The following is a 71,437-nucleotide window of genomic DNA, read 5'->3' as shown; positions in this document are numbered from 1 at the left end:
CCACCTCATAAGTTAGGTAAGCCCAAGCGCCCCAAACCCAACCCATGAGGATTTCTCCGAAATTTCTCCTCCTTTCAATTTCTTTTTGAAGGCAACTTCTTTTCTATCAGATTGAATAAGAATGGTTGAAAAAAATGTGGGAGAAATTTTCGGCAAAGCACTAGTAATAATCTCCCAGGCTTTGGCTGTGATGCAAATGCATTCTGCCTGGAGGGTGAAGACAGACAGACAGACACCAGTGGATTAGCTCTAACTCACAGGGGGCACCGTTTCAAATTTCACTAGTGTGTGTTTTAGCAAAAGTATAGTGGAATTCAGTGCATCCATGAACAGGACAGGCCTTTGAACCTTACTCAGATTTGGATTTGAGCAAGGTTCAAAGGCCTGTCCTGATCATGGATGCATTCAAAGTGACATTAAATTGTGGAATCTACTGTTGCAAGATGTGATGATTAGCACTGTGCCGAAATCCCACCTGCCCTTTCTCAACTTCTTCGTTTCCCTGCAGAAGAGGCAGACATTTTTCTACCTCTTTCATTGGGGCGTTGAGAATTTTGGAAAAATTTCTCAGGGTGCAAGAGTCTAGTGCTTCCCTTACTATAAGGAGGTGGCTGAGGGGTTCGTGTGGGTTTTCTTTTACCATTTTGTCCATGTTCTGTCCTTGCAGCCTCTCCGGCTGCTTGTGCTTCCTGGAAAGTCCTAGATAGGGATGGCGGAGAATTTCGCCACAGACTCCAATGAGTCCATGGTGGAACGGAGCACTCACCTCCGCCTCCCCATGGAATCCGTCTGGGTCGGATCCCTCTCAGTGTTGATCCTGTGGAGCTGGCCGCCTGCTCCACATCACTGGTGAATGTCAATACGGCTGGCAGCCATTGCCGTGCCGTATCGCTGTATAAGTAAGTCTCTGGATGCAAATACATACTGGGCGCCATTTGTGGCCATAAAGCTGGTAGATTAGCCTAAATGCAGCCATTTATGGCTGCATTTAGGTTAATCTACCAGCTTTACGGCCACAAATGGCATCCACTACGCCATTTGTGTCCCTGTTTTTTGACGTGATAGGCTACGCAAATATTTGCGTAGCCTGTCACGTGAACAGGGACGCAAATGGTGTAATGGACACCATTTGCGTCCCTGTCCATGTGATAGGCCTCACAAATGGCCTACTATGCCATTTGCGTCCAGAGACTTACTTATACAGCGATACTGCATGGCAGTGGCTGCCGCCCACCCGTATCAACGAAATTCGCCAGCGATGCGGAGCTGGCAGCTGGCTCCGCAGGATCGACGCAGAGTGGAGCCAGCCTGGATGGATTCCGGGGGGAGGGATGGATTGCCTCCCCCTCCCCCGCGGGCGGATTCCCCTGCGGAATGCCAGGTAAGGAATCCGCCCATCCCTAGAGGACTTAACCAGGACTTCATCCCTTGTGGCTTCCCAATATGGCTGCTTGCTGAGGGCCTGGAACCTAAGTGAGACATTTTGGGGTTTGTTTTGTTGTTGTTAAAATTGTTCTTTGAAGAAGAACAAGAACAAAATAAAGAGCGCATGAACCCCTCAACTGTCTTCTTGCAGTAAAGTAAGCACTGAAGTCCTGCACACTGAGAAATTTCTCAGATTCTTACCCCTTCCCACAATTTTCGGGTGCAATTTCTTTTCGCCTCTCCCCACAATGAATGGTTGAAAATAAACAAAAAAATTGGCATAGTGCTAGCGGTCATGGATGTTCACATGGCCGTTTTAAAAGAAGGACTAGATAGTTTTGCACAGGACAGGCCCTTCGGCATGATAATTAGTAGGGCTGTGCAAGGACCTCCCAGTCTGCCTTGGAGGCTGCTTCAGGGCTTCCAAGGCAGGCCTGATTCGCTTTGGGGTGATTCGGGGTCCCCCCAATCTGCTTTGGCTTCTGGAGCTGAAGTGGGATTCAGATGCCGAATCTTGCTTCGCTCCCTGATGCCCCTGCCACACCACACAAGCCCCCAGCTCCTTACCTGGGCCCTTGTAATGCATGCCGGCAGCTGTCGTCATTGTCGCTGCCACCAACTCCTGGGCCCTCGGACATGTGCCAGCAGTGTCTTCTTGTTCCAGGGAGTCATTTCAAAAATGGCAACTCCCTGTATTTCCAGAAATAGATCCTGCACCACTTGCCTGGGGGGTTGGACTTGATGGTCTTATAGGACCCTTCCAACCCTACTACTATTCTATGATATATACTGCTAAATATAATAAAATCCCTAAGCGGTTTCAGCTAAAATGTGCCCAAAATGCATTTATTAGGATACATATTTACAAAAATGTGTATTTTGTGAAAACGTACGTTCACAACTAATGCAAATGTTTGTGGTTTTGTTCTTTCAAATCAGCAGACTGATGTGGAATAGGGATGGAACTGATTTATGAATGACCAAATGCAAAACTGACACAGAGCAGAAATAGCCTGACCCAGATACCCTTTTGTGGTACTTTGTGACTTAAAGTGTGTGTGAGAGAGTAAAAGAGAAGGGCGGGGGGATTATACAGCAAAATCAACTTTTGGCTCTTGGACCACTCTCTGGAGGATTAAGTGCGGTCCTCACCCCATATAGGATTTGGCAGCTCCAGGAATAGAAAATCGTAAGTGTGGAATACCTTGTGTTGTCAAACAGGCCCTAAGAACTAGGGACCCACCAAAGTAAATGCAGGGCAAAGCCATGTATTGTGTTCTGCCAGATAATCAATGTATTTTTTAATTTAATCTCTGGCAATCAGCAAAAATAGGTTTAGTGAGCCCCTGGTGGGCTGCTATAACATGGAATGATGGGTCAAATTATTTTCAGAACTATGTTTGATAAATCAAAATAATGCATAACAAGTGCTATGGCTGAACTGTGGTGACTGTTTTCAATTCTGGCCCCTACCCTTGAACATGTGAAACCTGTCACGTGACCTGTTACCCTTTACCTGTTACCTTTACCCTTGAACATGTGAAGTTCATACTAAAAAAGAAAGTCCCTCTGAGCATATGCAGATTACATTATATTAATCTCTAAATAAACACAGCCAACCCCCACATATCTGGGATTAAAAACTAGGGCTGAACTAAAATAGGGTCCTATTTTATATTTTTTAAAAACCCTCTCCCCATTAAATGCACCTCCCATTTCAGTGATTCTTTGGGAGGGTGAAAAACAGGATGAAATGTTAACTCTTTGGAGTGATGTTTGACTTTGTGACATCATCATATAGTCAAACCTGATTGGTTTTGTGGCATAATCAAAAAGCCTATTTAGAGTGAAGGCAGTGCTTGTTACCCTCAGCCTGATCTGACTTCATGACATCATCAAGTGGCCAAATAAAGTTGGCTGTATGATGTCATGATGTCCTCATGCTGCGTATGTAACATCAGATTGGGTGGGATTGCCTCAGGAAGTCAATCCCACCCATCTTTAAAAAGATTTGCACCAAAGCTGCAGATTGGAGAAAAAAGGAGCTGCAAAAGCTGGTGAACAGTGTATGAAAAGGGAGCGCAAAGGATTTCTCCCATGAAACATTTTATGCCTTTGAAACCTCCCCTTTTGCCCCTAAATGTTCTTGGGTCCAAATTCAGTGTAGTGTGATTAGGAGCAACAAGTGTCTGGATTAGTGGCTATCCCTTCCTCCAGCTAGGTCTGAGTTGCTCCTTACATAAGGGCACCATAAGGTCTAGATGCTGCAGTTACTGCACCCTTACTGCACCCTTCAAGCATCAAAAAGAGGTGAACAAGGCCAAGAACTGACTCAGCTTTTAATTGTGACTCACCTGGATGGGATGGGAGCCCAGTGTGGTTACATGGGAATTCCTTAGTACAGGTGGTAGGTCTTGCTCTTACAAACTTGAGCAATCAACCCCAGCCTTGCTGTCCCTCCCACCCTTGCTGTCCCTCCCCATAAGAGCTGCACAACAGACAGAAATTCCACAGATGTAGGTTTGCCTTCATTGCATCTCTGTTCCAGGAATAGTTTCAACATATGCATTGCTGTCAATGACGTAGCTCTTAAAAGCACAGAACTCCCCCAGCAAGAGTTAACTCAAGGGCCATTGGCTCTGTTTGCAATGAATCTTTATGAATTAGAGACCACTGATCCATCTGGCCCAGCATTGTCTACTCTGACTTGCATGGACTCTTCCGAATTTAGGCAGAGGTCTTTCCTTGCCCTTCTTCAGAATTTCAGGTAGAGGACTTTCCTTGCCCTTCTGGCTGATATCCTTGACTCAGGGCTGGGGCACCTATGGCCTGCCAGGTGTTGCTGGACGCCAACTCCCATCAGTCCCAGCCATCACAGTCAATGGTCAGGAATGGTGGGGGTTCTAGTCCAAGAACATGTGGATGGTCACAGGTTCCCTACCCATGTTTAAACTGGAGATACTGGGGAATCGAACCTGGGACCTCATGCATGCACACCATGGGCTAAGCCATTGAGCTATGGCCCACGTTAGAAAAAGTATATTAAACAAGTAGACAGTTGTGTGTGCCAACTTTCCCAGTCTCTTTTACACACTTTCCCTAATGTTGAACATAGCTCTGGAAGCAGTGATATACACAACTGTCTGCTTCCACCCCGAAAAGTTTTGGCCAAGCACGGAATGGTTCCCTCCAGAGTGGATTGTGAATTGTACTCTGGATAACATAGTCCAGGCATACTGTGTCGTTACTCCTTGGTGAGTGGAATGCACCCTGCTCAGGGGCACGTGAATCTGTTCCTACTAAATATGCTCCAGTGTTGTGAGAACGGGCATTGGACACAGAAGCAACTATATAGTTCCCCTCTATTCTGCTTTGGTCAGGTCTCTTCTGGAGTCCTATGCCTGGTTCTGATCACCACAGCTTAAGAAGGAGATCAACAAACTGGAGCATGTCCAGAGCAGGGTGACAAAGATGGCGAGGGACCTTGAGATGAAATTCTATGTGGAAAGATGGAAGGAGATGAGTTTGTTTAGCCTGGAGGCAATTAAGAGGCAATACGTTAGCCATTTTCATATCTGAAGGGCTGTCACACAGATGATGAAGCAAATTTGTTTTGCTCCAGAGGGTAGGACCTGAACCTATAGGTTCAAATTACAAGAAAAAGGATTTATAGTAAACATTAGGAAGAAAGTCCTGATGGTGTTATCTATTTGACAGTGAAACAGACTGCCTCGAATAGTGGTGGGCTGTCCTTCATTCGAGGCTTTTAAGCACAGACTGGATGATCACCTATCAGAAATGCTGTGGATTTCCTGAATTTGCAGTGGATTTCCTGTACTTGTAGGGGGCTAGACTAGATGACCTTTGAGGTGTCGTCTAACTGCGAGTCTGCGGTTGAGGTCTTTTGAGCCAAGGCATGAATTAAACCAAGCAGGCTCAGGAAGAGGACGTTTGAAACACCAGTTTAAGCGCAAATAGAAGTCACAAGCATTTTAGCAACAAATACGCTCCTTTTTGCCTCAAAGTGCTCCATGAAGCTGTGGAAACGTGCATGACCTCCCCTCTCTCAGTGGGATCTCCTGACCTTGCACACATTATGGAATTCATACACAGAGGCTAGTTTGTATTTTTTTTTTTTAAGTCGTATGCCAATTATGCCAAAGTAGACAGGACAGCACATGCGTTATTGCGTTTAATGATCACAATTAAAAAAGAGAGAGAAATAGCCACCATGTCAACACCCCAAGCAGGTTTGGGACCACAGCGGGAAGGGAGAGGTAGCGTAAGTCCTCCACACACTGTGATCCTGTTGAAAATCCCCCCCCAGTGAAGGCTGGTGGCTCCGATGTCAGTGGGGCAGTGAATCTGCTCTGGGTTTCAATCAGAACCAGCCAGAACTTTAAAGGAATTATCCAAGGTGCTTCCAGAGCGGATTCACTGCCCTACTGCCATTGGAGCTCCCAGCCCCCACTGACACACGCTGCTGTTTGCTCCCATTGGTGCCAATTGACAATGACACAAATTATGCACATGGAACCTGCAGCCTTCCCTAGAGAAGTTTACAAGCTGTGAAGCAGCCCTGCGAGGGTTCACATGTATATATTCTACTATAAATGGATTTGTAAGGCAGTTAGCGCTTTAACCCGAGGCGCTTGCATAACCTCCCCCTTGTGATGTCATGGTTTTTCCCTCCAGGAACTTTAGGCTCCCAGGGCCCAGTTGTCTCTCCCTGGAGACCTTTCACAGAAGAGAATATGGCAAACTGGAACTGCACCCTTGAGCAACAGCCCTTCTGTTTTCTGAATCACGCTGGAGTCGTTTGCCTGGGAACAGAAAGGGAAACACAAAACCGCCTTTTGTAGGGCAACGTGTATCTGCTGGAATGTGACAAGCGCATGAATAGACAAATGAGGGTTGTGGAAGCTGGCTTTGATGTTCGTGATGATGAAAGCCTGGGGGAATGCAAAGGAGAGAAAAGGTCTTTGCCATAACAACGCCCCCACTCTGGGGATAAAAGGAGCATAGAGCTAGAGAGTGCAGCCAGTTTTCTGAGCCCTTTAGAGCAGAGCAGGGAAGTCTCTCCTGGGTGCCTCTCTTTCCTGGCAGTATGTCCACCACCATCAGGCGGTACACCTCCTCCTCCTCCTCCTCTATGAAGGGGCCTTCCTTTGGCGGGGGCTCCGCTCGGCTCTCCTCCGTCCATCTTGGTGGGGGATACGGATCCCCCAGCATCCACGGTGGGGCTGGAGGCATCTCTGTCTCTTCCTCTCGCTATGTGTCTGGAGTAGGCAGCGGCTATGGGGGCGGCTATGGAGGCAGCAGCTACTGCAGCAGCTTTGGTGGGGGCCTTGGTGGCGGCCTGGGTGGGGGCTTTGGTGGCGGCCTGGGTGGGGGCTTTGGTGGCAGCCTGGGTGGGGGCTTTGTGGCTGGGGGCGATGTTCTGCTGGCTGGGGGCGAGAAGGAAACCATGCAGAACCTGAACGACCGCCTGGCTGCCTACCTGGACAAGGTGCGGGCGCTGGAGGAGGCCAACACTGAGCTGGAGGTGAAGATCCGGGAGTGGTACAAGAAGCAAGGGCCTGGCCCAGACCGAGACTACAGCCCGTATTTCAGGACTATTGAGGACCTGAGGAGCAAGGTAAGGCAAGGTGATTTCAGGGGGAGGGGGGCATTAAAAAGACACTTAAGCAAGTTGATTGTTATGAGCCCCTGAGCAGAGACAGGCAGTTATCAAGGAGGGCAAGTTGTGGAGAGAATAAATTGTCTAAATCAGCTTACGGTGCAATCCTAGGCATGTTTAGACCGAAAAAAGTCCTACAACTCCCAGCAATCCCCAGCCAGCATGGCTGGCTGGGGAATGCTGGGAGTTGTTGGACTTTTTTCGGTCTAAACATGCACAGGATTGCGCTCTTAGTGACTCAGACATGTCAAATCCAATTTTCAAAAGTGACTGTCAACTAGTGTTCATCTTGAATTTTGATCTCAAGTAACTAACAAATTCACGTTAATTCATGCTTTCTATAGAAAATCATTGCCTCAAAGAACACTCAGCTGATGACCTCAAAATAACTATACGCCAGCAAAAATGTATAAAAGGGAACCCCAGCCCCAAAATGCTGAATGTGAATGTATAAGCAAAATGTATTTGTATTGAATTTGGGATGAACGAGGATAGCGAGTTTCTTTTCTACTACAGGTTTTTAATTAGTATAGCATAGCGATTAAAACAGTATTATCGCAATTACTGGTGTTGCAAATGCATCACTATTTTTATCTTAGACACACGATAGCCCTGCATAGAAATGCCACTGATTTATTACTGCCTCTTACATTTCACAGCCTCTGGGTCTCACTGTTTACACTTTCCCCCTGTACTCATGTGCATATCTATCTTTTAATCTTTGATGTTGCCAGAACAGGATTCTTTGTAGTTTTAATGCAACTTATCCAGTTATCCCTCTGGATATACTACTACTATGATACCACTACTCCTGCTACTATGATACTACTACCGCTACTACGATAGCAAAGATCCCTTGAGCCATGAAGTTCTTCTTAGCTAGACGTGACCTTTGTGTAGGCAAACAATGACATGGATGCAAATGAAGGGGCACACCTTTTCCTACCGAAGATGATTTCCCTTGCAGGCTCAATATAGGAAGCTGCCTTGTACTGAGTCAGACCATTGGTCCATCTAACCCAGTATGGTTGACAGTGATTGGCAGCAGCTCTCTAGGGTTTCAGGCAGGAATTTTCCCAGCCCTACTGGAGATGCCAGGGATGTGTGAAGTTGCCCACAGTGAAGAGGGCAATACCTCTGCCCAATTGGAAGCATGGGTCTGGATTAATCCTTAGGCTATGGAGGCGGCAACGTAGGGAGCCAAGCCAAAGCCCCTTACGCAGTTAAATTATTTTCCCATGTATTGAAAACAAATGTTTGCTTTCTCAGAGGTTTCTTATAAATCTAGGCCCAGCCCAAGACATGTTGTCTTGGGTGAACAGTCTAGAATCTAAACGAATGCAGGGCACGATCCACTGGGATATTCTTCTGTGCAAGGCCTAGCAAAATGCTTCTGGAACCTTGCAGGAGGGAAAAGCCCCCAGAGAGGGGGTGCAATTTGTTCCAGCAAAATGTTGGAAGGGGAAAGGGTTAAGTCCCCCCTCCCCCCAGCACATTCTCCCCCACAACCTTCAAGTGACTTTTCATAAAACAAACGAAAAAACATTCCTGAAAGTCAGACTTCTCTACGGATCTTACCACAAGCTGTGCCAAATACTACAAATGTTGTCTCTTCGTATTTATCCTGCTCTTTCCAAACTGCCCCTTGACTTTTCTCTGGTCAGGATTGCCAACTGACCAGAAACAAACCACTGGCCTGCTTTTATGCATTTAACAGCTGCTTACTCTGGAGAAATCAGCAGGTGAAGGCTTTGTGGGAATAGATATATAACCATGATAACCTACTAATGCCTGCAGATCAAGCTGTTGGTAAAGGCACAAGAGCAAGGGTTGATAAAAAGTTGGCAATTCTCTGTAGTACAGTGAGCAATCAGATGTGTGCATTATTCCTTCCAGTAAGACTTTTTGCTTAATATTCTATAGTCCATGAAAGCTTATGCCAGAATAAATGTGTTTGTCCTTAAGGAGCCACAGGGCTCTTTGTTATTTTTATAGCACTGACACAGTAAGTAAAGTCCTTCCCAATACGTTTCTCGTTCATGCTCACTTCATTAGATCATCAATGTACCCATTTTAAAGAGGGGAGCTGAGGCTGAGAGACAGGATTCACCAAAGTGATTCCATAGCCAGCGTTCATGGATTTGAACCCAGGGCTCCTACATGCAATTCAGCAGTCCGTGAAATGGACCACACACAGTACATCCGCACATCATGGCAGGAATTATCCCAGTTGGTTAAAAGTAGAGTGCAAGGAGCAGCCCTTGGCTTATCTCAATTCAACAGCTCAGCCATACATCAGCTGTGTGGGACATTTCAGTAAGTTCAGGGTCAACCTTAACATTAAGCATCCCCAGGCAGCTGCTTAGGGTAGCAGTTTGTGAGTGAGAGCAGTACTTTCGCTGCAACTGCAAATTAAACAGACCCCTTGCTCTGTGGTGGTGTGCAGTGCTAGAGGGGGAAGAATCAGGTACAGTTAGAACAGCATCCCAAAGGTGTGAAGATGTCTATCAATACTGAGGGCACTCTACACATGTTCAGATGACGCCCCAACAAAACTCAAGTCTGACCATATCCCTGCTTGCAAATGAGATGCAAAAAAATTCAAACCACCCGTTTCTTCCCTCCTTTCAGATTCTTGCTGCCACTACTCAAAATGCCAGCATCCTCCTTCAGATTGACAATGCTAAGCTGACTGCTGATGACTTCAGAACCAAGTAAGTCTAGCTTTACCCCCAAATAGAAATGGCTCTCCTTTGGTAGGTTATCTTTGGTAGGTTATCTTTGGTTACGTTTGGTAGGTTATCTTTGTCTAGCTTTACCCCCCAAATGGAAATGGCTCTCCTTTGGTAGGTTATCTTCAAAGCCATCTCCATGGATGGAAGTAACATGACAAATATTGCCTCTCTCATCTTTCCCCTTGACTTCTTTCCACCCACCTTGTGGATACAGGTTTGATACAGAACAGGCCCTGCGCCGCAGTGTTGAGGCTGATATCAATGGCCTGCGCAGAGTCTTGGAGGAACTAACCCTGGCCAGATCCGATCTGGAAATGCAGTTAGAAAATCTAAATGAGGAGTTGGCTTACCTGCACAAGAACCATGCGGAGGTGAGGATGTTCAACTTCTAGTATCACAGAGGGAGACACAGTGTTAAAATGGGGGGGGATACACATGCAACAGGATTATACCTGGTGAATCTGACACACAATAGGATTTTCCTTTGTGTTTGTACATGTTGCACCAGTCTTATGAATGACCCAGAACAGTGGATTGTGTCACTACAAGATGTCTTTGAAATACCTTTGAAATGTGGGTTGAACTGAGACCTCTTCAGTTGTGATCTTATTTAATAATTCACGAAACCATAAAGTGGGGCCTGGTTCACACATGCACATTCAGCACTTGATTTGTCTGCACTTGATTACTGTGTACTTGATTACAGCAGTCCAAGTCTGTGAATCCAAGTCTGTCCAAGTTCTGGATTTTATATCTGTAATGGCCCATTCACACCTGCAAATCATATCGGATGCTGCACTCATCAAGTGTTTAACATGCACATGTGAATCAGCCCTTAGAGATCCACTAGAACAGCTAACCTGTCACCAGCATGTAATACAGTCTTATTCTCCATGAGTTTGTCCAGTCCTTATTTAAAGCCATTTGACCTGGTGACGGCCATCACATTATCCTGTGATAGCATATCCCATACCTTAGCTACGCACTGTGTGAAGAAGCCCTTCCATTTCTCTGTCCTGAATCTCCCACCATTCAGCTTCTTTAGATGATCCTGGGTTCTAAGCTTATGAGAAAGGGAGAAAAACCTCTATCCACTTTCTCTATACCATGCCTAAATTTATCATGTCTCTCGTGTCCTCCCTTGATGGCCACCAACTTAGCTTTAAAGGGGGGATTAGACAAGTTCATGGAGGATCAGGCTATCAATGGCTACTGAAATGGCTAATTTCAGGGGACTGGAAACAAAGCCCTATGAAGAGAGACTGAAAGAACTGGGCATGTTTAGCCTGGAGAAGAGAAGACTGAGGGGAGATAGGATAGTGCTCTTCAAGTACTTGAAAGGTTGTCACAGAGAGGAAGGCCAGGATCTCTTCTCCATCATCCCAGAGTACAGGACATGGAATAATGGGCTCAAGTTACAGGAAGCCAGATTCCAGCTGAACATCAGGAAAAACTTCCTGACTGTTAGAGCACTACAACAATGGAACCAATTACCTAGGGAAGTGGGGTGCTCTCCCACACTGGACGCCTTCAAGACAAGGCTGGACAGCCATCTGTCAGGGATGCTCTGACTTGGATTCCTGCATTGAGCAGGGGGTTGGACTCGATGGCCTTGTAGGCCCCTTCCAACCCTACTATTCTATGATTCTATGATTCTACTGGTTGTCGTGGCTAGATGCTACCTCTGGAATCAGAGACAGAATGCCTTTAAATACCAGCTGCTGGTGAACATGAGCAGGAGGGTGCTATTCCCCTCATGTCTTGCTTATGGGTTTCCCAGGGGTATCTGGTTGGCTGATGTGGGAAACGAGATGCTGGACTAGATAGGCCTTTGGTCTGACCCAGCAGGATCTTCTTTTGTTCTTATGGCCTAGATCTGCTGCAGTGAAGCTTGTTCCATGTTTGGGAGGGGTACCATGGAGAGTAACCTCAGTATGACCACCATGTAGCCTTCACAAAGCTAGGCTGCAACAGCTGCATTGTCTCCACTGTATACCCCTTGTAGCCAGAACACCACGTGGAAGAACAGAGTCTACGGAGGTAGGGCTGAAAGAGCTCTATGACTGAGAATCAGACCTTCCTTCTGTGTCTCTCTGTCACAGGAAATGAATGTTCTCCGAAGCCAGGTGGGTGGAGAAATCTCTGTGGAAATGGATGCTGCTCCTGGAGTGGACCTGACCAAGATCCTGGCGGAGATGCGCGAACAGTACGAGAGCCTGGCGGACAAGAACCGCAAGGATGCGGAGCAGTGGTTCTTCAGCAAGGTGGGCCTTTCTTTGGATGAATGGACCTTCCAGGAAGATTGCTGGATGTTTTTATTTGTGTATGTCCTCGCTGAACTGTCTTCCTTTCTTTGAAGACTGAAGAGCTGAACCGAGAAGTTGCCGTCAATACGGAGCAACTGCAGAGCGGCAAATCGGAACTCATAGAGTTGAGACGATCCATTCAGAGCTTGGAAATAGAGCTGCAGACCCAGCTCAGCACGGTGAGGGAGTCCAGCGCTCCTCCTACTGCCCTCTCCAGCCCCGAATTAAGAACAGAGTTGTGCAATATAAACAGCACTACTGGCCCTGGTGTGCTGAGGGTCCAGACACAATCACCTTACCTTCCTGAGGTCTCTGTATTTGTATTACCTTCCTGAGGTCTCTGGCCACTTTGATAATGCTGATGCTATAATAATATAATATTAATATAATAATATATTAATAATATAATGGATAATAATATAATTAATAATATAACAAAATAATGCTAGTAATAATATAACAGCAGCAACAGCAATGCATTTTGACACCATCAATATGCATGTACCAAGAGCGCCTATGTTTCCTGAGTCAGTGGTTTTCAAACTGTGTTCTGATGAACTCTGGAGGTCCTTTATGATAGTCATCCCAATGTGGTGCCCTCTAGGTTGTGTCGGAGGGACTACAACTCCCATCATTCCCAGTCAGCATGGCACACATCTGGTAGTCTCGCACCTCTGGAGGGCAGTGGGTTGGGGAAAGGCTGCTCTGTAATAGCAGAGAAACTAATAATAGCAGGCACATGTCCCTGAAAAGCAGCTTTGCAGGGAAAATTAGTAATGGTAGCAATGTGCAGCCACCAGGAGGTGGTGTCTGGGTTCTAGACCATGTTGTTGTTCAGTCGTTCAGTCATGTCCGACTCTTTGTGACCCCATGGACCATAGCACGCCAGGCTTTCCTGTCCTGCTCTGTCTCCCGGAGTGCGCTCAAGTTCATATTCATTGCATCGGTGATGCTATCTAGCCATCTCATCCTCTGCCGCCCCTTCTCCTTTTGCCTTCAATCTTTCCCAGCATCAAGGTCTTTTTCCAGTGAGTCTTCTCTTCGCATTAGGTGGCCAAAATATTTGAGCTTCAGCTTCAGTATCTGTCCTTCCAATGAGCAGTCAGGGTTGATTTCCTTTAGGATTGACTGATTTGACCTCCTTGCAGTCCAGGGGACTCTAGACCATAGGCCACCCTGAAAATAAGCTACGCTGGGGTGGTTGCTTGCTTGCTAACCCATGATACTCCTGGCAGAAGATCAAGCACTCTGCAATTTGTTGCGGCTTATTTACCGCTTAGTCCTCCCGCCACATATCCCATGGAGCTTTGCAGGACAACCTCAGCAGCCTACTCTGCTAATGAGCACAAATGCACTCATTAGCAGAGTAGAGTTTATTTTGCAGGGTCCCCCCCCCCCCGTTTTGGAGAGATTTGTGCATATTTAATGTTTTTTTCTCCACCTTTGGGGAGATTTGCACATGTTTAGCTTATTTAGGGAGATTATTCAACAACTGGGGGGCCACCACCCAGAAGGCCCTCTCCCTTGTTGCCGCCCTTCATGCTTCCCTCAGAGGAGGCTCCCAAAGGAGGGCCTTAGATGCACAGCGTAGTGTATGGGTCAGCTCATGCTGGGAGAGGCGTTCCATCAGGTACTGTGGTCCCAAGCCATATAAGGCTTAATAGGTCAAAACCAGCACTTGGAATTGGGCTTGGAAGGATATAAGCAGCCACTGCAAGTGGGCCAGAATCGGTCTTATATGTTTGGACCTTCTGGTCCCCGTTATCAGTCTGGCTGCTGCATTTTGCACAAGCTGCAGCTTCTGAACCATCTTCAAAAGCAGATCCACATAGAGCACATTGCAGTAATCTAAGTTGGAGGTCACCAGAGCATAGACAACTGAAGCCAAGTTATCCCTGTCCAGATAGGGGTGTAGCTGGGCCACCAAGTGAAGCTGGTAGAAGGCACTCTGTGCCACTAAGGCTACTTGAGCCTCAAGTGACAAAGATGGCTCCAGGAGGACCTCTGAGCTATGAACCTGCTCCTTCAGGGGAAGTGCAACCCCATCCAAAACAGGCTGAGTACCCTCCATCCAGTCAGGTGAACCACTCACTAGCAGCATCTCAGTCTTGTCAGGACTAAGTTTCAGTTTATTAGCCCTCATCCAGTCCATTGTCGCAGCCAGGCATCGATTTAGGACATCCACAGGCCCACCTGAAGAAGATGAAAAGGAGAGATAGAGCTGCGTGTCATCAGCATACTGATGACGATGTACTCCAAAACGCCGGATGACCGCACTCAACGGTTGCATGTAGATGTTAAATAACACGGAGGACAAAACCTACCCCTGAGGAACTCCATACTGGAGAATCCACGGGGCTGAGCAATATTCCCCAAGCACCACCTTCTGGAGCTGACCATCCCAAGTAGGAGCGAAACCACTGCCATGCAGTGCCTCCTACTCCCAGCTTGGACAATCATTCCAGAAGGATACCATGGTCGATGATATCGAAAGCTGCCTGTTTTCAGCTGAGGCCTACTGACTTCAGAGAACTTGGGCTGGACAGCAGGGCATAGAGTTGAATGCAGCCACACATGGCCCAGGCCTTGCTCTGAAATGGGAGTCCAATTCAAGGGACTCCCTTTGTCACTGGTAGTTGTGGTACACTGGAGAAAGTCTTACTCAGGACAAGGCTTGGCCTCTGTCCTTAGGCTAATTTAACGAGACAGCTGGACATTTCATGTCACTCCTGCCCCTGACACCACCAGAGCTGGGTTGGGGATACCATCACATCAATAGGGGGAGATGGACAGCTTCTCACAGAACACGGAGTCTGAGCCCTCCATCCCATTCTCGTTTTCCAGAAAGCGGCACTGGAAGGCACCCTGGCAGACACGGAAGCCCGCTACGGCACCCAGCTTGCCCAGATCCAGGTCCTGATCACCAGCGTGGAGGAACAGTTGGCTGAGCTGAGGTGTGACATGGAGCGCCAGAACCACGAATACAAGATCCTCCTCGACGTCAAGACCCGCCTGGAACAGGAGATCGCCACCTACCGGCGCCTGCTGGAGGGAGAGGAAGCCCAGTACGTAAAAGGGGTTGTAATACTGGGACTTGAAATGGGTAAAAAGGGATTTGGGTGGGTTGCAGAGGTTTGTGAGCATCCTAGCATCCTTGAAAGGTATCGGGGAAGAAGTCTCCCAATGGGACTGCTGAGTGATTGTTTTGTCCTGACCTCCCATTACATTATATCTGAGCTTTGCTCAGTACATTGTATGCCATTGTTGTTACTCTACGTTGGGCTCTTGGGGCTGCTGTCAATGCTGCCCTTGTGCAATGCCGTGTGCTGGCTTGCCAGACCTGGTACAGTGCCAGAATAGATGTCCCTCTACCCACTCCTTCATCCTGATTGGCCTACTGCAGTTGATTATAGCATTAGGTGAAAATGTAATTAATGGAAATAGTATGTTCCACTGCCCTGGAATGTCTCCTGTAGGCTAGATTTAAAAAACCCCAAACAATTTTATTATGAAATTAATTGGATTCAGTTGCTTTGTGATTGTACCCTACCTATTATGGACAAGCACTCTTGGTTACCATCTCTGCACCTGGTTCATTGCAACTGAAGCTAATAGTTTGTTTCTCTAATTCAGTCTTATTTTTCTCTTCCTCTAGTATTTCTTCCCAGTACTCAGCAGCTATAAGAGAAGGTACGCATCTATTGGGACTTCGTTATTCAATTATTCACCCACATGAACAAATTTCTTCTTTAGAAGGCCTCTTTGCTTCGTGTTGCTGAGAACATTGGTACATGTAGATGTACAAGATAAAAATAAGCTGATCATACACTTGTCTGAATACTGTTAAGAGCCAGAAAAATGATCTGAGCTATTCAGGATGGTACACGCAAGTTAATAATGCAACCAAGCTGATTAAATCATTGGCCTTCAACTAGTGGGTCATAGTCAAGAACTGGGCTGCACCACCCCAGCTTAAAGTGGGGCACATTGGTGCAATTACCATGGTTTTCCTTTCTTCTTTTGTTAAGTATTTTAAGAGAAGAGGGAGAGAGAACTTGTAAGAGAAAAAGAAACACAGATAGAGATGGAGAGAAAAGGAGAAAGACAAATACCATAATACATTTAAAGTGAGTCTCATAGAATCGTCGGGTTGGAAGGGGCCTACAAGACCATCGAGTCCAACTCCCTGCTCAGTGCAGGAATCCAAGTCGGACCATCCCTGACAGATGGCTGTCAGCGAGTGCTGACAGAAGCGAGTGCTTCTTTGCACTCTCAGCAGATTTAGGGTCTTCTCGTTTCATGCCTGGACTTTGCAGCACGTTACATACTTTAGTTAAATATGGGCCCTACATCTGCAAAGGCTGAAGAAAGGTCACTGAGCGAAAGTAAGAGAAAACCTTAAAAACCAGCCGTTTCCCACCCTTTGGCACTCTTCTCTGGGGTTCCATCTGACATTTTAAAATCCAGTTCCTGCTCACATTGCCTGATGTGCTCAGCCCTTCCTCTCCACATGGTGAATCGCTTCATGCAGAATTGTGTTGAAAATAGCATTGCATTGGTGAGAGTTTGGTTGTGCTTCCTTTAGCAAAAAGATAAAAATAAATCTGGCTTAGTTTTTCAACTCAGAGAGGGGAGTGGCAGGTGGTGGGTGCTGCTTCAGTTTCCTGCCTTCCTTTTCTGCAAGTAATATTTCCCCTTCCTGCCTCCTGCTGTAGGACCCACAACCACCCGCCAGGTCCGCACAATTGTCGAGGAGGTCCAGGATGGAAAAGTGATCTCATCTCGTGAACAGGTCCATGTCTCTGGGCACTAAGCCTGAACTTTGGAACACATCTGCTTTTGACTCCTTTGTGATGCTGCTCTGAGTTTCAGTTTCCTGCTCCATTCCCTGCCATCCTCAATTTGAGCTCTGTATGGTTGTACCCACAAGGCTCTAATAAAGCTTTTTTCATTTCATTCATGCGAACTAAGAGGTTCTGTTTTGTTTTATTCAATTGAAGGGAATGGCTTTGCTGCTCTTTGCCCGTTCACCTTCAGCCTTCCTAGATGATAGGATCCAGGAACGTCAAATAACCACGCCCACCCCACATGTGTGTGATTAGAACTGATTTCTTGAGTCTCGGTATTACAATATCGACTCTTCTGTGAAGCACTTGTGAGAATGCTTCAAGCCACATCTGAACGGTAGCCATGAAGGAACAGAGACTTAGATGCACAAACCCATTGAAATCAATTGTCTTACAAACATGTAACCATCAATCAATGCCCCCCCCCCCCGACCCCTTCCATGATGACCCTCCAGCAATGAGCTAGATGAACCTGTTGGGGGCGGGGGGTTGGATCACCAGAAGTAGTATAAAAAAGGAGGATACTCCACCACCATAGGCCTCTTTAAGGAAGAGGGGGATGTTTGGTTACTAGACCTCGGAATGGGTGCTCAGATCTTTTGGGAGAGGAACTTGAATTGGCCTGAAGTTGTTCACTCTCCGCAAGATGCCGACAGGAGAAGGCAAAAGATTCAACGATCTCTCATTCTTGGAGAGAAAAGCCATCTTTCAACCCATCCCCACCCCACCCCACCCCACCCACACTCCGCATTACAGTATAGGAATGCTTGAGGATTTTATGTTTGGTCCACATTTCGAAACAAACTGACCTGATCTGCATTGTCCCTTCTAATGTGTGGATTGCAACAGAGCGATGCTTCAGAGTTTGCACTTCTCTGAATTTTGTGATGAAGTTCTTGACTCAAAACATGTTGCACCAAAGTGCATATGAAACGCGTGGTTTAGGATAAAATACATTCAGACATATGCAGTTTGAGAGGAAATATGTTTAGAAATGCATGTTTCTGAGAAAATGCAGATTTAAATATATATTTAAAAATAAATTTCTGTGCATTTTTTAAAAATTGCAGATTAATGCAGGAACAGGGCAGAATACAACACACTAGAATAAAAATAACTATTAAAAAAAGTAAACCACTGTGCCTTGAAGTGTGTCTCACCAATTAAAATTGCTCCCAGCTTTAGGGTGCAATCCTATGTATGTTTGGACAGAAAAACGTCCAACAACTCCCAGCATCCCTCCAGACCCCAGAAAGCAGGCACCACATTTCTTTCCTCAGCTGCTGAGAGGATTGCACCCTTAGTTGGCTAATCTACCACTTAAAACAATTAGGTTTGTGTCAAGGTTCCCCCTATGACCTGGACCCCTTGAGCAACTCCTTAAGGATCTCTTGCCTTCTTCTTTTACCTTCCCCTTCCCAGTAACGTGAGGTTTAGGCTGTAGACGTGGGATGACTGACACTCTAGAAACAGGGTTTAACCACAACAGTTTACGGATAGATTTAAAGCAAACAAATTACAAGTACAAATTTGCACAATAGAGCTGAGTGATACAAAAGGCCTTAAAACAAAACAAAGTTGCAAAATGCAAGTTCCTTTACCCTAGGAACTTGGGTAAAAGTCCTTAGACTTTTCTAGGCTACTTCTTCCTGCTCACTCTTCAGACTCTGCTCTCACTTCAGGCTTGGCTGTCTCTGCTCTTACCATCTCTTTTGTTCTCTTTATATACCCTCCTCCCTCAAAACTGAAAGTACTGCTTCAGACCTGAAGAAATAAAACTTAGGTGGAGAAATGAAACTGACACTTAACTGGAGAAATGAAACTCCTCTCAGGGATACCCCCTCCCAACAGAAAACTCCAGGCCTCTAAGCCTGACCTTTTCCCCCTTTGCCTCTGTAGGCCTCAAAACTTCACAGCTTTCAATCTTAACATTTACAGTAGGGACCTTGAATAAGACCTTGTGTGAGTATAGGAATACAATCAGTGCCAGTAATGGCCACCACAGTTTCATATACTGATTATTATAAACCACCTTTGGAAAATAATCTAACCTGAAAGGTGGTTTGAAAATCCATAAAATAAAATAACTGTAGTGTCACACACAGACATTATATTCTAATATATTTACATTGCATTTCCTTTGCAATCTATACTCAAACTGTCATTCATGGCTAGTTAAGAAATATTCCACTAGTATATTCTATCAGAAGCCTCGCCAGGTTCTCTATGGACAGAATGTTAAAAGCCTTACCTGTACAGGTTTGGTACATGAGATAAATGCAACTGCACTCTAATTATTACTTGGTCAAAACCTTCCAGCACAGTCTCCAAGATAGGCTAAAGTTTTCTTTCTAAAGAAAATACTTACTATAGTTCTTATATTGAAACAAGTATTTGTGAAATCTGAACATGCCCAGCTTACAAAACCTTTTAAAAACTTTTAAAAAACTGGTTCTTTAAAACCAGTTTCTTAAAAAACACACACCTTCCAGTGAGCTAGGTGGCTGGACCAGGAAGGGCCAGATACACTTTTTAAATTAAACTGATGAAGGAAGCAATCCTACAGGGATAGTTGGCCACCTCCAAACTCGGAGGTGACCGCCTATCCAATGCAGGGCAGGTGGAGTACGGAGGGGATCTACAGGTACAGGTAAGGCCAATTTCAGCTGTCTAGCAGCAGCGCTTTGGGAGGTGGCAGCTGGACGATACATAGGAAGCACCGTACCGGACCTTCCAAAGACCCGCCCCACCCCTGGGAACGCCTCTTTTCCTCCCGCTCCGTGCTGTTCTTGCGAACCCAGAGCCCGGGACGATCCACACTGCCTATGAGGTGGTGGGGGAGGGGGCAGGGAGGTGGTTTTCTGGGAAACGACCTCGGAGCCCATGCTCCGAGGTCGGTTCCTGAAAACCGAACAATCCTATGGCTGTCCAGCCGCTGTCTAGCAGCCATAGGAATGCGCCCTAAGGAAATGAATTCAAAATTTACAGCAGTTAGGCAGGGAATACATCCAGATTCATGAGGTAAACCTGCAGAGAAAACAAAAGAACATTATACATGAATGAATCTGAGGGAAGGGGGGAGATTGAAGGAAAATGTATACAGGCAAAAGTAGAATGCAGTAATTACATGGAAAAATAACACCAATCCGAGCAGTTAGAATTACAAGGCAAGGAAGGAGTAGAATCGAAGCTGACAGTTTATTTACTTATTTCATTTATATCCCACCTTTCCATCAAGACGCTCAAGGCAGGGTACTTAGTACTCTCACCCAGCCCCACCATGTTGTCCTCACAACAACCCTGTGAGGTAGATTAGGCTGAAAGGCAGTAATTGGTCATGGCTGAATGGAGATTTGAGCCTCGGGCTCCCTCATCTTAGTCAACACTCTGTGGGTGCAACCCAATGCATGTTTAGGCAGAAAAAAGTCCTACAGCTCCCAGCATGCCCCAGCTAGCATGGCTGGCTGAGGCATGCTGGGAGCTGTAGGACATTTTTTCTGCCTAAACATGCATAGGATTGTGCCCTGAGGCCGGATTAGGTTCGGGGGACGGAGGTTCCCCTCCCCTGCTCTAACCATTATACCACACTGCCTTTCAGTTGGGATCTGGCAGTCAGCTCAGGTTCCCAGTCAAAATGTACTCTTAATAAATGTCTTTACCAGTGCCAGAAGGACACACTCTGTAAAAGCATGTGGGCCTACTATACAGGGGCTGGGAAGGAATAGGATGTGGACGCAAATGTGGACACAAACAGGATGCGTATGGATGAACACATGTGAAAGTGGGATGAACCAGAAATAGACTGATGCACCCAGACACACAGCGATAGCACATGCTAAGTAGAACTGCTGTTATTGGCTTTTACTCAAAAAATTCCAGGTTTACGTTTAAAAATCCCTTTTCTGATAACCAGAACAAACATTCTGGCTTTTATATATAAAAATCTGACAACTGGTCAAAAGGAATGGTTAGTCTGCTCCTGTTTTCCTGGTCATTTGACAAGCAAATCTACCCCTTTTTTTAGGCCACATCACGATCAGCCGAGAATGCTAAATTCACAATACAATGTTCTAGGCCCGGTGTTCTTCAACATTTTTATTAATGACTTGGAGGAGGAGGTGCAGGGAATGCTGATCAGATTTGCAGATGACACAAAATTGGGCGGGACAGCTAATACTTTGGAAGACAGAAACAACATTCAAAGTGATCTGGATAGACTGGAGCGCTAGGCAGAAAACAACAGAATGACATTTAATAGGGATAAAAGCCAAGTTCTGCACCTAGGAAAAAGAAACCAAATGCACAGTTACAAGATGGGGGATACGTGGCTCAACAATACTACAAGCGAGAAGGGTCTTGGAATTGTTGTCGATCACAAGCTGAATATGAGCCAACAATGTGATGTGGCTGCAAAAAAGGCCAATGCTATTTTGGGCTGCATTAATAGAAGCATAGCTTCCAAATCCCGGGAAGTACTAGTTCCCCTCTACTCAGCACTGGTTAGGCCTCCTCTGGAGTACTGTGTCCAGTTCTGGACACTGCACTTTAAGAAGGATGCAGACAAGCTGGAGAGGGTTCAGAGGAGGGCAGCGAAGATGAGCAGGGGACTGGAAACAAAGCCCTATGAGGAGACACTGAGAGAACTGGGATGTTTAGCCTTGAGAAGAGGAGACTGAGGGGAGATATGATAGTGCTCTTCAAGTACTTGAAAGGTTGTCACAGAGAGGAAGGCCAGGATCTCTTCTTGATCATCCCAGAGTGCAGGACACGGAATAATGGGCTCAAGTGACAGGAAGCCAGATTCTGGCTGAACATTAGGAGAAACTTCCTGACTGTTAGAGCAAAGCAACAATGACCTAGGGAGGTGGTGGGCTCTCCCACACTGGAGGCATTCAAGACAAGGCTGGAGAGCCATCTGTCAGGGATGCTCTGACCTGGATTCCTGCATTGAGCACGGGGTTGGACTCGATGGTCTTATAGGCGTCTTCCAACCTTACTATTCTATGACTCTATGATTCTAGAACAGACCTGCATGTCTCAGATGTACGTATTGGCTGGATGCAGCCACCGGTCCTGGATTGTAGCCTGCCACATGCTGGATAATCCCTTTGTTTTTGTAGTCCCAGGTAGGCTTCAAAAAAGGGTTTATGATGGGCTCAGTCCTATGCACGTTAGACAGAATAAAGTCCTGCAACTCCAAGCTTCCCCAACCACCCTGGCTAGCTGGGAAATGCTAGGGATTGTAGGACTTTTTTTGTCTAAACATGCATCGGATTGTGCCCTAAGGGGCGCTGCACATGGCAGTTGCACCCTCCCCCTCATGGTCCCCAGCAACTGGTATGGAGAGGCACATACTGGAGGTAATATTCAGCCATCAGGACTAGTGGCCATTAATAATTTTGGAATTTGGAATAATAATGGAATTTATCTTCCATGGATTTGTTTATGCCACTTTTAAAGATGTCCAGGTTGGTGGCCATCACTACATCTTGTGGTACCAAATTCCATAGTTTAACTATCCTTTTATCTGTCTTGAATCTCCCACTATTCAGCTTCATTGGATGATCCCAGCTTCTAGCATTATGAGAGGGAGAAAAACATCTGTCATTGCTTTCCCCCAAAGTATCCTGGCAATCACAAATGTGTGCGGATGTTTAGAACTCCATGTGAGATTCTGTAAACTGAAGTACGCTTCCAGGGGATTCCTTGGAGGGAAGCCATGGCAGTAAAACTCGTTTGTGTTTATATTCGAGAGCATGCCTAAACTCTGTCCCCGCTTCTCTATAATTTGGAAGTGAGTTTTATAGAGCTTTGAACTGTTGGTTCAAATGAATAATTAAGAAAGCTTGATTTTGGATTAATTATGATGCTGCACACATTGTCCTTACAATTACTTGTTAAAACGGAGCAAAAAAAAAAGTTTGTAAAGACTTGTTTCATTCCATTCTGTCTTTTATGTGCCATTTTAAAGGAAGCCTCTTGTCTCTATAGTACCCTTGCTCAGCTGCTGGGATGTCTTTACAAGCTGCAGCTGTTCTCTTGCTTGCAGGCTGTCATGTTTTACCTCCCTTTGAGGTAGCCAATTTGCAAAACGTATTCTTTGTAGCTGCCGGGATGGAATTGTTAGGACCTGCCTTTGAAGGCAGCAAAAAAGTTGGCAGGACATTCAAGGGAATACGTTGACACACCCAACTGTCCTTAATCCTTGTATGCGTGTGTGATCACATCAGAGAGGATGGAAGGAGCCTTCTAAATGCAGAACTGGGCAGATCCCACAGAATTCTAATGTAACCCACTGGTATATTTTTCTTTAAGAATTCTGAGTGGGAATATTCCTGCATATGCTCAGTAAAGGTGTGAGATAGGGCATGGCCACCATCTTAGGCAGTTACCAAAATGCAGTGTGGAGGAAGCATGCTTTCTCCGCTCTGTAATGTTATTATTTATTTTATTTTTATTTATTACCGTTATATCCCACCTTTCTTCCATTGTGGAACTCAAGGAGGCTACATGTAGTTTTGAGGTGGTCCAAGCACTGGCCAGACCCAACCTTGCGTAGCTTCAGCAAGGGGGCTGCCTCATGTGCCTTCAGACCATGCCTGGGACAGTAAGACTGTTAGACCCTGAACCCTTGAGACAGGTTAGTAGGGAGGCGTCCTTGAAATTTTTTTAAAGAGTCATGTTTTTTTCCTATGAGTTCTGCCCGTTGTTTGTGTTCTTTTATATTGTGTAAAGGGCTGTTTGCAAAGTATGTTCCTGTGTTATTGGACTCATCCACCTTGAGAAGGTTACTGCGGAGCTGGAGTGAACTGAGTAGAGACTGTTTTCTTTCTTCAGCAGGCTGAAAAATCAAGCTTCAGAGATAAATTTTAGTTATATTTTTGTTGTGGACTCAAGCTGAAAGACAGAACTTTGGGAGGGCTGTGCTCTGTTTTATTGTTTTGGTGATTAAGTGAATTGTTATGCATGTAAAATTATTACATGTGCATTATTATTGTTTTTGATTAAAAAATTAAAAGGATATATGTTAATTGTCCCTGCGCAAGGCCTTTACTGTGAGTCCCTTTAGAGACCCTGAAGAAAAGTGTTACACTAACACTTCAGTTTTAAACATGTAGATGCAGGTAAGAGTAAGACCCACTGAAACCGGTGGATCTTCACATCTATGCAGTGGGTTGGATCCAAACATAATGGGCTGGATCCAGACATGGCTAACAGGCCCCACTGAGTTCAGTGGGTCTACACTAAGTACAACTAAGACTGGATCCAACCCATTGTGTTTGAGACTGGGGCAAATGCTTTCATTTTCAGAACCAAAAGTTCCTAGCCATCATGGATGCAGGGAAAAACAAACAATGAAAATATGTATAGAGCTTCTATGGAGCATACTTTAGCTATGATTTTCCATCATGGGAGGGTCCCCAAATCTCAGTCTGTGTCTGTTCTGTGAGATTAATTGTTATTCAGTTCCTGTCTATGAGATTAATTGTAATATGTTATTGTCTCTTTGGATGCTCTCGGTTGTCTGGTCTCCTTTGACAGGGTGGCCCTCTCACCTTTGGTGTGGATTTCAGATGTGGCAGCCCTCATGCTGACTCTCTCTTCAGCTGAGCCAGGTCCAATGACATACTTGAATGAGTGCCATCCTCATTAGGCCCTATACTTCTTCTGGTCCTTTTTAAATGTCTCCAGGTTCTTTCTTTCCCATCTTAAGAACATTAAGGACAGCTAGGATGGTGGGTTCTGGGGAGGGAGCCTTTTCTGTGGTGGCCCCACTCTGTGGAATTCCCTCTCTAGAGACCTCTGCCATGCCCCCTCTTTGATGAGCTTCTGCCAGGTTTTGAAAACCTGGCTGTTCAGGCGGGCATTTGGGGACGGTTAAGGGTGTGTGTTTTTTAGAGCAAAGTTGTTTTGTTCAGTTGATTATGTAAATTTGTTATATTTCCTGTTATTTGTATTGTACGCTGCCTGGAGTAGCTGGGTAGCTGGCCAGATGGGTGGCTAATTAATCTGATAAATAAATAAATAAACATAAGAAGAGCCATGCTGGATCTATCTAATCCAGCCTTCTGTTCACACAGTGGCCAACCAGCTGCCCACAGGAAATCCAGAAGCAGGGCATGAGTGCAACAGCACCCTCCTGCCCATGTTCCCCAGCAACTGGTATACATAGGCACACTGCCTCTGATACTGGAGGTAGCGTATATTCATCAGGCTGACTTCATCAGGAGCGAGGCTTCTCCTCCATGAATTTGTCCAAAAAGCCATCCAAATGGGTGATGTCCGGCCCCTCTGTTTCCGCAGGCTTTCCCCGATCATCCCTTCATGCTAGGTTAATAAGGCTAAGCGGTGGGATGTGCCAAATCAGCTGTACCCACTGACCTAGCTAACCTTTTGCCCAGCCACCATTAACGCCAAGTGTGTTGAACTTATCACTGTCACTGCTGTTTCTAATTTGGGAAGTGGGTGCTTGCTATTGCACGCTCATGTAAGAAGCTGCGTACATGAAGACCAAGCTGGCACTAGGGATGTACGGATTCCCCACTGTCCGTTCTGGTGGGGAATCCATGTGTGTGGGGGAGGTGATCCGTTCCTCCCCCCTGGAATCCTTGCGGAACGGCTCCGCCGTGTGAGGATTCCGCAGAGCCGAGGGCCGCCGCTTACCTGAATCAACCAGAGCCCTTCGCCTCCATGCTGATCACCATTTTTAAAAAAAGGCAATCGGCAGGATGTCGCCATAGACTTATACGCAAAATAGAGCTGTGAATCTTGCGTATAAGTCTATGGGCACATTCCGCCGATTGCCTTTTTTTTTTTTAATGGCGATCAGTGCGGAGGCGAACAGCTCCCAGTGCAAGAAGCAGCCGTGCCATCCTGCGCAGAATCCTCCAGGAGAGGAGGTAAGTGGGGCCGATCTGCCGTGGATTCCTGAGGCCGGATTCCAAAGAATTCGGCCTCATTTGAATCCGCGGCGGATTTCTCTAACATCCCTACCTGGCACATGGCTTTAACTCAGACAAATAAAAGAAAAGTGTATTTGTTACAAGATGTTGTTTCACTGTTGTAGCTGTTATTATCATTTACGTAGATGTTGTTATTTAGCCTAAACCTGCCTCACTATCCCTCTAATTCCTCCCTCCCCGTCCAAGGTGGTACTCCACCCATCTCCCCCAACCCAACTGACAAAAACCGCCAATAAGTGTCTTGAGACCTCACTCCCCCCAGGTAGAACAAAAACAGCCAATCACATTCAAGCCCCATCTTGGCCACAGTTAACCCTTTCTCACCTGTACATACATTTCCTGCAAAACTAAATACATTAACATTAATACAATTGAACAGGTTAACGTAACAAGCAGGGGATTCTGTCACAGTGGCCATCACTACATCTTGTGGCAGCGAATTCCACTATGCACAAGAAGTCCTTCCTTTTATCTGTCCTGAATCTCTCACCAATCAACTTCAGGGGACGACCCCATTGGGTTCTAGTATTTTGAGAGAGGGAGAAAAATGTCTCCCTAGCCACGTCCTCCACACCATGCATAATTGTGTACACTTCTATCCTGCCTTCCCTCACTTGCCTTTTTTCTAAGCTGACAGTCCCAGCTGTTGTAACCTTCCTCATAAGGGGATGCTCCAGCCCCTTTTTCATTTTAGTTGCCCTTTTCTGAACTTTTTCCAACTCCACAATATCCTTTTTGAGGTGCGGTGACCAGAATTCTACACAGTATTCCAAGTGTGGTCACACTATAGATTTGTATAAGGGCAATATGATCTCGGTGGTTTTATTTTCAGTTCCTTTGGCCTACTAAGCTATTTGCATTCCCCTTTTTTTTCGCCATAATAGCCTATGTAAATATTTACGTAAGCTAAAACGGCGAAAAATAGGGAATGCAAATGGCGGCCGCCGTAGCCGCTGCCATTTGCGTACTTTTTTTTTTTTGCCCAGCCATGATAGGCTACGTAGATACGTGTAGCCTATCACGGCAGCCTGGCTGGATGCAAATGGCAGCTGCTATGGCAGCCGCCATTTGCGTCTGCAGCAGTCCGTCCGCCGCTGGAACTCCGAGGATTCCAGGGGGAGGGACGGAGCGCCTCCCCCCCACGGCGAATCAATTCCACAAAAAGGTAAGTGACTTTCGTACATGCCTACCTCTGCCAGAAATGCTGGAGAGCTCTTGACAGTCAAACTGGACATTATATTGGACTAGATCAACCTTCCACAGCCTGGCGCCCTCCAGATGTCTTACACTACAACTCTCATCAGCCCCAGCCAAAATGGCCAATGGTGGATGGTGGAAGTTGTAGCACAAAACATCTGAAGGGCTCCAGGTAGGGATGTTAGAGAAATCTGCTGCGGATTCAAATGAGGCTGGATTCTTTGGAATCTGGCTTCTGGAATCTATGGCAGACGGCCTCACTTACCTCCACTCTAGGAGGATACCGTGCAGAACAGCTCTCAGCTGCTTGCTTAACCGGAGTCGTTCGCCTCCACCCCGACTGCCATTTTTTTTTTTAAAAAAATGGTGATCGGCAGGATGTGCCCATAGACTAATATGCAAAATAAGTCTATGGGCACATCCTGCCAATTGCCATTTTTTAAAGCAACATGGAGATCAGCGTGGAGGCGAACGGGTCAGGTAAGCGGCCCTCAAGCTGGCCAGCTCTGTGGAATCCTTGTGGAGTGGAGTCGCTCCAGAGGATTCTGGCGGGGGAGGAATGGATCACCTCCCGCCGCCGGGCAGATTCCCCACCGGAACGGACGGTAAGGAATCCATACATCCTTAGCTCCAGGTTGGGGAAGGCTGGACTAGATGGGTAAACAGACTGACTGAGTATAAGAGCTTTTCTACTCGAGGCATTTATTGTGTGCTCGTGATTCCTTACTCATAGTTGTTTACGGTTCTTTAGATGACGTCGTGATCCTCCAGTTTCGCTTCTGTGTCTAAAGAGCACTTTTGGCGAGTTTTTTTAGAGCAAGGAAAGTGAAATATTATTTCAGAAAGTGAAAAAAAAAGTATTTTCATACTTGTGTAATTGCGATATTGCGCTACAGCACAGCACCACCTAGAAGTTATGTAGTGGAAAAGCAGGAAAGGACAAACTCTTTGTGTAGAGCTTGGATCTCAACTCTGCGACAAAACCAAAAGTAGATGCAGCGATTAACAGCCTTGTATAGAAAAGCTGTAAGGCAGTTTCTGTCCCAGGTCTTAGAAACAATGCTGCCATTGATGCAACCTGAATGGGGTTGGGCCTTAGGCGACACAACATCAGTCAAAGGAGAAGGAAAACAAAAGCACACAAGCGGGACAGAGCATCGAGCTTTTGCTGTACCCAACCCAACCCAACCCAACCAAGCAACCCAAAACATTTATTAAAAAAGAGTGAATAAAACCCATAAGAAAGAAAAATAGCTTTTCTCCCAGTGGGATGATCTCATTGACTTCTGCTAAACCAGCAAGGGATGTGCAAGTTGCAACATCATTCAAATCCACGACATAGACGGGTGGGTTCAGAACCAGGAACCAGGAATCCTCTTCCACAGGATTCAAAAAGCACTTTGGCTCACCATAGAACCAGCTACGTTCATGCTAGTCTATGCCCTGAAAGTCTCACTTAAAACTCTTAAAGCTTTGCGATACAGTGTTGGAAAGATAGCAAACAGTCCTGCTGAATACGCAAAAGCCCATGCGTGCACCTGATCGGGGTCACTGATCAAGGCCATAATTGGCAGCATCATTTCAAAATGTATTGCCAGAGATATGCAGCAGAGCAGGGCTGACTCCCCCACTTCACAAACGTGGGGTGCTGCCACGGCATCACCAGTGCAAGACATTCTAGGCACTTTTACTTTTTTATTGTTGGCTTTTATCGTTTTTATCGTTTTTACGCTTTTATCACATTTAGTATTTTAACTGTTCTTATGTATTTTATTGCTGTAAGCCGCCTTGGGAGGGCTTCTGCCCTGAAAGGCGGCCAAGAAATATTTTAAATAAATAAATAAATAAAATAATTTTTAATGCTGTGAATGTCTGTAGTGGGGTCTGAGAGCTGCTTCACATTGGACCTTTTAGGTGTATGCCTAAAATGTGGGAATGCAACAAACAAGCTCCAGCAAAGGAGATCGTTACCTTGTCATGGTTACCTTGTCATGGTGTCATTGAGCACCTCAATGACGCCATGAACTAAACTGTGAAGGGACACCGAACCCAAGATGGGACGGTCATGGCAGAGAGGTCAGACTAAATATGATCCCTGGGGAAGGAAACGGCAACCCACCCCAGTATTCTTGCCATGAAAACTAAACAGATCAGTACAACCAGAGATATGTCGGTATACCATCGGAAGATGGGACTCCCAGGTCGGAAGATGGTCAAAATGCTACTGGGGAGGAACAGAGGATAAGTTCAACTAGCCCCAGATGTGATGACGCAGCTAGCTCAAAGCCGAAAGGATGGCTAGCGGCCGACGGTGCTGATGGTGAACGACGAATCTGATGTTCTAAAGATCAACACACCATAGGAACCTGGAATGTAAGATCTATGAGCCAGGGCAAATTGGATGTGGTTATTGGGGAGATGTCAAGATTAAATATAGACATTTTGGGTGTCAGTGAACTGAAATGGACTGGAATGGGCCACTTCACATCAAATGACCACCAGATCTACTACTGTGGACAAGAGGACCACAGAAGAAATGGAGAAGCCTTCATAATTAATAATAAAGTGGCTAAACCAGTGCTTGGATACAATCCAAAAAATGACAGAATGATCTCAATTCGAATTCAGAGTAAGCCATTTAACATCACAGTGATCCAAATATATGCCCCAACCACAGATGTTGAAGAAGCAGAAGTAGATCAATTCTATGAGGATCTGCAGCACCTACTGGATAGTATGCCAAAAAAAGATGTTATTTTCATTACAGGATACTGGAATGCTAAGGTGGGTAGTCAAATGACACCTGGAATTACAGGTGAGCATGGTCTGGGAGAACAAAATGAAGTAGGACATAGGCTGATAGAATTTTGCCAAGACAACTCACTGTGCATAACCAACACTCTCTTTCAACAACCTAAGAGACGACTTTATACATGGACTTCACCAGACGGTCGACACAGAAATAAGATTGACTTCATCCTTTGTAGCCAAAGGTGGCAGACATCTATGCAGTTGGTAAAAACAAGACCTGGAGCTGATTGTAGTTCAGATCACAAACTTCTTATTGCACTATTTAGAATCAGACTAAAGAGAATAGGGAAGACCCACATCAGTTAGATATGAGCTCACTAATATTCCTCATGAATATGCAGTGGAGGTGAAGAATAGATTTAAGGGACTAGATTTAGTAAATAGGGTCCCAGAAGAACAATGGACAGAAGTTCGTAACATTGTTCAGGAGGCGGCAACAAAAAACGTCCCAAAGAAAAAGAAAAGGCTCAGTCTTCTCCCAAAAGAGGGTCCATGACCCCCCTGGCAAAGGCGAAGCGCAGGCTAAAGGGGCAGGATTGCAGCTTGAGATCGATAGACATATGGTCAAGGGAACACCTAATTTCTTTGAATGAGTTCAAATCTCCAGGGCCGGATGAATTGCATCCTAGAGTAATAAAGGAACTGGCAGAAGAACTCTCAGAATCGCTGTCTATTCTCTTTGAGAAATCATGGAGGAGGAGGGCTAATGTTGTCCCTATCTTCAAAAAAGGTAAAAAGGAGGAACCTGGGAACTACAGACCAGTCAGTCGGACATCAATCCCAGGGAAAATTCTGGAGCAGATGATAAAGCAATCCATTTGTAAGCACCTTGAAAACAATGCTGTGATTACTTGAAGCCAACATGGATTTGTCAAGAACACGTCCTGCCAGACAAATCTGATCTCATTTTTTGATCAAGTAACCTCCCTTGCAGACCGTGGGAATGCTGTAGACATCATATACCTCGACTTCAGCAAAGCTTTTGACAAAGTGCCCCATGATAGCCTGATGAGCAAACTAGCTCAAAGTGGGCTAGATGAAACAACAATCTGGTGGATCCACAGTTGGCTACAGAATCGGTCTCAAAGAGTGCTTATCAATGGGACCTTCTCAAACTGGGGAGAGGTAACGAGTGGGGTACCACAGGGCTCAGTCCTGGGCCCAGTGCTCTTCAACATTTTGATTAATGACTTGGAGGAGGAGGTGCAGGGAATGCTGATCAAATTTGCAGATGACACCAAATTGAGTGGGATAGCTAATACTTTGGAAGACAGAAACAAAATTCAAAGTGATCTGGATAGACTGGAGCGCTGGGCAGAAAACAACAGAATGACATTGAATAGGGATAAATGCCAAGTTCTGCACCTAGGAAAAAGAAACCAAATGCACAGTTACAAGATGGGGGATACGTGGCTCAACAACACTACAAGCGAGAAGGGTCTTGGAATTGTTGTCGATCACAAGCTGAATATGAGCCAACAATGTGATGTGGCTGCAAAAAAGGCCAATGCTATTTTGGGCTGCAGTCATAGAAGCATAGCTTCCAAATCCTGGAAAGTACTAGTTCCCCTCTATTCAGCACTGGTTAGGCCTCATCTGGAGTACTGTCTCGAGTTCTGGGCACCACACTTTAAGAAGGATGCAGACAAGCTGGAGAGGGTTCAAAGGAGGGCAACAAAGATGATCAGAGGACTGGAAACAAAGCCCAATGAAGAGAGACTGAAAGAACTGGGCATGTTTAGCCTTGAGAAGAGAAGACTGAGGGGAGATATGATAGCACTCTTCAAGTACTTGAAAGGTTGTCCCAGAGAGGAAGGCCAGGATCAATTCTTGATCATCCCAGATTGCAGGACACGGAATAATGGGCTCAAGTTACAGGAAGCCAGATTCCAGCTGAACATCAGGAAAAACTTCCTGACTGTTAGAGCAATACGACAGTGGAACCAATTACCTAGGGAGGTGGGGTGCTCTCCCACACTGGAGGCGTTCAAGACGAGGCTGGACAGCCATCTGTCAGGGATGCTCTGACTTGGATTCCTGCATTGAGCAGGGGGTTGGACTCGATGGCCTTGTAGGCCCTTTCCAACCCTACTATTCTATGATTCTATGATTCTATGAAAACCAAGAAGGCAAGATGGCTGTCTGCTGAGACACTGGAAGCAGCCCAAGAAAGAAGGCAAGCAAAAGGCAACAGTGATAGGGGGAGATATGCCCAATTAAATGCAAAATTCCAGAGGTTAGCCAGAAGAGATCAGGAATTATTTTTAAACAAGCAATGCGCGGAAGCGGAAGAAGATAATAGAATAGGAAGGACAAGAGACCTCTTCCAGAAAATTAGAAACATCGGAGGTAAATTCCAGGCAAAAATGGGTATGATCAAAAACAAAGATGGCAAGGACCTAACAGAAGCAGAAGAGATCAAGAAAAGGTGACAAGAATATACGGAAGATCTGTAAAGGAAGGATAATAATATGGGGGATAGATCTGACAGTGTGGTCAGTGAGCTAGAGCCAGACATCCTGAAGAGTGAGGTTGAATGGGCCTTAAGAAGCATTGCTAATAACAAGGCAGCAGGAGATGATGGTATCCCAGCTGAACTGTTTAAAATCTTGCAAGATGATGCTGTCAAGGTGATGCATGCTATATGCCAGCAAATTTGGAAAACACAAGAATGGCCAACAGATTGGAAAAAATCAACTTATATCCCCATACCAAAAAAGGGAAGCACCAAAGAAAGTTCAAAGTATTGGACAGTGGCACTTATTTCACATGCCAGTAAGGTAATGCTCAAGATCTTGCAAGGTAGACTCCAGCAATTCATGCAACGAGAATTGCCAGATGTACAAGCTGGGTTCAGAAAAGGCAGAGGAACTAGAGACCAAATTGCCAATATCCGCTGGATAATGGAGAAAGCCAGGGAGTTTCAGAAAAACATCTATTTCTGTTTTATTGACTATTCTAAAGCCTTTGACTGTGTGGATCATAACAAATTGTGGCAAGTTCTTGGTGGGATGGGGATACCAAGTCATCTTGTCTGCCTCCTGAGGAATCTGTATAACGGCCAAGTAGCAACGGTAAGAACAGACAACGGAACAACGGACTGGTTTAAGATTGGGAAAGGAGTACGGTAGGGCTGTATACTCTCACCCTACCTATTCAACCTGTATGCAGAACACATCATGCGACGTGCTGGGCTTGATGAAGCCAAGGCTGGAGTTAAAATCGCTGGAAGAAACATTAACAATCTCAGATATGCAGATGATACCACTTTGATGGTGAAAGCGAGGAGGAGCTGAGGAACCTCATGACGAAGGTGAAAGAAGAAAGTGCAAAAGCTGGGTTGCAGTTAAACCTCAAAAAAACCAAGATGATGGCAACCAGCTTGATTGATAACTGGCAAATAGAGGGAGAAAACGTGGAGGCAGTGACAGACTTTGTCTTTCTAGGCGCAAAGATTACTGCAGATGCTGACTGCAGCCAGGAAATCAGAAGATGTTTAGTTCTTGGGAGGACAGCAATGACAAATCTTGACAAAATAGTTAAGAGCAGAGACATCACACTGATAACAAAGGTCCGCATAGTTAAAGCAATGGTATTCCCTGTAGTAACCTATGGCTGCGAGAGCTGGACCATAAGGAAGGCTGAGCGAAGGAAGATAGATGCTTTTGAACTGTGGTGCTGGAGGAAAATTCTGAGAGTGCCTTGGACTGCAAGATCTTTATTACTCCAGGAAATAGAGCCAGACTGCTCCCTTGAGGGAATGATATTAAAGGCAAAACTGAAGTACTTTGGCCACATAATGAGAAGACAGGATACCCTGGAGAAGATGCTGATGCTAGGGAAAGTGGAAGGCCAAAGGAGGAGGGGCCGGCCAAGGGCAAGGTGGATGGATGACATTCTGGGGTGACGGACTCGACCTTGGGGGAGCTGAGGGTGGCGACGGTCGACAGGAAGCTCTGGCGTGGGCTGGTCCATGAAGTCACGAAGAGTCGGAAGCGACTGACGGAATAAACAACAACAAACAAACTGCATTTGCAAACATGCACAGCTACATCCATGCAGTTACATGCAAACAGAAAGCTAGAATTGTCTGTTGCTGGCTCTCATTTGACGGCAAAGCTAGGTGACCCGCCATGTAATATGTGAAATGGCTCTCAGTTGCATTTAAATTCAGGCAAGTCTTAGTGTCACGATGATGATGATGATGATGTAAGATTAAAACAAATTAATTTCTCCCCCTCCTCTCCTTGGGGCCAAGGCCTGTCTCTTTGCTGCTGTGGCGTATTTTGCCCAGTAGCGTGACAATATCGTATCAACGATATCGTTGATCGTATGAAGTCGGAAGCATGGATAATAGCAGCAGCAGGACAGTGGAGGCTGGTGGTTCCGATGTCAGTGGGGCGGTGAATCCGCTCCCGGTTTCAGTCAGAGCCAGTCAGAGCTCTCAGGAGCTCTCCCACACCTCAGAGAGCTACTTTAGAGCTCTGGCTGGCTCTGACTGAAACCCGGAGTGGATTCACCGCCCCACTGTCTTGCCAATGGCAAGGGTTCTTTTTGGATTCAGGAGCAATAAGCATGCAAGTGAGTTGAAGTCAAAGTATTTTATGTAAAGCAGGCAACAGGATATGAAGAATATATAATACCAAGCAAGCTTTCCTCAATCAGTTGTCAGGAGCCCCAGTGGACGACAACGAGGAGACCCCAGTCTGCAGCTGGCATGCAGCACCTTCCCAGTTAGGTCTGCATTGAAGCTCCTCTTGGGCAAAACTGCGAGGCTTTTTTATACCTTAAATCTCTTGAGTGCTACGTGCTGCTTAGGACAGAAGCTCAATTAATCACACCTGTTGTGTTTAAGACAAAACCGATTTGTCAAGAACAAGTCCTGCCAGATGAATCTGATCTCATTTTTTGATCAAGTAACCTCCCTTGTGGCCTGTGGGAATGCTGTGGACATCATATACCTCGACTTCAGCAAAGCTTTTGACAAAGTGCCCCATGATAGCCTGATGAGCAAACTAGCTCAAAGTGGGCTAGATGAAACAACAATCTGGTGGATCCACAGTTGGCTACAGAATCGGTCTCAAAGAGTGCTTATCAATGGGACCTTCTCAAACTGGGGAGAGGTAACGAGTGGGGTACCGCAGGGCTCAGTCCTGGGCCCAGTGCTCTTCAACATTTTGATTAATGACTTGGAGGAGGAGGTGCAGGGAATGCTGATCAGATTTGCAGATGACACAAAATTGGGCGGGATAGCTAACACCTTGGAAGACAGAAACAAAATTCAAAGTGATCTGGATAGACTGGAGCGCTGGGCAGAAAACAACAGAATGACATTGAATAGGGATAAATGCCAAGTTCTGCACCTAAGAAAAAGAAACCAAATGCACAGTTACAAGACGGGCGATACGTGGCTCAACAACACTACAAGCGAGAAGGATCTTGGAACTGTTGTTGATCACAAGCTGAAGATGAGCCAACAATGTGATGTGGCTGCAAAAAAGGCCAATGCTATTTTGGGCTGCAGTCATAGAAGCATAGCTTCCAAATCCCGGGAAGTACTAGTTCCCCTCTACTCAGCACTGGTTAGGCCTCTGGGCACCAGACTTTAAGAAGGATGCAGACAAACTGGAGAGGGTTCAGAGGAGGGCAACAAAGATGATCAGGGACTGGAAACAAAGCCCTATGAAGAGAGACTGAAAGAACTGGGCATGTTTAGCCTGGAGAAGAGAAGACTGAGGGGAGATATGATAGCGCTCTTCAAGTACTTGAAAGGTTGTCCCAGAGAGGAAGGCCAGGATCTCTTCTTGATCATCCCAGATTGCAGGACACGGAATAATGGGCTCAAGTTACAGGAAGCCAGATCCTGGCTGAACATCAGGAAAAACTTCCTGGCTGTTAGAGCAATACGACAATGGAACCCATTCCCTAGGGAGGTGGTGGGCTCTCTCACACTGGAGGTGTTCAAGACGAGGCTAGACAGCCATCTGTCAGGGATGCTCTGACTTGGATTCCTGCATTGAGCAGGGGGTTGGACTCGATGGCCTTGTAGGCCCCTTCCAACCCTACTATTCTATGACTCTATGACTCTATGATTCTAGACTCATGATGATGTGTTTCATGGCTGTACCACTCAAAAGATTAGCAGAAGCAAGTGGACAGTAGCCAGATGGTATTGTCCCGCATTCCAAGGCCGTACCATTCCCACCTGCAACTGACTCTGGAAAATAAATTTACAATACCAAGGGCCTTAAGGAAGCCTAAGTTTTAAGGTCTTCCAGGAGACATGGGAATTGAAGGGACAACTGTGGCACACCATCTCTATCTCCTTGATATACAATAGTCTTCCAGTGGTTTTCCTCTACACCCAGTGACATCGGTGCCACCAGCTGCTACTGCAGTAGGAATAAGATGAAGGGCTGAATGGGGAGCAGACCTCTGATCCCGGCCAAGCTGACCCAAGCTAATGTCGATGTCATGGCAGCTGGGAAACGGGGGAAATTGTTTTCTCCAGAGCTCAACAAGTGTGTCCCTAGGGATAATCACATTCAGTGCTAAAGATGGGACTGGGAATCCTGGCTGCTACTTCTCCACAGCAAAGTGGCAGAGAAGGGCACAATTTGCAGAGGAGAAGTAATGAACAGGACGGTGCTTAACCCTCACCATCCCTAACACTTTTCTCCACTCCCTCGAAATGACAAACACACATCTGGGAACTCTGACTCAAGGGGACATGCAAGTATGATCTTGTGGTCTTCCTGGAGGGTTGCCCTTGCTTGTGAGCTTCCTGAAAGCATTTGGCTGGCCAGTGTTGGCAACAGGATGTTGGCCTAGGTGAACCCTCAGTCTGGTCCAACAGAGCTCTTCTTCTGCCTTTAAGATTGCAGAGGCAAAGTGGCAGGTGGAGGAAGAGTCAAGCACCCCTTCTTCACTGCTTCTCCTCTGCAAATTGCACCCATTCTCCAGCAATTTGCAATGGAGAAGTGACGGGCAGTGTTTGCAGCCCAGTCTATGCCATCAAATGCGCCAGTGTTACAGTGTGTTGCCAAAGGATGGTCCAGAATCTGCTCCTTCAGGGATCCATGATCCACGTATTCATGATCCAGGGCCTCACCTTGAATTTTCTTGATTTAGCCTGAAAACTGGCCACTCACAATTTCTTGCACTGAGTGGTTCTGTCTAGAAAGGTTCTGAGACTCAAACCTGTCTGGAAGCAATAGTTCGGACGCAGACTTAGTGATATTTAATTTATTTATTACATTTATATCCTGCCTTTTTCCTCCTTAAGGAACGCAAGGCAGTTGTACATAATCCCCCTCCTCTCCATTTTATCCTCACAACAATAACTCTGTGAGGTAGGTTGGGCTGAGCATCTGCGACTGGCCCAAAGTCACCCAGTGAGCTTTTGTGGCCGACTGGGGACTAGAACCTGGATCTCCCAACTCCCTGTCCAATGTTCTAGCCACTACACCACACTGGCTCTTGATATATTTGAATGCTTGAAATCAAAGGGACTTAAATTAGTGGCTAACTTAAGTCCTGTTGAATTTGGAGAGGGGGGGATCTGCTCTAAGTATGACTAAGTCTGGATCCATGCCAATAACCCTTGGCCTGGAAGCCCCTCTGTCTTATCCCAGATCTCAGAGGTGGACGTTGAGAGACTCCCTGCTGATGGCTGGCTCTAACTAAGCTCTGCCAAGGGGTGCTGAGGTGGATTGCCAGCTTTGTCGTCTGATGCTGATGCTTTTCAGAGTTACCAACCAAGCAAACTCTACCGACAGGCCTCCCTTTCCACACCGTTGTTTGCTTAAGACCTCTCCTTATCAGCTCTTAAAGAGTCAAGAGATGGTTGGCTGAACAGAGAGTCCACAGTCTGCATTCCAAAAGGCATTCAAGGATGGCAGATGCTTGAGAAAGGCGGAGCAGAGGCAAAAATATTGGAGAGCCAGAGAGGTCTGACTTTCCAGACAGGCATTCAGGGAGCAGCCCGCTGCAAGTTTTCCATTTCTGAGATTTTACATTCCACGTTCTTGATACAGAAACCTTTAAAAACATCGCCTTGGGTGAAGAACCACCCTGCCTGAGTAACGGCTGACAATACATTTAGGAACAAGTGAAGGAACGGTGAAATGAAAAGAAAACCCCGCCCTTTCAAAGGCGCTGGTTTTATACCGGAATGTGACATAAGCATGAATAACACATGAAGCAAAACGGTGATTTTGGAAGCTGGCTTGGATTCCGGGGGTGATGAAACCTCGAGGGAATGCAAAAGACAGGGATTTTTTTGTTTGTTCTGGCAACGCCTCCATCCAGGGTATAAGAGGGGAATACGGACACTGTGCTGCTAACTCTCTGGAGCCCTTTAGAGCAGAGCAGGGAAGTCTCTCGGGTGCCTCTCTTTCCTGGCAGCATGTCCACCACCATCAGGCGGTACACATCCTCCTCCTCTACGAAGGGGCCTTCCTTTGGCGGGGGCTCCACTCGGCTCTCCTCCGTCCATCTTGGCGGGGGATACGGATCCCCCAGTATCCACAGCGGGGCTGGAGGCATCTCTGTCTCTTCCTCTCGCTATGTGTCTGGAGTAGGCAGCAGCCTTGGGGGTGGCTATGGGGGCAGCAGCTACTGCAGCAGCTTTGGTGGGGGCTTTGGTGGCGGCCTGGGTGGGGGCTTTGGTGGCAGCCTGGGTGGGGGCTTTGTGGCTGGGGGTGATGTCCTGCTGGGTGGGGGCGAGAAGGAAACCATGCAGAACCTGAACGACCGCCTGGCTGCCTACCTGGACAAGGTGCGGGCACTGGAGGAGGCCAACACTGAGCTGGAGGTGAAGATCCGGGAGTGGTACAAGAAGCAAGGGCCTGGCCCAGACCGGGACTACAGCCCGTATTTCAGGACTATTGAGGACCTGAGGAGCAAGGTATGGTAATGGAATGGTGGCTGTTAAAGGGGACACTTTCCCAACCTCAGTGCAGCAGGGCATTTGATGGAACTCTGGTGACAATTTACACAGTTGAGCAAAAAAATAAATAAAAATGGAGCAATATATAGCAAGGTAGATACAAAGCGTTGCACTGAAGAGGATGCTTAAGTGACCCTTGAGCCTTAAGTGTTAAGTAAAGTAAAGAACTGAATGTTGGCAAGAGGAATAATAACAGCTTCAGAGATGTTATGTTGGCAGACTAAAGCATTCAAGCCCTTTCAGTGATTTCCAGCTGAATCCTATGCGTATGTGTAGCTGCTACAGGGGATGGAATGGTTGCTGCCAAATTGGTTAGTACAGTTCTTCTTGCCCTTGGCAGCATAAGGCAAGTCTGGCCGGGTACACAGTCTGACAATCCCTGTGTAGAACCAGGATACAGTAAAGGCTGGCTTGCTGTGGGAAACCTGGGTTCATCCCTAGAGTGCACGCATCTTAGGGCAGCCTTCCCCAACCTAGCGCCTTCCAGGTGTGTTTGACTACAGATCCCATCATCCCCAAGCACCACCAATGCACCAATTGGGGATTATGGGCATTGTAGTCCAACATATCTGGAGGGCGACCAATTGAGGAATGCTGCCCTAGGGCCTTTCCATACATTATGTGGCAGCAAATCCAAGTTTGTCATCAAATGTATGCTTCATAGAAAGCTGCAGCAGCTCCTTGCTCTCTCATGCATACCTATGAGACACATATTTTCAGACATACCTTTGTCTCTTTCACACATTGCATTTTTAGTTGCATGCTTTTTTTTTTAAATGAGGCATATGGACGGACCCTTATTGAGAGTTCATACACTGCACAAAATAATTCTCTCTCTCTCTCTGTGTGTGTGTGTGTGTGTGTGTGTGTGTATGTATATGTTGTTGTTGTTGTTTATTCCGTCAGTCGCTTCTGACTCTTCGTGACCTCATGGACCAGCCCACGCCAGAGCTTCCTGTCGGCCGTCACCACCCCCAGCTCCCCCAAGGTCGAGTCTGTCACCTCCAGAATATCATCCATCCATCTTGCCCTTGGTCGGCCCCTCTTCCTTTTGCCTTCCACTTTCCCTAGCATCAGCATCAGCATCTTCTCCAGGGTGTCCTGTCTTCTCATTATGTGGCCAAAGTACTTCAGTTTTGCCTTGAATATCATTCCCTCAAGGGAGCAGTCTGGCTTTATTTCCTGGAGTATGGACTGGTTTGATCTTCTTGCAGTTCAAGGCACTCTCAGAATTTTCCTCCAGCACCACAGTTCAAAAGCATCTATCTTCCTTCGCTCAGCCTTCCTTATGGTCCAGCTCTCACAGCCATAGGTTACTACGGGGAATACCATTGCTTTCACTATGCAGACCTTTGTTGTCAGTGTGATGTCTCTGCTCTTCACTATTTTATCCAGATTTGTCATTGCTGTCCTCCCAAGAAGTAAACGTCTTCTGATTTCCTGGCTGCAGTCAGCGTCTGCAGTAATCTTTGCGCCTAGAAAGACAAAGTCTGTCACTGCCTCCATGTTTTCTCCCTCTATTTGCCAGTTATCAATCAAGCTGGTTGCCATTATCTTGGTTTTTTTGAGGTTTAACTGCAACCCAGCTTTTGCACTTTCTTATATGTGTGTGTGTGTGTGTGTATATATATATATATATATATATATATATATATATATATATATATATATATGGAATTCTACGTCCAACCTGTATATATGCTCTAAATGGGAGTTTTGTATATTCTCAGCATTTTGCAGAATGTGTTCTGGTTCTGCTCATCATGGGGAGTGGCAAAGAGGCACCGAACAAAGAGGCATTGAACATAACCTTGGAAGTCAGCATGAGCCTATTTGGGAACCATCCCACTGGTTTCCAATGAACTGGTTAGAAGTTTATAGAGTAAAGTCAGATGAATCTATGGCTGAGAAGTTTTCCTCAGAGCGCATCGTATGATCTCATCTGAACCTTCTGATTAAATCCCATGTAACAATTAATTAGCAATTCAGTAGGCTCCTAGCCTGCCTTTGAAAATATGACCTGAGGACCTTCCAAAGTCCTGGTCTCTGAGGATTTGAAGAGTGAAAGGTGTTGATGGATAGAGGAGTAAAAGTGGATTCATTTCCAGCTGGGAGCATCCTCAAGAGGATGACAATTGCAGGTCAAAGAAAGAAGCAGCTAAGCGCTGGAGTAGATTGCTCCAGGGTAGCAATGGTTTAATTCCACTTATCTACAGAAAGGTGCCTCCAGAAAATATAACAGGGCCACACATGACGTCTGTGCCGCCAACAGGAGCGTGGGCTCACTAACGTATACCGGATGTTACTTACTTTCCAGGCATGTGCTTCCTCTGCCAAACCCCTGAGATCACCAAGGGGCTGAGAGCTCCCCAGCCCCCAGGGCAAGGAGGGCAGGCCAGGGCAGGGCTTTGACACAGCTCAGCCTCTTGTCTAGTCTTTCAGGATGGACTGTTGATGAGTAACAGTAGCAATGATCTTGTATTAGGCTCAGGGGAGAGATTAGGGGAGCTCTTTGAACACTTAATTTGCTAAATAAATAAAAAGCCATGACAAATCTATTTAATTTGATCTCACAACAGCCCTGCCGAATAAACTGCATTTCACAGAAGAGGGAGTGAAGCTGTAAGATGCCTGAGGCTTCCTTGTCTGCTCATGGAATTTTCCATCTTTGCTCATCCATTGCTCTCTCTGGCAATGGATGAGCAATGGATAAGCAGTGGAAGGCATCATTCTTTCTCCTTTAAGTTCTGATCTGAATCCTTTATTTCAGCATATATAGTGAAATAGTGTTACCCTTCAACTTCTCATGGTTCCCCTTACAAATCCATTCTAAGTCTTGGAAGCTGACATCTAACTAGGAGCAACAAATGGATAACAGCAACCTCAGAGAATCAATCGCTTCCTTTCTTTACATTTTTCCCATCCTTCACTTTATCCATTTGGACGAGGGTGGCTACCTACACATTGCTTCAAAGGAGAAAGCGCATCGCCTAAAGAGAGGACCGAAAAAGACATATTTGCATACAATTTGCATATACTGCCGTATCTGCCAAATTAGAAATAATGACTATTTTAAATGGAAATACAAGACGCTTCACCAGAATGGGGAAGACTGTGGCCAGGTGACCTGTGTGGCTGCTCTGTCTGCTGTCCAGGTGCTAATGGTTGATGGGCAACTTCAAGGCTCTGACTAGTTCTCCCTTCTTAGGGTTCTTTGACTTGAAAGCAGTCTTGGTCTAGGCAGCCCATCAAACAGAGGACACCATCAAACAGAGGACTCTCCTCTGACAGCTCTTCAAACAGAGGACTCTCCTCTGTAAAAGAAGACACTTGACCACCCTAATTTGGGCTTTCACATAGTAGTAAAGACAACCAGATAGTAGCAGAGATGGGTTCAGTAAACCTGTTGGATCGATAGAGCTAAGCATCTTGCCTTGGTGATGTTAACTGTCATTCTAACGTCTGCCCTATGCATAGTTAATGCCTGTTCTAGTGCTATATAAAAGTACAGGACCTAATTCAGGCACACCTCTTACAACTGCTTCTTAGTATACCTGTTTCTCTTCCCAGATACTAGCTGCCACTATTGACAATGCCAGCATTGTCCTGCAGATCGACAATGCGCGTCTAGCTGCCGACGACTTCAGAACCAAGTATGTTAATTTTTTTTAACCACAGAAAGCAATGGGGCAGGGAAGCCATATTGCCTTAGGGTCCAATGTACTAACAACTGGTGATTGACTTCCAGATTCGAGGGCTAAGAGCAGCCTGAGAACAGCAGCCAAGGCAGATCAAAATTAGGGTTGCTTGAAAATTTTGTCTGGTCTCCATTTTGAAGTAAACTGACCTGATCCATACCTCCAGGGTTCAGGTGCAGATGGGAATGCAGCTATCCTTTGGCTTTCTCTAAATTTTGTGATGCAGTTCTCAGCTTAAAAAATGCACCCAAATGCATATTTTAGGATAAAATACATGTAGAAATGTGTACTTGGGGACAAAATAGCTTCAGAAATGCATCTTTTGTGAGAAAACAGGTTCAAAAAGATGTATCTAAACACGACTGTTTGTGCTTTTTACAAAGAATTCAGATTCTGGGCATGACACAGCAAGCCACAGTGAGCCAGGTATGATTTGACAGCCGCTGTGGGTAAATTAACCAACGGTGAGCTGTCATGTCGTGTGAACCAGGTCTCTGTCTCTATCTCTGGATGCCTGATCTGCTCTCTGACCAGAGGGGCAGATTTGTCAATATCTCCAGCTGCCATTGGTTTACCTGCTCTGATGTCATCAAAACATATTTTCCAGCTTTCTGAAATGAAAATAAGGATAATAACTCTTGTGCACTTATCCGATTTTCATACAAAGGATCACAGCCTGAGCGCACCTCCCTTCACCCACACTATTACTCTTTGCTGACAGCTCTTCTCCGCCTGCTGAATTCATTTATTATTTATTTATTACTAACATTATAGCACCTTAACATTATAGCGCCTTATCTGCTAAAAAGCCATCAAGGCTGCATACGACAGTTTCAATCTATTAAACCTTAAATCAATAAACCCTTAAAACAATAAATGGTTTACCCTGTAGCAGCCCATCTTGTGCTGATTTCTGAAGATGGGTGTGTTAGTACATTGTCCATAGCAGTTTAAAACAACAACAACAACTTATGAATTTTAATAGAATGTTTAATCTCACAATACATCTGAAGATAATAATCACAATTCGAAACACATTCAGCAACATTTACTATCAGGAACAGGTAGGGAAGGGGTGGAAGAGAAATTGGTGCACATCTCTGTATATTTAGAGACAATGAGTGATCAGGGGCAGGTGCCAGCAAAGGAAAACTGTTCCTGGTAAATAGGGAGAATTGGGATCTATGATAAAGAAGTCTGTCTAGGGCAGCTTTAGTGCTTTGAAACCCTAGAATCTGAATTCTGAGGCCTATGAACCTCAGAATTTGTATGGATTTGACTTGGATTCCTGCATTGAACAGGGGGTTGGACTCGATGGTCTTGTAGGCCCCTTCCAACCCTACTATTCTATGATTCTATGAACATGTGGGCCAAACTAGATCTGATGTTTGTCAAGTTTTTCCTATGGGCTATGATAGTTATAATCATGGATGTTGCTGCCCCCCCCTTTTTTTTAAATCCAAATGCGTCAGGGTCACTGAATCAACCTGGTGTCCCTTGAAAGTTCAGGAAGCACAGCCTGAAGTTCAATCTTGACGTTGGGAGTGGACTTTTTAAATAAGTCTTTATAATAGAAAAACAAATAACCCCCAAACTATGTGGGGACAAAAGTGTGTGTGTGTGTGTGTGTGTGTGTGAAATCTGGAATTTCATTTGTCCTGTTTTGTTGGTGCTTCCAGGTTTGAGACGGAGCAAGCTCTGCGTATGAATGTCGAGGCCGATATCAATGGTCTCCGCAGAGTCTTAGATGAGCTGACCCTGGCCAGGGCAGATCTGGAAATGCAGATTGAGAACCTGAAGGAGGAACTGGCTTATCTCAAGAAGAACCACGAGGAGGTGAGATGCAAAGCCACCAATAAACCCATATACAGGATCAGTGGGTTTGCAGGAAAATCTGTTGTGCGTTGCCTCCAATTGTATAACCAGCCAAGCATGTGCATTTGCTGCCAAGCTCAGGATGTGGCCCTCGGTGTGCCTGCACTAGCCCACATTTAGGGTGGTTTGTGATGGTGTGGAAAATCAAAATGCTTTATTTACAGCAGCGGCCAAAGGTTGGTTCCTGGTGGTGTAGGACGATCTTATATTTGAAGGTTCTGGGGAGAGGCTCAGTGTTAGAGCACAGGCAAAAAGTCCCAGGTTCAGTCGCTGGTGTCTCTTGTTAAAGGGACCAGAAAACAGATGATAGGAAAGATTTCTACCTGAGCCTGTGTTGTGACCAGGTATCCTTGTCTACATGTGTCCGTGATTACATATGTAAAGTAGGGATATGTGTTTGGGGCTTGAATCAAGGCTGCTGGTGTGCCACGGGGATAGTTGGGCCTTTCTTTAGAAGAGGAAATTAGCAACAAGACAAGAAACCAGTATTTAGAATAATCAAATAGAGTTTATTACAGAAATAGAACATTTATGTACATATTGGACTGGCAACTAGGGATGCTGGAGAAATTCGAGATGGACTAAAATGAGCTCAGATTTCTAACAGTTCGACCTGTGGAATCCTCTGTAGAGCGACCAGCTCAGGCCGTGTGGAGTCCGTGGACTTCTGTTCTGCATGATTTTTTTTACTTTCCCAAAATTTACGCTTATAAATTTGTAGGAAAATCCACACGTTTCTGCTGAGGAAACGTTGAATGGAATGGGGGACAATACGCTAAATGCTACGTACTGAGGTAAATTATGTAAATACTTATGTAAATATTATGTAATTATTTGCATATTTTTCTGCACGACGAAAAAAGAATTTCACATCCGTCTGTGAGTGGATGGCGGAACAAAAGGCGCCTGACAATCCGCGAAACACAGACCGAGCAGATTTTACACAGTCCGTACATCCCTACTTGCAACTATTTGGTTAAGGCTGCAATCCTATACAAGTTTAGACAGAAAAAAAAGTCCTCCAACTCCCAGCATGCCCCAGCCAGCCATGCTGGCTGGGGCATGCTGGGATCTGTAGGACTTTCCCCCCTCTCTATCCAAACATGCATAGGTTTGTGCCCTAAATCTATGAGGGGAGGTAGGCAAGATCAGGAGGGGACAGCAGCAAGCTTATGAGATAGAGAGGAGGAGCGGACCGATACCAAATAAGACGGGAGGTTGACAGGCACCAGATAGACACCCAGAGTGTCGAATATGGGGTAGAGGGAATGCTGTGATGAAAAGACATGTTGCTTGAAGGAAGGAGAAGGCAGAATGGAAGAGAGGAAAAGAAATCGCAGAACAGATGCCACCTCTCCCAAAGCAGAGGGGGAAAGGGCTTCTTCTTCCAGGGGTGCTATGGATCACAAGGTGCCCTTATTGCAGCAATGAGCTGGGGCTGCTTGAGTTGTCTGCGATGGGCAACTGTGGGCCAAAAGAGCCTTGCTGGTCCCTTTTAGCCTTGCGCACGATGAGGCTTTTTGATGCAAGTCTTGGAAAAGGCACACAAAGCAATATGTTCCTTTTAATCCCTGACTAAAACAAAGTACAAAATAACAGAAAACAGAGGTGGAGACAGGAGACTAGGAGCATCTCTACACCAGCCTAAAATCCCACATTTAAAATGGGGCTTTCTGCTTCCATTTTAAATGCAGGATCACAACTGACTCCCTTTGCACGTGCTTCCTTTTCACCCTCCTTCTTCACTTTATCGGAGTCTTCTTTATGTTTCATTGATCTCGCTCCTCTTCTTGTGGCCTTTCCTTTTTCACGGAGGGAATTCACGTGGAACACAAGCAGGGTAATTTGATAGCTCGTTATCTCCGATCTATTTAAAAACGGAATAAAGGTCATTTAGTGCGGGAGGCGCCCTGGAGGTTGATGACGTCATCTCAAGGGCCCGCAAACTTCCGTGAGGGAGCAATCTCAATAGCAGGATAAAAGCGCTGTGTGAAGAAGGCCTAGGATCAGTGAAGGAAGGAAGAGCAGCATGGCTACACTCGAGCTAACTGCACTCCCCAAAAGACTGAGCAATGTTTTAGGTTCTGGAACATTTCTTAAAAGGCTCAGTTACCTGAGGGAGGGGCTGTCCCCAGAGTAAAGGAAAAGAGGGGTATCTAAAGTACAATGCAGGATCTAAGTTCTCCTGCCATGGCTGAGGAGTGCAGAGTTTGTGGGGTGCAAACGGGGTTTTATGTGCACCATTTTGGGCAGTCTCTATCTGAATGGTTGCTAATGTACTTACTGGTGGTAGACACAGTATGTCAGGCATGGAGCTTCCTTCACTAAGGGAGCAATCCTATGGCTGCTAGTAAGTGGCTAGACGGCCATAGGATACGTCGGTTTCTGAGAACCGACCTCGGAGCCCACGCTCTGAGGTCGTTTCCCACATAACCGACCTTTCCCCCTCCCATGCTGCCTTGCAGGCAGCTCGGAACGGCCCCGTGCTCCGTGCTCGGAAGAGGAGTATGGAGTGGCAAAAATGGGGTGTTCTGGGGTGGGGAAGGTGGAAATGCTGGTAAAACACATCCAATGTGTCGTCCGGCAGCCACTTCCCCCGCTCCGCCTTCTGGCGGCTAGACAGCTGAAACTGCCTGTCTAGCCACAAATGCAGGGCAGCTGAAGCTCAGAAGGGACGATTCCCTCCATGCTTCTCCTGCCCTGCATTGCATAGGCGGTCACCTCCGCGTTTGGAGGCGGTCGCCTATCCAGATAGGATTGCTCCCTAACTGGCTCTGAAACGGCCAATTAGTGTGCATGCCTTGATGGAGTGACTGCATTAGGAACCAGGTAGATAGGAAGGCATCTGCATATCCTGGGGGTCACACCCCGCTCGGCTTAGCAAGGGGGAGTCAGTGCAATGAGCTGCGTTCAGGAAGAGCTGTAAATGTCCGCTGCTTCCTCATCGTCTGGGATTAGTCAACCTTTCTGGGACAAGCAATAGTTCCTGGAGTCAAGGTGCTAGGAAGACATTCAAAAGTGGCGGGAAGCAACATTAACCAGCACTGTGCCAAACATTTCTCCCACATCATTTTTGACCATTCTCATTCAGTTTGATAGAAGAGAAATGGCTTTCGAAAAGAAATTCAAAGGAGAAGAAATTTCTGAGAAATCCTCACACGTTGGGTGCAGGGTTCTTGTGCTTACCTGACTTATGAGGTAGCCATGGAGTATACAGAGATTCATGGTACAATAATCTCTGTGGCAGCCTGTAGCCTCCTTGGCTTCCCGCACTTCAGTTAAAGCCCTCATGAGAAAGACGTCGTGAGGCGATTCCTCCCGTGCGGCTTTTCCAGTTCAGAAAGTGCAGGTGGCCTGGGAGGCTGCAGAGCCATGGAAAGATGTGTCATAGCGAGAAAGAGAAAACACGCACAGCACCCTTGGCCGCCTCGCAGGGATGAGGCTCAAACATACCACCAAAAGACATTAAAAATTCTGCCTCAGAAAAGTGGACGCCTCAACGCAGTTGACAACGTTACTACCTGCACGAGCAGTGCAGTAATAAAGAGATAAAACACGCACAGCACCCTCGGCCACCTCGCAGTGATCAGGTAAACTCAAAAACCAAAAGAAATTCAAAATTGTGCCTCAGAAAAGTGGAGGCCTCAACATAGTTGATGATGTTGCCACTTGCAGGAGCAGTGCAATAAACCAAAACCCCTGAGGAAAAACGAAAGACGCTGTGCTACAACCCCTGCCAAAAGTGAGCCCTATCTGTGAGAAACTGCGGGAGAAGTTCTCCTCCCCTAGGAGAAATTAGGTGAAATTCTTCCCCCCAATTCTCTGCCCACAAGTAGGCTGGAGAATTCTGAGAGGCCAGTTGTGCACAGCTCTAACAATAACTATGGAAAACTGCTGCCAGTCATAGTGGACGATACCTGGCTAGGTGGACAACAGAGATAAGTGGTCTGACCTGGTATAAAGTAGCTTTCCGTGAGGTTTTGGACTACATGGCACATCTGGAACTGAAGTAAAATTCTGATTTTATCCCCCCCCCCCCCGCCCAGGAAATGAATGTTCTCCGAAGCCAGGTGGGTGGAGAAATCTCTGTGGAAATGGACGCTGCTCCTGGAGTGGACCTGACCAAGATCCTGGCGGAGATGCGCGAACAGTACGAGAGCCTGGCAGACAAGAACCGCAAGGATGCGGAGCAGTGGTTCTTCAGCAAGGTGGGCCTTTCTTTGGATGAATGGACCTTCCAGGAAGAAGAGGTTGCTGATGTACTTACTAGTGGTAGACACAGTATGTCAGACATGGAGCTTCCTTCACTAAGGGAGCAATCCTATGGCCGTTAGTCAGTATGCCCCCTAGGATGCTTAGCACTCTGAGTTGCATTGACACGAAGTGCCTTGTTCTTTTCCTTGCAGACTGAAGAACTGAACCGAGAAGTTGCCACCAATACAGAGCAGCTGCAGAGCAGCAAGACGGAGATCACAGAGCTGAGACGCACCGTTCAAGGCCTGGAGATAGACCTGCAGGCTCAGCTCAGCATGGTATGGGGGCACTTACTGGGGAGGAGGAAAAACTTGATAGAAGGTCTCTAAAGAACCCTAGTTCAAGGTCCAAGGAAAACATCCCTTTCACATTTCTGATTTGCGGTGTATTTCTGATCACTGCATAACTATGATTGTTGGGGTAGGGGTGGTGGGAATACCATTAGTGTATGCCTACCCAGCGTACATCTATGTCTTCTATTGGTGCTACTTTCCCCTCATTAGCACAAAAACTACTTAAAAAGAGAGACATTGACCTAATCCAGAAAAACTTACGTCCTTTTGAAATCAATGGAATAGGTTAGTGCTGGTGACTTCACTTTCTCTGGATTGTGGCCTTTGAGTTCTTCATGCTGGAAAGAGAGTAGGTTGGGAGGGATTCATCCTGTCATCCTATTGACCTTGTCCCATAGCCTAGGTGCTCTGCTGGGATTTAATCTGGGATGATTAAAATGTGGTGTAGTGGTCAGAGGGTTAGACCAGGACCGAGGAGACTTGGCTTCAAATCCCCACGCAGCCACGAAGCTCACTGGGTGATGCCGAGACAGCCCAGCCTACCTCACAGGGTTATTGTGAAGATAAAATGGAAAGGTTTAGAGAACCATGTATGTCACTTTGAGTTTGTTGGAGGAAGGGTAGGATATAAATGTAAACAAACAAACAGTCATTAACAACATGGCTACAACAACAACAACTGATAATAATAAAATGTGTGCAGGGGGCTTAGGTAGAAATCAAGAGGGAAGGGTGTTTGGAAATATTGTAGCCTGTAGCCTATGAGATGGGATGAATCAGTCCACGAATCCATTGATGGGGAAACAATATGCTTTCAGCCTTTGCTTAACTAGAAGTACGGTTGTGCATGTAGTATCTACATTCATGTTCCTCTACACTAAAATCTACATTAGTGGTTCTCCTCATGCCCAATTCAGGAAGCAGGTGCTGCTGCGGAGTTCCCCTCTTTCCGGTGCAGTCCAAAGGGAAGAGGTATGCCACTTTGGCCTTCAGGAATGGGCTAGGGGGTTCCCTTCCTCTGCTAAACCACTAACACACTCTTTTTCAACCTGGTGCCCTCCGGATGTGCTGGACTACAATTCCACTGGCCACATTGGCTGGGGATGGTGGGAGTTGTAGTCCATAACAGCTGGAGGGCACCTGGTTGGGGAAGGCTGCACTAGTGAGTGAAGGACAGGCTCTAGATCCCATCCAGGATCCATTCTTTTCTATTTAAGCATTGGGGAATACTGGAGCTTGGCATAACTAGCTCCCCATACTTAAGCTATGCTTGCTTCGATGTAAAACTAGCTTAAAGCTAGCTTAAATAAGATAGTTTGAGTAAAATTAGCTCTGCATACTTAAGCTATGCTTGCTTAAATGTAAAACTAGCTCTTAAAACTAGCTTAAAACTAAGGTAGTTTGCTTAAAACTAGCTTTGCATACTTAAGCTACGTTTGCTTAAATGTAAAACTAGCTCTTAAAACTAGCTTAAAACTAGCTTTGCATACTTAAGCTACACTTGCTTAAATGTAAAACTAGCTCTTAAAACTAGCTTAAAACTAGCTTTGCATACTTAAGCTACACTTGCTTAAGTGTAAAACTAGCTCTTAAAACTAGCTTAAAACTAGCTTTGCATACTTAAGCTACACTTGCTTAAGTGTAAAACCAGCTCGTAAAACTAGCTTAAAACTAGCTTTGCATACTTAAGCTACACTTGCTTAAGTGTAAAACCAGCTCGTAAAACTAGCTCGTAAAACTAGCTTAAAACTAAGATAGTTTGCTTAAAACTAGCTTTGCATACTTAAGCTACATTTGCTTAAATGTAAAACTAGCTCTTAAAACTAGCTTAAAACTAGCTTTGCATACTTAAGCTACACTTGCTTCAGTGTAAAACCAGCTCGTAAAACTAGCTTAAAACTAAGATAGTTTGCTTAAAACTAGCTTTTCATACTTAAGCTACACTCGCTTAAATGTAAAACTAGCTCTTAAAACTAGCTTAAAACTAGCTCTTAAAACTAGTTTAAAACTAAGCTAGTTTGCTTAAAACTAGCTCTGCATACATAAGCTACGTTTGCTTCAATGTGAGCAAGTGTAAAGTGATGCACATTGGGGCAAAAAATCCCAACTTTACCTATATGCTGATGTGATCTAAGCTAGCTGTGACTGACCAAGAATGAGATTTTGGGGTTGTGGTGGACAGATTGACCCAGTCTGCAGCTGCTGTGAACAAGGCACATTCCATGTTAAGCATAATTAGAAAAGGAAGTGAAAATAAAACTGCCAAGAGCATATTCCCCATGTAGAAATCTATGGTGTGACTGCACCTGGAATACCGTGTACGGTTCTGGTCACCACACCTAAAAAAAGGATATTGCAGAGTGGGAAAAAGTGCAGAAAAGGGCAACTAAAATGATCAAAGGGCTGGAGCAACTCCCCTGTGAGGAAAGGTTACAGCAGCTGGGATTGTTTAGCTTAGAAAAAAGGTGAGTAAGGGGAGACATAACAGAGGTGTACAAAATTATGCATGGTGTGGAGAAAGTGAATAGGGAGACTTTTTTCTCCCTCTCTCAAAATACTAGAACATGGGTTCATCCTATGAAGCTGAGTGGTAGGAGATTCAGGACAGATAAAAGGAAGGGCTTCTTCACACAGCACATAGTTAAACTGTGGAATTCACTACCACAAGGCGTAGTGATGGCCATCAATTTAGATGGCTTTAAAAGGGGATTAGACAAATTCCTGGAGGAGAAGGCTATCAATGGCTACTAGTCCTGATGGCTATGTACTACCTCCAGTACCAGAGGCAGTGAGCCTGTGTACACCAGTTGCTGGGGAACATGGGTGGAGGGGTGCTGTTACGTTCATGCTCTCCTTATGGGTTCCTGGTCGCCAGCTGATTGGCCACTGTGTGAACAGAATGCTGGACTAGATGAACCCTTGGTCTGATCCAGCAGAGCTCTCCTTATGTTCTTATGTCTCTGAGACAGCTGGATTTACTTAAGGACTCAAGATATTTCACATCATCCATGATATCACCCCCCCCCTCAGTATTCCCAGAGCATTGAGTCCAACCTCCCTTTGCCCCCATTCTCGTTTTCCAGAAAGCGGCACTGGAAGGCACCCTGGCAGACACGGAAGCCCGCTATGGCGCCCAGCTTGCCCAGATCCAGGCCCTGATCACCAGCGTGGAGGAACAGTTGGCCGAGCTGAGGTGTGACATGGAGCGCCAGAACCACGAATACAAGATCCTCCTCGACGTCAAGACCCGCCTGGAACAGGAGATCGCCACCTACCGGCGCCTGCTGGAGGGAGAGGAAGCCCAGTACGTAAAAGGAGCCCTGGATTGATGTGCTGGAAAGGGTGGCAAGATGAGGGATCTCAAATGGCTTACAAGGAAAAAGGTGTTTTGGGACCTGGATGCAGACAGAGAGATGGCAGGTTAACATTGTTGCAGTTCTCCCAACTTTCCTGAGTGGAGATAAGTTCCGGGGGTGCAGTTTTGACCTGGGAAAACTTTAGAGGTGGCATTGCCTTCTGATTATGAGAGGTAGCCCTTGCTTCTTGTTGTTGTTCAGTCGTTCAGTCGTGTCCGACTCTTCGTGACCCCATGGACCAGAGCACGCCAGGCCTTCCTGTCCTGTGCTCTCTCTCGGAGTGTGCTCAAGTCCATATCTATTGCATGGGTGATGCTGTCTAGCCATCTCATCCTCTGCCGTCCCCTTCTCCTTTTGCCTTCAGTCTTTCCCAGCATCAGGGTCTTTTCCAGGGAGTTTTCTCTTCGCATTTGGTGGCCAAAATATTGGAGCTTCAGCTTCAGTATCTGTCTTTCCAGTGAACAGTCAGGGTTGATTTCCTTTAGGATGGACTGATTTGACCTCCTTGCCGTCCAGGGGACTCGTAAGAGTCTTCTCCAGCACCACAGTTAGAACGCATCAATTCTTCGGCGCTCAGCCTTCCTTATAGTCCAGCTCTCACAGCCATACGTTACTACTGGGAAAACCATAGCTTTGATTACCATGAAAAGCAATTACATTTAGATGTTGACAATATTAACTTTTCCTTAATTGATTTGTTAATTATTTGGTAAAAGGTCTTAACTAATCAACTGATAATGCTTTAATTGGTAGACAGCCCTATTTCCATTTTTAAAGTGATAATTTTAGGAGATTTCTATTATAGCCTTATTGGCTGTTCCCACAGTGTTCGAAGAGAAGCTGTCTGTGTTTCTAACTTGACCGTGTTCTTTTTTTCTCTTCCTTTTCTTCTAGCATCAGTTCCCAGTACAATGCAGCTGTATCTGGAAGAGATGGTAAGAATGCATTTCAACTAAACAACTAAGGATGCAATCCTATGCATGTTTAGACAGGAAAAAGGCCTACAGCTGAGCGTTGTAGGCTTTTTTTTTCCTGTCTAAACATGCATAGGATTCTTCTTTAAGAAGTTCAGGCTGCAATCCTGTGCACATATACCTGGGAGTGAGTTCCACTGAAGTCAGTGGGTCTTGCTTCTGAGTAGACACATAGAGGATTGTACTGTCAGAGGGAAAGATAGGGGAGCCCTTAATGCAGCATTCCTCAACCTGGCACCCTCCAGAAGTGTTGGACTACAACTCCCAGCATCCCCTAGCCAACACATCTGGAGGCCACCAGGTTAGGGAAGGCTTCCTTAATGAAACCCACAAACAAACCCCGACGCCTGACTCCACTCATTTTTAGCCAAATCATTCCCCAGTAGCCTTCTAAAAATAGTCGCTAAGAAGGTAAGGGAGCCCTTCCTGTAATCTGAGCGCTGAAACCATTCCTCTTGCATGATGTTAGCAAATGCAGCTAGCAAAACAAGCCAGGAGGAAGATACTTCCGTACAACAAAGAATGTCAAACCTTCACCAACATCACCATCTTGAGTGGCAATGTTGCTAACCCTTATGCCCCATGACTGTAATTCTGAATCCCATTTCAGATTGTTCAGCAGAACCTTAGGATGCAATCCTAAACACACGTACTAGGGAGTAAATCCCACTGAACTCGATGGGACTTGCTGAGTAAACTTGCTTAGCATCGCACTCTTAATGATTCTTCATCCCTACTTTCCCCCCTAGAACTTCAAGTGGATGATGGGGGAATGAGAAATGGAGGAGGAGGACGGGGTAGTACTCATCTCTGCTCTTCTAGTAGAGTATACTTTTGCCTTCAAACTACACACCAGGAACAATAACTCCCCATCTCTGGAAAAAACAACTGTGGCTTTCGGGGCTTGGAAGCAGAAACGTCAGCCATTCTGCTCACCTAAAAAAGCATAGGAAGGAATACAGGCCTTCCAATATTTTTTTGTTCCCTCAGGCCCTGATTGGCTCCCAGAACAGCCTCCCAATTGGTTGAGGGCCTGATATATAAGTTCCCTGCATGGTCAGCTCATCCCCTGTCCTGATCTGTCTGTGGGGCGATATTAGGAAGTGAAGTCATGGGCTGTCTGAAGATAACATGCTCTCTTTCCCTCCCTTCTCTTGCAGTGACAAAGACCTCACGCCAAGTCCGCATGATTGTCGAGGAGGTTGAAGATGGGAAGGTAGTCTCTTCCCGTGAGCAGGTCAAGCAGTCCACCTACTGAAAAGGACCGACTATGCTAAATGCCTGGAGACTGGAATACTGTGGATATACGCCTGAGAGAGTTTTAGCACAGCAGTATCTTCATAGCATTCTGTAGTGTGTGTTCTATATGTATATGTGTGTGCACGCATGGAATCTCCAGAGAAGCACAGCCATGCAGTTAGATGGCCTTCTCAGTCAACTACCGTCCCTGCCTGTAAGCAACTAATAAAGCATTGTTCCTTCAGTCATACAAAATGCAGCTGTTCTCATGATTTTAAATCAGGGGTTCTTAAAAACTTGGATCTGTGTGGGTTTCCACGAGAAAAGATAAAATGGGACTGCTACTGTGGGAGGAAATTTTTTGGAGAGGCCCTTGGACAAAATGCCCTCAGTGCGCCTCCTTCCTAAGTAGGCTCACCTCCTCCTCGCTTCGGTCCTCACTGCCCATGCACTTGTCCTCTTCCTCTGGGCCCAGTTCGTACAACTGCCCATAAAATGCTCAACACAAATGTGCAAGGCAGATGAAAGATGCTGCTCTGTTTCTTCACTCTTTTCACTGCTTGCATACATGTAGTAACAAGCCATGCTTAATTCCTTGAAAAATATATGCTGGGGCTCAAGTCTGTCTGGAAACATGTTCTCTGGAAGCTTTTCCTTCTAAACCCTGATATTGGGGGGAACTCTCTACAGTTAGTGCCAAGAAAAATGCACTCTGACCCTGCTCAGGGGTACTTTGTTCACAGGTGCTTTGGTCATATGTTCTAGGGTCGAAATGTAGGTGCCAGGGTTAAGACTCTGGTGTGCTGTGGTACTGAAGGCACATGGCAGAATTGCTTCACTTCAGAGCCAGTCTCCACAGATAGACACCATTTCAGATAGTGGGAGGGGCGGAGGTGAGATTCACAGCAAATTTCAGTGACTCACTCTTGGGTATATTTCAGATTCAACTGAGAAAAAGAAATGCATGTTAAGAGTATTTGTTGGGATATCTCATCATATGTTTAGCCCAGAGCAGAGACGATTAAGAGGTGATATGACAGCCAGCTTCATATACAGATGAGGGAGCAAATTTATTCTCTGTTGCTCCAAGGGTAGGAACTGAACCAGCGGGTTCAAATTACAAGAAAGGGGATTTCGATAAACATAAGGAAGATGTTTACCTGACAGTTAGAGGTGTTTGACAGTAGAACAGAACACCTTGGAAGATGGTGGACTCTCCTTTGTTAAGAGATTTTCAAACAAAGGCTGAATGGCCACCTCTCAAGGATACTGTAGTGGTGGATTTATGTAATTAATTTATTTACAGCATTTTTACTCTACTCTTCAGCCAAATACAGAGATGCTATTATTAATAATGTCCTGTGTAAGCTAGGTTGTACTAGATGACCTTTGAGTAAGGATGTCAGAGAATTGCACAACAGATTCAAATGAATATGGATTTCTGTGAATCCAACATGGATTCTGCAGTGCATTGGCTTTTTTAGAGTCACATGGATTCCACAGACTTGAGGAACAGTTTTTCATTTTTGGGACGGGGGATTTGCACAAATTCGCATTAGCCAATTAACTAATTAGCTAATGCTAATTAGCTAACATTAACTACTGCGCATTTGCACAAGTAGAACAAAATTCTGGTTAAAAAAATCTGATTTTGACAATGAGCAGACGACATCAGACAATCTGCAAAACACAGATGGAACGGCCTTAACAAAATCCTTTGAGATCCTCTTCCAACTCTGATTTTATAACAGTAGCAATTATTATATTATCAACACAGGTCAAACAGTCACAACCACTGTAGATTGGTTGTGCTGCTTGATATTGGCCTTAATACTTGTCTTATCTGGTACCAGTATTTGAACCAGGGCTTTCTCTCTGATACCATGGTTGTCCTTTAATGCTCCCACCTGGTAGAGTTGAGAACAGAAGGGAAAAACAGTTCTGTCAGCATTGCCTCCCTTGACTCCTGATTAGCTGGGAGGCTTCAAATGATAAATTTCCTACTACAGGCTTCTTCACATGGAGGTTTTATCCTGCTGTTGAGATTGCTCAATCACGGAAGTTTGCGGGTCCTTTTCATGATGTTGTCAACCTCCAGGGCACATCCAGAGGTATTTCCTGGTTATTCCATGTTAAATAGATCCGGAAATAATGAAGTATTAAAATATGTTGAATTGCTGCGCTATTAAAACAACCACTAGATGGCACTGTTTCATTGTGTTCTATGGAACCTTGAAAATTAAAAACTTCCCCTCTCAGCAATCACACGGTCGCAATCTGGGAGCCTGCTGTAAACGCAGAAAGGCTCCACAACGGGAGGACTGCGGATTTTTTCTTTAATGTACAGGCACCCTACCTGCTGTTCTGTGTATGAAAATTCCAGCTGTTGCTTGGCTCGGCATGGCTCAGCTCAGCTCAGCTCACCTGATCTGAGTACGTTGGGAGTCCTGTAAGAATCAGAATCCCAAGGTCCCCTGAGCAACGTTTGTTAAATTAAACCAGCAAAGAATTGCCAACATCCCATGAACCTCTGAATGACATCTTGGTGCTGCAAATTGACTTACTGAGTGATTTCAGAGCCGTTTGAGAGGGCAAGCTAATTCTCTTGTTGCTTGTATGTGCAGCAAAGCAGTAGCTGGGAGAAAGTGCAAGTATATAAAAATGAGCACATCAAAAACCCAGTGGTTAACCAGCGTTTGTACTCAGCAAAGCTTTGAAGGGCTGGAGGGCTACAAATGAAGGAAAGCTTTATTTTAACTGTGATTAGGATGATTATGATTACCTTGCTGCAAGTGAAACAGTGTCCTCAATATGAAAAACCACAGACAGGTTTGCCTGGACATCAAAGGAAAGAACAAGAAGAAAAAAGGCAGCACTTTCCCACTGTAGTTCATACATTACTGATAACTGGAAAAGGTGTTAGAGATGACACTAAGATAGGGGAGATGGATGGTGCAGCACCAGGGAGAAGAATGGGCGCATCAAGGAACAGCAGAAGCTGCATGTTATCTTCTGCTTTATTTTGATTGATTCTACATGAAGCACTTGTGACATGAGTGGGACAAGCTACATTCTAAATATTGGCCCTATAACCAAATTAGTTATAGACAGGGCTGCACCAGAGGACTCTGTTTTTTATATTTGCTTCAGAAGTAGCACAATCTAGGGGTGTATGAACCCCACTCACCCATCCGGTCCGGCGCATCTGCTGGTGGGGGGGAGGCGATCCATCCCTCCCCCTGGAATCCTTCCTGGCCGGCTCCGCTCCGCAGCGAGTCTGTGGAGCCACTGGCTGGGCCCGTCCGCAGCTGGCCTTCCAGCTGCTGCCACGCAAATGGTGTCTGGCGTAGCGGATGCCATTTGCGTGCCTCCCTTGGCTGGGATGTAAAGATTTACGTAGCCTATCACGGCAAAAAGGGAAGGATGCAAATGGCGTCCGCTATGCCGGACGCCATTTTGCATCTGCATGGGGCAGCGGATGGACCCAGCTGGATCTGGAGCCGGCAGTGCCAGCCTGCCAGGTAGGATCCGGCCAGGTTGGACTTTGTGGGGTGGCGGGGGTGGGGTGGTCTGTTCCGCCACGGACTCTGGGGGGGCGGATTCTAAGAATCTGGCCTCATTGGAGTCCGTGGCGGAATTCTCCACCATCACTAGCACAATCTATTAAAAATACTGAGGAATAAATACTCACCTCCCAGAACATTCTCATAGTTTCAGGGTGTTGTTTGTTTCCCTGGCTAGTGCATCTCGGCACCATTTTCCTCCTCCTTTTATGCCGTCACTGTCCTTGACCTCATTTGCCCACACTGCCATTTACACATTTTCTGTAATTTGTGTATGAATGTTCATCAGTGGTTTATCACTTCAGACATGGCATCGGGACATTAACAAAAATACATGGATTGTTACAGCCAATACAATTAAGCAGCAGTGATGGGAAATGAGTCTGAGCATAAAGAGGGCAAAGAAGAAAAAGGGAAATGGTGCCGAAAAAAATGAAAGACAGCATAGAAAGAACATGAATGTGTTCACCAAAAATGGGAGGCAATTTTAGACACTCATGAAAACAGACACAAGACAAGTATTTTCTTTTGTAGGTTTTTTTTTTTTTAAGCTTTATGTAATTCAGCCAGAGAACCTTTGTTATTGGGCGGATTAAAAATGTAATAAATAAATACATAAATAAGTAGTTACAGTTTAGCCCATGCCAGAGCTGAACTGTTGTAGAGAGGCAGCAGCACCAGAGAAAAAGTGCAGAGCCAGTAAAGGCTCTCATTGCCCAGAGTCCCAACCTGAACAGGAAGCCTTTATTAAAGTTCTTCCTGTCAAGGAGAGCCAATGGCATGCTTGAGTGGGTGGATTCACGCTAGTATCTGGGAGTCCTTCACTGCCTAGAGTGATGCTTTGACTTGTAGCTCTTACCACACTCAAAGCAGCTGTGCACAGAACCGTGGGTGCCAAGATATAGTTCAGACAGTCCTGCTTATAGCTAATTCATATAATCAGGAAAATAAGTGCTACATAAAACAAATAATAATCGTTTCTTCACCATTCCACCCAGTGATCTTAGGCCACACCTAAGGTTCAAGCAGGGTGGCTGTGCATCGGCTCTCACAGCAACAAACTGCAGCCTTGTTGGATCCAAACTGCTTGAGCTGTACCTAAATCGGCAGGCCTCCCTTGCCAACACCAGCTCAGCTCTAGGAATCTACGTGTCTTCAGGGGGCAGAATCAGCACTGGATTGCCATCTCTAGTTTTCTACATACAAAGTGACCCACAACTAGGGATGTCAGAGAATTCTGCCACGGACTCCAGTGAGGCCGGATTCTAAAGATTCTTTAGAATCCGCCCCCCCGGAATCCGTGGCGGAATGGCCTCCCCTACCCCGCCACCCCGCGGAAGCCCCCTGGGATGGAACATACCTGGCGGCAGATCCTGCGGCTCCAGCAGCAGCAGTGGCGGATGCGGCGGCTCCAGCTGGTCTCCTGGCCGCTGCTGGGCTGCTGCGGCCGCAAATGGCGGCCGTCGTAGTGGCCGCCATTTGCGTCCTTGCAGTAAGCCGTGATAGGCTACGTAAATAATTATGTAGCCAATCACGGCAAAGAGCAGGGGCGCAAATGGTGGCCGCTATGCCATTTGTGTCCTTGCAGTAAGCCGTGATAGGCTATGTAAGTATTTACGTAGCCTATTACGGCAAAAGGCAGCCACGCAAATGGCGTAGCGGCTGCCATTTGCGTGGCTGCCTTTTGCCGTAATAGGCTACGTAAATACTTACATAGCCTATCACGGCTTACTGCAAGGACACAAATGGTGGCCGCTAAGATGGCCGCCATTTGTGGCCGCAGCAGCCCGGCAGTGGCAGGAACTCTGGCTGCGGCCGGCCCCAGCCAGCAGCTCCACGGAGCTGGCCAGGGAGGATTCTGGGGGGAGGGATGGAGCGCCTCCTCCCCACCGTGGATTGACAGGCACGGAGCCAGGTAGGGATTTTGTACATCCCTACCCACAACTGTTCTGAAGCAGTGCCTGGGCACGGTAATGGACTGGATGAGGGCCAATAAATGGAGACTCAGTCCAGACAAGACAGAGGTACTGTTAGTGGGTGGTTCGTCTGCCCAGCTAGGTAATATTCAACCTGTTCTGGAGGGGGTTGCACTCCCCCTAAAGGATCACATTCGTAGTTTGGGGGTGTTCATGGACCCAGAACTGTCACTTGAGGCACAGGTGGACTCAGTGGCATGGAGCACTTTTTATCAGGTTAGGCTGGTATACCAACTATGCCCTTATCTGGACAGAGATAGCTACAGTTATCCATGCTCTGATAACTTCTCGTCTGGATTACTACAATGCCTTATGTGTGGGGCTGCCTTTGAAAACGGTCCGGAAACTTCAGCTGGTCCAAAATAGGGCAGCAAGATTGTTATCAGGGACTGGCCAACGAGCTCATATTATGCCTGTTCTTTTCCAGCTGCACTGGCTGCCAGTCCTTTTCCAGGCCCAATTCAAAGTGCTGGTATTAACATTCAAAGCCCTAAATGGCTTGGGGCCAGGTTATCTGAAGGATTGCCTCCTCCTATATATGCCTGCCCAAACCTTAAGATCATCCTCAGCGGCCCTCCTCTGTGAGCCCCTGCCAAAGGAAGTGAGGAGGGTGGCTACTAGGAGGAGGGCCTTTTCTGCTGTGGCACCCTGGCTGTGGAATGAGCTCCCTAGTGAGGTTTGCCTGGCACCTACATTGTATTCCTTCTGGCACCAGGTGAATATCTTTTTATTTTCCCAGGCATTTTAGCATTTTAGCTTCCTAGTCTTTTAGCTTTGGTGTTTTAAATCTGTATTTTAAATCTTTGCATTGCTGCTAGGTTTTGTTCTGGTTGTATTTTTATATTGTGGTTTTAATGTTTTTATATTTTATAATGTTTTACTGTGTGCTTGTTGGTTTTAATTTTTGTGAACCGCCCAGACAGCTTCGGCTATTAGGTGGTATAGAAAGAAACAAAGGAAGGAAGGAAGGAAGGAAGGAAGAAAGAAAGAAAGAAAGAAAGAAAGAAAGAGTTCTTTGCACTTTCTGCACCATTGGCAAGAACAGAAAAACTCCACTGATGGAGCATATTCTGCTCCAAAGCAAGAGAGTATAGAACAGCTTTCCTCAACCTGGTGCTCTCTGGATATTTTGGACTTCAACTCCCATCATCCCCAGCCAGCATAGCCAATGATCAGGGGTGCTGGGCGTTGTATCCAAAATATCTGGAGGGCACCAGGTTGGGAAAGGCTGGTCTAGAAGGCTCGAGTCTGTTTTCAAGGGCTCCTTCACACGGAGCTTTTATCCTGCTATAGAGATGGATCACTCATGGAAGTGTGTAGGTCCTTTTCATGACGTCATTAACCTCCAGGGCACATTCAGAGGTATTTCCTGGTTATTTCATCTCAAAAAGATCCGGAACTAATGAACTATCTTTTTAACTCGGAATGTTACGTGATTAAAACAGCCACTAGATGGCGCTGTTTCATTGAGTTCTATGGAACCTTGAAAATCAAACGCTTTCCCTCTCAGCAATCATGTGGTCGTTGTTTGGGAGCCTGCGGTAAACAAAGAAAGGCTCCAGAATGGGAGGACTGCAGGGGTTTTCTTTATTGTAAGGCAGCCCAAGTCATTCTTTCTCAGCTGGAAATGTTCGGAGTTCGAGTTCGGAGGCGGCCCCCTATCTAGATAGGATTGCTCCCTTAAAGACTAATGCAAGTGGGAAAGTGTACTGCCCTGCCCCAACATCCATCTACTCTGCAGCATGCTTCCTAACACAGGGCTCCTCCTCCAGATGGGAGGGGGCCTGCTGCTGCTGAAACACTGTGGACGGCTTTGCTACCGTTGTCCATCTGCAGTGATGTCCTCATCCCTGCAGCCTGGAAGAGGGTTCAAGGCAGGCCTAGCCTTGCAGTCTGAAGACAGGAAGCTGCATTGTGACAGGAGGTGTTTTTTTTTGTTTAAGATATATTAATTGCCAGAGGATTGCTGAGAGAGGCTATCAGATTTGGTGTTCTGGAGGCAAGCAGGCACAGATTGAGAGGGACAAATGGTCCATTTCAGATTCTCTCCGTTTTTCATTTTTCCAATCCTCAGTTTGTTCCGTCCCATTTCTGCATCGGTTTGCAGAACTCTGCATATGCATTTTATATGCATTTTCATGTGCATTTCTCCCAAACTACTGTTGAAGAAAACTTCACAGCTTATTACCATCATACAACAGTGGATGATGTAGGCGACACAACGACAAGACAGGTCTCTTTAACAGTAACAGATCCTCCCAATTAACCAAACCAGAACAGTTCCCCAGTCCCGCCAATACACATCTTTTTGTACGGATGTTTGCCTAATATACATGTTTTTTGCAAGCCGTGTTCCTGTATATAATTCTTCCTTGGACATTCTCCCCCCCCCCCCCCACTAATATATGTGTTTTTGTGCACACTTTCCCGTGCTATACACATTTCTGTACACGTTTTATGTTTGGAGAACTGCATCGCAAAATTCTGAGAAGTGTGAATGGTACCAAAGGAAAACCCTGTTCCAGATGGCATATTGACTGCGGAAGCGTGAATTTGGTAAGTTCTCCACAAAATGCTAACTGAATGAAATTCTCCCCATCCCTACACACAGACCAGGCAGACAGTTATGTTGGGAAACATCTGGACCTTTGACTGCTAGCTAGGACAGGCAGTCAGGGGCTGAGCTAGCTTTGAGGGGGCCCAGGGCAAGTTGCTTTCCTAGGGACCCCAGCCACCGCCAGGTTGCTGCCACCACCCCTCTGACACTGCTGCTGCCACCCAGTCTTCCTCCCTCCCTCCCTCCCTCCTTTTTTTTTTTTTTTTTAAGAAACCTGATGGTGGTTCCTCCTCCTTGCCTGGTGTGCCATTTTAAAAGCAAAGTTCTTTTAAAAAAACTTACATTTTTAGTAGCAATGATCTGAAACAGTCCGATGCTGCCTTTGGGATGCCATTGGCCGTGTCTCCCAAAGGCAGCGTCTGATTGGTTCAGATCGCTGCTACTCAAAACGTAAGTGAAAAAAACCTCCACTTTTAAGACGGTGCGCCAGGGGGCCGTCAGGCTTGCCCTGGTGGCTGCCACGATGCTTCTTTTCGCTAGCACCTGGGCCAGGCTGAGCCAGAAGGAGAGGGAGAGAGGGAGTTCCTGGGGTTGCTTGGGGCCCCACCGGACTCAGAGGCCCCAGACCTCTGCCTCACGGGGGGGGCACCCTGGGGGCACCACTGCAGGCAGTCTGAGAGTAGCCAGATGTTTCATACGTAACGACGGAGGAGCTGTTGTGACGTATGCCTGAGGATGTGATGACCAATGGCATTGGACTTGATGCACTTAGAGGCCCCTTCCAAACCTACTATTCTACGCTTCTGTGTTTCGCCTAGTAATATTTTATTTATTTATTACATTTATATCCCGCCTTTTTTCCTCCTCAAAGAACGCAAGGCAGCACACATTATCCTCCCCCTCCTCCTCCTCCTCTCCATTTTATATTCACAGCAACAACCCTGTGAGGTGGGTTGGGCTGAGAGTCTGTGACAGGCCCAAAGTCTCCCAGTGAGCTTCCCTGGCTGAGTGGGGACTAGAACCCGGATCTCCCAACTCCTAGGGATGTACGAAACACTTACCTGGTTTTGTCCAGGAACATCCATGGTGGGGGGGGAGGTGCTCCGTCCCTCCCCCCGAAATCCTCGATGTTCCTCCCCCCGTCCCTCCCCTCAAAATCCTCGATCCGTTCCTTCCCCTGGAATCCTGCCCGGCCGGCTCCGCTTCGTGGCCAGGCTGTGGAGACGCCGGTTGGGCCAACCCGCAGCGGGGCCTCCAGCCGCTGCCGGGCTGCTGTGGACGCAAATGGCGTCCTGAGTAGGGGACGCCATTTGCGTCCCTATGGTAGCCCGTCATAGGCTACATAAATATTTATGTAGCCTATCACGGAGAAAATGGGATTGCAAATGGCGTAGGGGACGCCATTTGCATCCCTGCTTTAGCCGTGATAGGCTATGTAAATATTTACATAGCCTATCATGGGCTACCATAGGGACGCAAATGACGTCCCCTACTCAGGACGCCATTTGCGTCTGCAGCAGCCTGGCAGCAGCCGGAGCCGCCGCCAGCAGAGCCAAAGCTGCAGCCAGGTAGGCTCCGTTTCGCCGGGCTTTCGCAGGGTGGTGGGATGGGTTGCTCCGTTCCACCACGGATTCCGGGGGGCCGAATTCACTGGAATTCGGCCCCCTGGGATCCGTGGCAGAATTCTCTAACATCCCTACCGACTCCCAGTCCAACGCTGTAGCCACTACCCCACACTGGAGCCAGGCCATAAACAAAAGCTTTCTAGGGCCAGGTGGAATCCCATTGGCCCCTTGTGCCCCCTGACCCACGCTGAGATGAAACCTGGACTTCTACCCTCCTGCCTTTCTTAGTGCACTGGGGATCAGTCCACAGCTCCAGGAAGCGACCACAAAGGCAAGAGCAAGGCCCCTGGATGTCACTGCTAGAGCCCTCAGCTCGCGACCACGGGTGCCTTACCAAGAATCGGCTCGTGTTACTATCCAACAGGGCTGTGCTCTTCATTATTTTCAAGCAGGAGCCACTTTGGCTCTGGGCAGTAGGCACAGCATCCAAGACCCCCCGGGGCCTTCTTGTGCAGTTAGCTCATCATGTTGTGCTTTGCCACTTGGGCTCTTCCCCCAGCACAGGTAATTGTTTGCGGCTGTGTTCTCCTCTCCCCGCCCCTCTCTTCAGCCACCTTACAATTGACGAACAGCGTCAATTCTGTCTCCTCATCCACAAAGCCTCCTCCGGTGGTCCAGCTCACAGCCGCCAGCCCACCAAATTAGGCAATTAAAGCAAATTAGGCAAAGCTAGAGAGCCCCTGCTGAAAGTGTGCGGCTATTGCGAGAGAGAGAAAAAATGAATGAGAGAGAGAAGCCGAGCGTTTGCAGGACGGCCAGTCGCCCGCTGGGCATGCAATGATGAACGAAGGGCTCGTGTGATGAATGCAACCACCTTCCCACAAATGGAGGAATTGTAACGGTGCCCCTTGCTGGGAACGTCTGTTGTCCAGGAACTGACATTAGATGTTTCACTACTGATTTGACAGTGATTTCCCCACAATCTTGGGGCACGTCAACCGGCTCATTCATACACAACCCGACAATCTTCTTATTGCAAAACCTTGTCTGGATGTAAGAGCCAGCCGTCTTTACAATTTGCATGTTGCAACCTTCAGCCCCCAATAAACCATTAAAAGCTCCTTCTGAAAGTCAACTTCTATTACGCGCCTCATCCCAGCCATGTCATTAAAATACCTCAGTATACAGGGCAACTCAGCACAGCAGGTAAGGTTGCTTCACCTCTCAGCTGGTTTGATACTGATGCTGTGAGACAGTTGACACTGACATAGTGAGGGAGACGTTTTGCTAATCGTTTCCGTGCACAGACTATCTCGAAATCTTTTGGGCCTTCCATTCAGAGCCAGGCTTGCCAACGGGGTTGCACCCCCGCCCTCTGAACCAGAGGACGCTTCAAAGCGATTGGTGTCTTAAGGAACAGAAACTGAGTTTATCTGAAAATCATCCTCTTCTTGCATTTTGCGCGAGGATCATTTTGAGATTAGAAAGCTAGCTAGGCCAGAACTGCAAAACAAGTAGAGGGTGTTCCCCCTGTCATCAATGTGTCACCATGGGACACGGTGAGAAAAAAAAGGTATATCTAAGGAATGAGGGAGCCCCCAGCCAAGGAGGGGCTGGAAAGTGTAACCTTTTGCTTCTCTGGGCCCTGGGGCAACTGAGACATTTTAGTCTTAATGGTTTAAGGTAAAGACTTAGATGTTTCAGTCAGAACTCTAAAGGAGCTATTGCTATAGCTTCTTTAGAGTTCTGACTGGTTGTGACTGAAACCCAGAGCGGACTCACCGCCCCACTGACTTTGCAGCCACCAGCCTGCAAAGGCTGGTGGCAACCACCACTGCTACTGTGTATTATTTCACTTACTCCAAAATGTGGTACGGGACACCTACTGAGGGCCCACACCCCAGCACGGGCCCACTGACAAGAGTCCCCTGGACTTGCTTCTCTTCTACACCATTTTAATCTGCTTGTTCACCTGCCCCTTGCTCTGGCCCAGACAAGGGTGGTGGTGAGGAGGAGGAGCGGGGGATGCCATGGCCTCCTTGATCCCTGGCTCTCCACCTGTCAATCAAGCAAGTGGTACTCAGGATGAAAAAGAGGAGGAGAGCAGCTGGTGATAATGGCAGTGAGAAGGTGGACTCACTGAAGGAGGGGACCCATTGAAGGTTCCTTGCCGAAGGTCCCTCCAAAACCCGGAGCAGGTACTGAGGGGTACATTGGTTGCAAATAGGTGCAAAAAAATATGAAAAATGTGGAAGGTGGTGTTTTCCCCCCTGGGGTGGGGTTGGGGAATGAGAAAATGCCCATGGCAACTTTTGTAGCAAAAATCGCACCTCACAAAAATTTGGTTTCTGGAATGTTGGAGCAGATATTGAGAGAGGGATCCAGCCTTTGAAGTAAGGTGCTCATAATGAATAAATGAGAGCTAATTACATGGGTGGTCCAGATGTTTAAGTGTTGGACTAGAGTGATTTGAATTCAAAACCTTGCTCAGCCATGAAGTTGACTGGATGGCCCTGGGCAAATCATCCTAGTCAATAGGGAACCTAACAGGATCGTTGTGAGATTAAAATAGTATCATTCAAGGAACACTCACCGCCTGAGCTCCTTGGAAGCTGGGTAGAAAGCAAAGGTGACAAACTGTTGAAAGAAGAAAGTATTACACACTGTCCTGGTGTATGAGAATTTTTATAAATTATTAGTAAGGTTGTTGTTCTTTTATGACAGGCAAAAATTCAACAGGTGGAAGTTCTGTATTCATTCCTGGAAAAGCAACTCCTGCTGAAAGTTTGCACGTTGTGCAGCTAGTAAAAGCACAGGAGCCCTATCAGAAAAAAAGGTAGCAATCCTGGCTGGTAGCTATTTGGGGCTACCTTTGATGCCCATTTAGAAGATTCAGCTGGTGCAGAACATAAGTGCTTGGCTTGTGGATTATTGCAGGCAACACATCACAGCTTTGGGATAATGTCCTCCAGCGTTTTTCAGGATACAACTGAAATGAATCAGGGGAAACAACCTCAAGCAAATTCAACTAACGCCAAATTTATTGGTTTGAATTTATGTTCAGTGCAGCAACGTCCTAAATCAGATTTGAAAATGTTGCTGAATTTTTAATTTGTGTAGAATTTCATTTCAGCTTTATTTCAGGGTCTAGTTGAGAGCACTCAGGGTGGAACGTTTGCTAAAATTAAGCCACCCTGTGGAGAATGCACAGGTTTTGGATGACATGACAACCGACCATGACTGACTACCCATGGTGGGTTGTCGCGTCATGCAAATCCAGTCATTGGTGGTTAAAACAAGCCACGGTGGCTTGTTTTGTTTGTGCAAATCAGTTCAGAGAGATAGAGAAGCCACACCTCGTAGGACTGAAGGATGCTAGGCAAGTATCAGAGTAGAAAATGGACTGTTCCATTACAGGGCCCTTAGAGATACTTTCCATAGATTCCTCATGCATAGCCTTTTCTTCCAGCATTTGGGTTAAGCATCTTCTCCATTTGTGGAAGAGATCTGAGGTCATTCCATGGATGACCGCTCTTTGAAAGAGTCAGTCAGAGATAATCTTCATAGAAGATCCACATCCACTTAGGGCTCAATCCACTTAGGGCTCAATCCAATGCAGTGCAGGTGGAGTGCACAGGAGTCTTCTCCTCTGCACTCCGGCCACCCTGCATTTGCAGCTAGAAGGACGATTTTAGCTGTCTAACCGGGGCTCCTCAGAGCACAGGGGTGCGGGGAGGCCAGACAGCACATAGGAAGCATCATAACAGTACTTCCGCTGTCCCTCCCTGCTCCCAGGAATGCCCCCTTTTCAGCTGCTCTGCACTGCCCTTCTGAGCATGGAGCTGGGGACAACCATGTCTCCTATGAAAGGGTGGTGGTGGTGGTGATTTCTGGGAACCTAGCTCGAAGCCCTGGCTCCGAGCTTGGTTCCCAGAAACTGAAAAATCCTATGGCCGTCTAGACGCTGTTTAGTGGCCATAGAATTGCGTGCGTAAATCCCTTGTTTTGATTTAACAGAATCTCCCTGTGCTCTCTCCTCTTCCTTCTTCTTTTTTTGGTGCCTTTTCTTTATATTTGTGTGCTCAGAGACAGTTTGAGCATTTTTTTTAAACATAATAACATAACCAAAGAAGAGCATGAATTGTTGTTGTTGTTGTTCAGTCGTTCAGTCATGTCTGACTCTTCGTGATCCCATGGACCATAGCACACCAGGCCTTCCTGTCCTGCGCTCTCCCCTCCTTTTATATCTATCTATCTATCTATCTATGAAGGAAAACAATGACTGTGATGTTATCTTTATTATGTTTGAAAGGGACAGTCGGCAGTGAATTTATGTCACACTAGCCCTTAGGGTGGCCATGTGTCCTACTTTACAAAGGAGAGTCCTCTATTTGTACGTCAGAGTAGAGTCCTCTGTTTGAAGATTTACTTCATTTGGAAGTGTGTCCAGTCCAAGATGATGTCTTCGTGGTTGATGTGCTGCAAGTTGGCTCTGTTTCAAGGTCGTTCAGGGCACATGATGTCGTGGCCATCCCATAGCCACCCCAGCACTTTTCATGGAAAAACCAGATTTCCTGAGGCTAGTATCATAGAATCATAGAATAGTAGGGTTGGAAGGAGCCTATAAGACCATTGACTCCAACCCCCTGCTTAATGCAGGAATCTAAGTCAAAGCATCCCTGACAGATAGCTGTCCAGCTTCACCTTGAACGGACTACTTTAAGTTCAATTCTTTATCTTAAGTTGGGTTCTCTGCAGCATAGTTGTTCTGTGCCCCAATCCCTGTATTTACATCGGGTATGCTAGCCCTACCCAGGGGTGTGCCTTTTACCATGACCCCTGTCAAGGCGTGTTTCCTGGCCCTGTTTTTCCCGCCCCGTGTTTTCCAGCACAAACCAATTAGTGTCTACTCAGAAGCAACTCCCATTGTGGTCAGTGAGGCTTGTCCCCTGAATGCGCACTTCAGAATTTACAGAGATCCCCCTCAATCAAAATAGCACATTTTAAAGCACCAGTTCCCTAAAAGGTTATAAAGCGTTATGTCGAAGCTGCAATTCTCTGTTGTTTGGTTTATTGCCATTAGGAAGGAAGTAAATAATTTGCACCTTTGATCATGCACAGCATCGGGTTAGAAAGGGGGCTGCTCTCCCATCCTTGTGTTTCCCATCCCTGTGTTTCCCACCACAAACATATATGTGTCTACTGAAAAGTAACTCCCATTATGTTCAATGAGGCTTGTCTTTGATGTTCCTTTCGTTTTGGAAGTAATTAATTCACAGCTTCCCTCCTTTGCAGCATCAGGAGCTTCAGGGGAAAGGAGAAAGGGGATTAGTAAAAGGGCTGGTTGGAGCCAGGGTGCTTCCAGTACTCACAGGGTTAAGTCTCCTAAAGGTTCTGAAGCTCTTCCCCGCTGTAAGGGAGTAGTTAATGCAGAGCTTTGCCGGATGCAGCATGGGGAGCTTTAGTGGAAGGATCTACAGCTGCGTTTCTGTAATTGTTCGTTCTGTAAGGAAGTTGTTAATATGAAGCTGCCATCCTTTCCTTAAGCATTATATCGACTCTGTGTTCATTTCATCATTGTTGCTTTAAGGAAGGAATTAAAGCGGGGGTGGTGGGGGGAGGGATTGAGAAGGAGACTGATTTTTGTCAAGACACAGGAGGAAACTTCCCATGATTTTATCAAAGGGGAAAGGATCTTAAGCTGTGTTCTTTTTTAACGTTTGCCTTAGGCCATGATAGGCTATATAAGTATTTACCTTGTTGTGGCGAAGGGGCTTGCGTAACTCAGTGAAGCCATAAGCTATGCCGTGCAGGGCCACCCAAGACGGACAGGTCATGGCAGAGAGTTCTGACAAAATGTGGTCCACTGGAGAAGGAAATGGCAACCCACTCCAGTATTCTTGCCAAGAAAACCCCATGGAACGTATCACAAGGCTAAAAGATATGACGCCGGAAGATGAGCCCCTCAGGTCGGAAGGTGTCCAATATGCTACTGGGGAAGAGCAGAGGGTATTTCCAAGTAGCGCCAGAAAGAGTGAAGCGGCTGGGCCAAACCCGAAAGGACACTCAGCTGTGGATGTGTCTGGCGGTGAAAAGAAAATCCGATGCTGTAAAGAACAATATTGTTTAGGAACCTGGAATGTCAGATCAATGAATCAAGGTAAGCTGGAGGTGGTCAAACATGAGATGGCAAGATTGAACATCGACATCTTGGGAATCAGCGAACTAAAATGGACAGGCATGGGCGAATTTAATTCAGGTGACCATCATATCTACTATTGTGGGCAAGAATCCCTTAGAAGAAATGGAGTAGCACTCATAGTCAACAAAAGGGTGGGAAAAGCAGTACTGGGGTACAATCTTAAAAATGATAGAATGATCTCAGTACGAATTCAAGGCAAACCATTCAACATCACAGTAATTCAAGTCTATGCCCCAACCACTGAGGCCGAAGAAGCTGAGGTTGATCGGTTCTATGAAGACCTACAACACCTTCTAGAACTAACACCAAAAAAAGATGTCCTCTTCATCATAGGGGATTGGAATGCTAAAGTAGGAAGTCAAGAAATCACCGGGATAACAGGCAGGCATGGCCTTGGTGTACAAAATGAAGCAGGACAAAAGCTAATAGAGTTTTGCCAAGAGAACATGCTGATCATAGCAAACACTCTTTTCCAACAGCACAAGAGGCGACTCTACACATGGACCTCACCAGATGGTCAGTATCGAAATCAGATTGATTATGTCCTTTGCAGCCAAAGATGGAGAAGCTCCATACAGTCAGTAAAAACAAGACCTGGAGCTGACTGTGGCTCAGATCATGAGCTGCTTCTTGCAAAATTTCGGCTTAAATTGAAGAACGTCGGGAAAACCACTAAACCGTTCAGGTATGACCTAAATCATATCCCTGATGAATATACAGTGGAGGTGAGGAATAGATTTCAGGGATTAGACCTGATAGACAGAGTGCCTGAGGAACTATGGACGGAGGTCCGTAACATTGTTCAGGAGGCAGCAACGAAATCCGTCCCAAAGAAAAAGAAATGCAAGAAAGCCAAGTGGCTGTCTGATGAGGCTTTACAAGTAGCTAAGGAAAGAAGGGAAGTGAAAAGCAAGGGAGAAAGGGGAAGATATACCCAACTGAATGCAGAGTTCCAGAGAATAGCAAGGAGA

At 46.2% G+C, this 71,437-nt stretch overlaps 2 protein-coding genes across 2 annotated transcripts; both read left to right on the top strand.

Moving 5' to 3' along the window:
• The first annotated feature begins 6,120 nt into the window (after window positions 1–6,120).
• Window positions 6,121–17,110, top strand: LOC146341047 (keratin, type I cytoskeletal 14-like). The gene is made up of 8 exons (XM_084804637.1): window positions 6,121–7,063; window positions 9,737–9,819; window positions 10,055–10,211; window positions 11,943–12,104; window positions 12,200–12,325; window positions 14,991–15,211; window positions 15,802–15,836; window positions 16,862–17,110. Exons 1-8 carry the CDS (start codon window positions 6,533–6,535, stop codon window positions 16,957–16,959), a joined length of 1,413 nt encoding a protein of 470 aa, XP_084660763.1. The 5' UTR covers window positions 6,121–6,532; the 3' UTR covers window positions 16,960–17,110.
• Window positions 17,111–38,307: 21,197 nt separating this feature from the next.
• On the top strand, window positions 38,308–54,855 carry LOC146341046 (keratin, type I cytoskeletal 14-like). Its single transcript, XM_084804635.1, has 8 exons — window positions 38,308–38,872; window positions 42,485–42,567; window positions 44,292–44,448; window positions 48,534–48,695; window positions 48,894–49,019; window positions 52,118–52,338; window positions 53,285–53,325; window positions 54,525–54,855. Exons 1-8 carry the CDS (start codon window positions 38,372–38,374, stop codon window positions 54,620–54,622), a joined length of 1,389 nt encoding a protein of 462 aa, XP_084660761.1. The 5' UTR covers window positions 38,308–38,371; the 3' UTR covers window positions 54,623–54,855.
• Window positions 54,856–71,437: the final 16,582 nt, after the last annotated feature.

Source organism: Heloderma suspectum, chromosome 6, assembly GCF_057233095.1.
Source record: "Heloderma suspectum isolate Gila_16-S chromosome 6, 16-S_ref, whole genome shotgun sequence".
Taxonomy (NCBI): Eukaryota; Metazoa; Chordata; class Lepidosauria; order Squamata; family Helodermatidae; genus Heloderma; species Heloderma suspectum.
The sequence above is the reverse complement of the archived record's forward strand: the minus strand, read 5'-3'. Positions and strand labels throughout refer to the sequence as shown.

Coding starts and splice junctions, on each gene's coding strand:
- LOC146341047 (XM_084804637.1), top strand. CDS start 6,533: ATGTCCACCACCATCAGGCGGTACACCTCCTCCTCCTCCTCCTCTATG. Junction 10,212..11,942: donor TGCACAAGAACCATGCGGAG/GTGAGGATGTTC, acceptor TCTCTGTCACAG/GAAATGAATGTTCTCCGAAG. Junction 15,212..15,801: donor CTGGAGGGAGAGGAAGCCCA/GTACGTAAAAGG, acceptor CTCTTCCTCTAG/TATTTCTTCCCAGTACTCAG.
- LOC146341046 (XM_084804635.1), top strand. CDS start 38,372: ATGTCCACCACCATCAGGCGGTACACATCCTCCTCCTCTACGAAGGGG. Junction 42,568..44,291: donor GCCGACGACTTCAGAACCAA/GTATGTTAATTT, acceptor TGGTGCTTCCAG/GTTTGAGACGGAGCAAGCTC. Junction 48,696..48,893: donor AGCAGTGGTTCTTCAGCAAG/GTGGGCCTTTCT, acceptor TTTTCCTTGCAG/ACTGAAGAACTGAACCGAGA.